Raw genomic sequence first — 72089 nt, 5'->3', positions numbered from 1 at the left:
TGTGGCAGCGGCCATGGCGTGGAACTTGGCAGTGGAACTTGGCTGTGGCGTGGAACTTGGCTTCAGAACCCGAGGCTCCGGCTGAGGGGGACACCGGGTCCTCGGCACTGGCTCGGTGGGACACAGGGTCTTCGGCGTCGGTTGAGGGGGACACCGTGTCCTCGGCACTGTTTGAGGTGCGTCCAGTACCCCCCCCCCTCAATGAAAACCACTCGGTGTTCCACCCGACCTGTCGGGGAAACAGCGTATGCGTCGGGTGGGAGGTGGGGCGACGGGCGGAGGGCTGAGCTCGCTTGAGCCCACGGGTCTCAGCAGGCAAACATGCAGAGGTGAGTCCGGAACCATCTCGGAAACAGGAACAGGGGTTGAAGCACCCGGGACCACCGCCAGAGCAGGAACAGGGCCCGATGTGCCTTTGGATCGGGAAAAGGTATCTCACAGTTGTTTGTGCCTACGGGCCAAACAGAGTACGGAGTACCAGGCCTTCCTTGGAATCCCTGGGAGGAGTGCTTCAACTGCGGACTCCATTCTTCTAGTGGGGACTTCAACGCTCACATGGGCAATGACAGTGATACCTGGAGGGGCGTGGTTGGGAGGAACGGCCTCCCCGATCTGAACCGAGTGGTGCTGTTATTAGACTTCTGTGCCAGTCACAGTTTGTCCATAAAGAACCCCAAGTTCAATGGTCAATGATCGACTTCAAGGTCAATTATCAACTTTGTCGTTTCATGTGATCTCCGGCCGTATACCTTGGACACTCGGGTGAAGAGAGGGGCTGAGCTGTCCACAGATTACCGCCTGGTGGTGAGTTGGAGTGGGAGCATGTAGATATTAAACAAAAGAGGCCCCAGAACTGAACCTTGAGGAACTCCACATGTTGTTTTTTTAGCTCCTATTTGTAGTTTCCTAAAAACACAAAATAGTCCCTGTCTTTTAGATAGGACTCCAACCAGGCCAGTGCTATGTCAGAAAGTCCCCACCCACTTCTTCAACTAGTCTACCAAGATGTTATGGTTGACTGTGTTGAATGCAGCACTACGATCCAATAAGACCAAGACTGAAATGTTACCACTGTGTATTGGAGCAGATGACATTAAGGATCTTTACTAGAGCTGTTTCAGTGCCGTAATATGGCTGGAAACCTGACTGGAAGACATCAAAACAGTAATTTAATGTCAGGAGGTCATACAGCTGTTGTAAAACAGCTTTTTTATGATGTTACCATGAAAGGGGAGGATTGATACGGGCCTATAGCTGTTCATAACTGACCTGTCTAGACTTTTTTTTTAATGGGTTAATGACTTAAATACCTTAAAGCAGGAATATACTGTATTTACAATGTCAAGAAAGCTCTGAGGCAAAATATTGTTCAGTGAAAAACATTATGCTGGTGAATGTTTGTTCACTGGCGGCCCCACGGCAGTACAATTTAAGAATTGTTGCTTTTGTTTCGTGAAAAAGTGCGATGAAATTTACCTACTATGTGATGCTCTGACTGAAAAGAATCCCCCTAACCTTTTCCACATGATGTAAACAAGGCAGCACACATATGATACAGCGAACATATGTATTGCATACATACATTATGCAATATACTGTATATATGAGCCTACTTTGGTAACCCAGTCAGCTAGTATGTAGAATACCACTGTAAAGACCATAGTATGAATGGAAGCAAGCCACATGTCAGCTTTGACTGCAATTGCATACAGTTTGTGAATGAGGCCACTGCTTGGATGAGTATGGAAACTCTGACCATTAAGCTCCATTAACAGGAACCAGCAGTGTAATCTATGTTCTGTCACCATTCCATCGTAAGCAATGCTACTATACAGTTTTCAGATTCCTATGCTGTTCTGTGTGTTAAGGTACAGACCACATGTACAGTAACAGCCTTCTCTTTCCTAATGCAAGAATGATCCTCAGAAGGCCATAAACTTGTTTTCAGTTCAACTATGTCTTTTCTAAAATGGCTTTAAGCATGTAGATATTGATGCCATATGCATCAACATCACAATTGAACTCCCAAGATGCTCAGATCCTGATGTTTGCTCCTACTTCTAACATGTCAGTTTCAGCAACATACGGTTCATTTGCTGCAAGATCTATCAATAACTAGTTTTAATTGTCTTATCTCTCAGTGGTTATAGTGTTTTGGTCGATGAGAGTGTCCTTGGTTTGCAGAAGATCTGTTTGTGTACTGTTTATACCTTCAGAGCACTATTTAGTCTGCTTTGACGTGAGTTGTTTGCTTCCTGTTCACACATGGAAATTTGCTTCAGCTGCGACAGACCTGCTTGTCCTCAGAGGACGGATGGGACATGTTTCCTCTTGTCGTCTCTTGAGTGTGGGAGTGAAGTGCTGCAGGGGTGACACACCAGGCGTTTCCCACTCTGACTGATGGTGTTAGGTTTCCGTTTCTACCTTCACTGCTACTGTCTAACTCTCTTGATACGTGAAGACATTTCCAGAGAATGTGCCTTGCTTCAATATTATTTTGGAAACAGTTGTCAAGTTGCATTTATTCTATTCCCAGTGTAATTGCTTGGCAAACAACACCTGAAAAAAATGCTTGTCCGGCTTGAACAAATGTTTTACTGAACAAAGACACACATTGATCTCCCATCGGTATTTGATAATATTACAATACTCAGAGGGAATTAAAGCACAAATGCTCATTTGCTTCCTCTCTATTACCACTATGTGCCTTTCTATCAAAGGCCCACTGAAAAATCCCGGGAAGGAAAGAAAGCCCTGAGCTAAAAGCCTGCAAACCCAGGAGGAATTACACATTACTGTGGAATAACCATGTCTGGGTAGCACAGCTCTTTCAAGAGTGGATGTTTTCCAGAGACGGCAATGAAGAACCCGGAAAGAAAAGAGGTTTTTACACCTCTAGTAAAATGAAGGACATTTCCTGTTACGACCACAGTGCCTGTCAAAGAAACAGTTGTAATTTCTTGTGTCTTTCATGAACACACCCATTTATGGCTGGTGTGATTACTATTCCTGGGCTCTGGACTGTTCATAGAAGATCACAACGAACGCTCAAAGCCTCGTAATTGACGATATGGGACCTGGACTGTGTGTGACTGTTTTCAATAAGTTAGGTCTACATTCCTACCTACAACACCAAATAAGTGAGGTGTGAGAGTGAACGAGTTAGGAATGTGTGCAGGAAGTGTGCAGTTGAAATGGGCTTACTAGAAACTAATGTGTATGCTGGTGAAAAATGTTCTTTTACCAACTTGTCATCACTCAATTTAAAATGTATCAGCTGAGGGGTTCTGCAAGTGTCTAATTAAGGAAAGCTAATTAGAGTCAGTAGTTTGCAAACCTGGAGCCCAGTTAATAAGATTTGTTGGAAGGTGTGATTTGGAGCCCTTTTGATTGATGGAGGACTGCTCCTGTGAAGTTGCTGTTCATAAGAAGTAGTGTCTGTTAATGTGAGTCATGCCTTGGTAAAAGGAAGTTATGGGGAAGGGGAATGAAGGAAAGCCTTTCCTCCAGTCCAGAGGGACCAAGCATCTAACCAAGAGAATAAAGAGCTATTGGCCGTGCTTTACAACCTGTGACCTGTAAATCATTTGGCACTACCCCAAATTGTGTAGTATACTTGTTGCAAACAAAAGAGAAGGAATTGAAGATTACTGCAAAAAATGGTATCAGAACTGGGGTATGAGGCTGGGGTTTGTACCCTACAGGAAACAACAACGACAACAAAAAAAACAGGGGTGAGTAGCTAATGTAGAACCCAAAAGAGGCTGGTTGTCTTGCAAAGGCACAAAATGCATAAAAACATTGCTGAGCACCTGCAATTTTGACAATGGCGCCTTGCCAGTCTACAGCATTACTGGGAAAATGTATTTTGCACTACTGAAACAACATTTAATTTTGTTCGTTTGGGAGGAATAATCAGCACTACGAATGGTGCAAAATTGGCAATATTTACCAACATCAAAACGTCATCCCATCATCCTGGTGGTGAGATATTGTGATTTGGGCTTACTCTGCTACCTCAGGGCCTCGACCACTTTCAGTGATGGATGGGAAAATGAATTTCCAGGCAAAGAATAGTATAAAATGAAATAGAACTAGCAGATTAGTCTCCAGTAACTTGTAACTGTGCGATTCACAACCCCTTTCTTATGTAAGCTTTATTGACAATGAACTTCCAAGTATGTAACATTAGTGCCATTAGCTGTTTTTCTATGGAAATGCATCTACATATAATCAGATCAATACTCTTTGACAAAAAAAAAACAGATGAGCGTCAGATGCAGGTCCTTGCTGCCGAAGCAGAGATGACCAGCTATTCACTAGAAGGGTCAGTTTATTTTTCCTGCAGCACTGCGGATGTGATGATGATGAGTTTGTTTTCAGTAAAGACACAAGAGACTGTAACCGTGTGTTGCCAGTTTAAGAACATTGCGTGTGCCTGTTACTGTCACTTTGATGAAGAACAAATCACATTTTATGGCAGACTTAATCCAGAGAACCAGTTTCCTCTAAAGTCTCTTTATTTGATTCAAAATTTTATTCTTTGACAGAATCAAATTTTATTACAACTGAGTGTTTTTGGATTATTAACAGAATGTCTTGTTCCTGGAAGTCTCTGGAATATCAAAGAAAATGTCGATTTTGGGAAATTAGCTTTGTTATTAAAGATAATATTGAGGATGTTTTGATTGATTGCATTTAATTGGACTTTTTTCTTTGCTTTTTTTAATCAATGCGCCTTGTACATGCTGCGTGGTTTATTTCTGAACTGTATTTTGTGGAACAGAAATTAATCATCTCCAACACAAGACCGGTGTCACAGACAGCAGTCACACATCATCACCAGCGCAGCATCAAGGCCACATAAAACACATATGGGCCACGTGTGTGTGTGTGTGTGTGTGTGTGTGTGTGTGTGTGTGTGTGTGTGTGTGTGTGTGTGTGTGTGTGTGTGCGCGCACGCACCATACTTAAACGACCTGATTTGACCATGCCCAAAATAAGAATTGATTTGACAACATGACAATCAAATCAGCTGCTCATATGTAACAGAGAGTAAAATAACTTTCATCACAGCTTCACTGATGCAGGATATTGTGTTGGTGCTGCAGATGGAAACTTTGATCATTTGTGAGGCATATATTTTGGGCTTGGGGTTACATGAGTTTTGATGGGGCCATATCATCAGTGGTGCGGGTCCTGGTTGTTTATGACTGAGTAACAGTTAAGTTGTCTGTCTAACACACATACTGACTCACAACTTTGACTACACAGAGTGTGAAAGGAGCTCAGAGTGGGTGTGTATTTTGCGTGAATTTTTCTTTGATCCCGACAGCGTGTCAAGCTAATAATGAAAGGGCTGTAACCTTGCTGGTTAGATATTCCCATTTGAGAGGATGAATCTATCACTTGCCAGAAGAAACAGCAGCAGCTCATGTGAGGTTTTTACACCCTTTATATAACGCTGTATATACGTGCATTTGACTTTATTTTTTTAAAGAGTTGTAGGAAAAGCATTGTTTGGTTTTTACAAGTTAGATTGAAATTTCCATTTTGATCTCAGTGAGATAAATGTGAAAAATTGAGAAACCCATAAATGGAAGACAAAGAAAATTAATATTGCTTTCTATTCTGGATAGCTGGTATTTTCTTTTATCTGACTTTAAAATCCTGCTGTTGGTTTATAAATCTCTGAATGGTCTGGGCCAAAACACATCTCTGGTCTCCTGGTCCATGGGCGGGTCTTTGCAGGGGGTTGACTATGATTGCAGGGGACAGGTGCAGGACTTTGTCTAGGCACATCGTACACTTTGACAATCTCCTGTCTTTGACATCTGATAAAGTAGCAGTTGCATACCAACTCTCTAACACATCGACTGGGGCAAAGGATTCTTCATCTTGTTGGATCACACTTCGCTGCCTCTCCGAGGTCTCCTTCGGCTGCTCTTTATCCTTTGTTCCTCTCTCTCTGTTTCAGGAAGAAATCCACAAGGAAGTAGTAGATCTCTATGCAACGTCCGGAATGGTGCTTCCTCATTTTCCGGTTTCACGGAATAAATAGGCAAGTCTCCCATTTGCTTGGCAACCACATAGATTGTGGATTCCCAGCGATCCACCAATTTATGTTTATTCTGGAGGTGGAGATTAGGGACCAGCACTTGATCTCCAACAGCCAGAGTAGATTCCCTGACGATCTTATGGATCGCTTCTTGTTCTTGTTTGTGAGAGTTTTCAATAGCAATCTGGTAAGTTTCCTCCAAATGGGATCTCAGATTCTTTACATACTGAGAATGTGAACTGGCATCTTTTCATTTGACTGGCAACCCAAAAGCTAAGTCTATGTGTAACCTTGGCTGCCTTCCAAGCATTAATTAATAGCGGGAGAAGTCAGTAAGATCACTCCTTGTGCAGTTTTACGTATGAGTAAGTGGTTTGACATGATCTCGCCACTTTTTCTTTTAGTGTCAGGTTATACCATTAGACAGGGTTTTCCCTGGGATGGTATGGACGTGTTTTCACTTTACGAATACCTGCTAATGCACATTCTTTGATGATATGAGACTCAAAGTCCCTACCCTGGTCACTGTGCGGGCGTTCAGGAAAACCATAATGAACCAAGAGCTGTTCCCATAAGGTCTTAGCAACGGTATTAGCTTTCTGATCTTTGGTAGTGATGGCACGACATATTTAGTAAAATGCTCCGTAATGACGAGAATATCTTTAGTGTTGTGGCTGTCCGGCTCTAGTGAAAGTACAGTAAGTCCATAAAGACCAATTCTATTGGTCTGGTAGTTTGAATATTCACGAATTGGGCAGTCTTCTCCGGTTCTCCGAACGCATTGCTCGCATGTTTTTTCAATTTTTCCTCTACTACAGCAGCCATCTTTGGTCAGTAAAATCGTTATCTGGTGAGTTCAAGGGTACGGTCAATCCCTAAATGTTCCATGTCATCATGAAGATTCTTGAGTACAATAGGCCACAAAACATCTGGGAGTACTAGCTGAAATAGGGTTTGTCCCTCACACTCAGAAGACCTGATGCCCTTTGAAGCCGTTTCCACTCTCTCAATATGGACTGTTCTTCAGGAGACCCTGCTTTCTGATCTGTAGTAGGTTGCCACGTTCCATTAAACTGATAACCTTGCTAATAACAGGATCTTTTCCTTGCAGTTTCAAGAGGTCCGATTCATTGTATTTTGGCACTGTTAGCACTCCATTCTGTGACTGATCTTCTTCAAAGACAGAAGGAATTGCCTTTGCATGAATGGCAATTGATTCAACATAGCCCAAAAAAGGTGAGAGTTTCTGGTGCTTCCTCACAGTATATCTTTGACAAGCAGCTTTTACAATCGCTGGAGTCACAAGTTGAAACTTGTTCATAGATGTCAATAGCTGGGAGGTGAACTGGTAACGGGATGTGGCATAATTTTCCAACGCACCTTGATGTCTCTGTGACAGACCATCTGCATCTGCATTTTGCCTACCTGCTCTATACTTGATATCAAAATTGAATGTCGACAGGGCAGCTAACCAATGATAGCTTGCAGGATCAAGCATGGTAGTGGTAAGTAGGTAAGTCAAGGGATTGTTATCTGTGATGACAGTAAAAGAGTTTCCATACAGATAGTTGTGAAACTTCTGTGTAATGACCCATTTAATGGCCAAGAACAAGAAGTTTGTGGGAAGGATATCTTGCTTCACTGAAAGTCCTCTACTGGCATACGTAATCACATGCAGTGTCCCGTTCTGTTCCTGATATAAAACAGCTCCTAACCCTGTTGTACTGGCATCAGTATGAATGAATGTAAAGAATTCTAGGAACCGCATAACCAAGGACAGGAGAAGATGTTAGTTTGTGTATGATTGCCTCAAAAGCTTGTTGACAATCCCAACGTTCAACAAAAGGCTCTTTTAAAGGGATTGTGACATGAAAAACACATTTTTCTTGATTTTTTTGTGTTTAGTTTGGGTGTCTTGACATCAATTACACCCAAAAAAAAACAAACTAAAAAAAAACATTCAGTGTATTGTGTGCTTTCTGGGAATTTCCGCATAATTATGCAAAAACGGCGCATCTGGTTGGGTGGCGGACCTATACGTATAGACCCGCTAAATCACCGCCCCCTCCACTCAGCTCCCTGCCCATCAGCACTGAGCCGCGGGCTGGAGGGAGAGAGACGTCTCTCCTCTCCACCCGCGCTCTCCTTTTTTTTTCGCCTACGACCTCAGATCAGACGAGACAACCTGCTGAATATTACTTAGCGGAGGAAAAGAAACTAACAAGGATTCCCTCAGTAGCGGCGAGCGAAGAGGGAACAGCTCAGCGCCGAATCCCCATCCGAGCGGCGGGCGTGGGAAATGTGGCGTACGGAAGACCGCTTGTGGTCGGGTGCCTGGGTCCTTCTGATCGAGGCTCAGCCCGTGGACGTTGTGCAAGACAAAATCACATACCATTGATGTTGAGTTTGGGGGAGAGGAGGAGTGGAGGATGGGGGGGGGGGGGTTGGGAGGAGGAGCGGGGGCAATGATTGACAGAAAAGGGGGAAAAGGAAGCGTTTTTCATATTGGCCAAGACTTTTAATAGTGTTAAAAGCATGTTAAAAATTATGTCACAATACCTTTAAGCAAACCCAGTCTCACATAAAAAAGTACCTTGCCTACGTTGGTCCAAAGTGCAAAAACGTAGAGGGGTTACAATAATAGCCCTTGAATTGTATAACTGTTACAATTTTTCTGCCTATTCGTTTTGCGTCCAAGTCACGTGACTTTCAAGATTCTGGCCATGACACCAAAAAAAATGGCGGACATTTCTCATTTTTTTAGTGAAAAAAATCAATATTTTGACTTAGTTTCTGCATACAAATGCGTTTTGATTACATTTCTAGCAAGAAATATATATTTTACTTTCATAATACTCACTCAGTGAATGTACATAATCACTCGCTTGCTCGTTGTTGCGAAGTTTTTTCAGATCTCGTCAGAATAAAGGCTGATTTATGGTTCCACGTTACACCAACGCTACGGTGTAGGGTACGCCGTAGGCTACGCCGACCTAACAGGAAGTGATGTTATCAGTGACCAAATATCAAAATAAATCATTCTTACAAACAAGTTAAACTTTATAGCAGATTAATACATCATTTCAAACTGAAATAAATACCAATAAATTATTTAAAGGACAAATAAACAAAAAACAAAGGATGCCTTAGAGACAGCACAATAAGCCTAGTCTCATGCTCTTCCACAGTGTCTGAAAAAACTCTAAGATCATCCACGAGAACTGGGACCTCTTTTAGATGGATGTCACTCATACACTTCTCCATGAGCCGCCATGTGCTTGGTGCATTGGTGACTCCCCGGGGCATCCTGTTGAATTCACAGAATCCAAAAGGGCACACAAAAGCAGTTTTTGGCGTATCACTTTTCATCTAAATTCATCAGTATAGTATCAGCATCATATTCATATTTAGTGCCACGGCTGCGCCACCAGGCACTCACAGCTATGCAATAGCAGTGAGAGTGAGTGTTGAAGAGTTAGAGAGCTGGACATGGGTCAGATAAGGGAGTGGGCCTGAATTACCCCCATGTTCACATCTGCACACCTGCCAGCCCTTCATTTGCAGGGTTGGGAGGTTGGGAGGAAGCAGAAGTAAGGTATCAGATGTTCTGGCTCTGTAGGTCTGCAGCAGACCTCTTTGCCCCTCACTGATGCCCTCTCACTTCACCTGATGCATCCCATTGAAATGAATGCCAGGCTTTGAGTCAGCAACTTAAGTGTCTTTCTTTTCTTCAGACTGACCTCGCTGTCTCTTATTCTTTATTTCATGGATCAGGTGTGCCTGCGCCTTAAAGGGGACCTATTATAAAAAACACGCCTTATCATGTTTTAGCATATATAAAGTGGTCTCCCTTCACCCTGAGTCAGCGGTAAGTAGCGTTAATTTTTTATGTTATTTATATTGGTCTACAAGTATGATCTTTGCATGGGCTAAGTATTTAGCTTAGCTCCGCAGCACCGGAGCTGCTCACCGGACCGGACCGGTGAGCAGCTCCATTGGCTCCAGTGTTACCTAACGGAGCCACTCACTCGTTAGGGAACACCGGAACTCTATTAGTAATAATTGTTCTTCTGTTTATGGTTTCAGATCTTCCAATGCACCTGAAGCTTCAACGACACCTTCAGAAGACGCACGGTCCTTCCTTGAGCCAGCAATAGTGCATACATGTTATTTATATACAACTTATGTTCTTTTATTTTTTTAACAATAAAGTTGCCATTTATGAACATTCAGTGTTGTGATTTCTTTACAGTTAACATGATTCATTTGTCTTGTAACATAAGAAATTAAATGATGAGGAATCGGAGTAAATAACTGTAGTGTAACTGTTTAGAATTCAATTAAATCTTCCTGTGTGAATTAGTTTGAAGATGAGGTGACCTGGATCCCTCTTCAGGGAACTAAAGGCTGATTTATCGTTCCGCGTTACACCAACACAGAGCCTACGGCGTAGGGTACGCGTCGATTTAACGCAGAACCGTAATTCAGGCTTAAGATCCGTTTACACCGTGTCATAACTGCATGCGAGCGTCCGACTATCGCGTCGAGCTGCGTGACACCGAACGCTCTCTGTCCACACTGAAACCGTTAAACTCGCAGCCAGTTAGGACAGTCCAATACAAAAAAAATAAAGCAATGGAATTGATTTTGTCGCTGACGCTCGCTCGCATGGGACACGGTTTAATAGTTTACGCAGCCGGCTGCTCTGGCTGGAGCGAGGCTTTGTTCCCTCCCCTGCTGCACGTCATTCAGGCAGCCAATCAGTGCAGAGCCTCATTATCATAGCCCCTCCCCTCAGAATCCCTCATAGAGAAGGAGGTTAGGAGCGGTAAAAATAAAGACATGGCCCAGAGGCTGAATGTCTGATTCATGTAGAAAAAACAAGCTTTTGATTGTTTTTAAGACATTCAAGGCCTGTTTAAAATATACATTAAATGCCCTAATAGGTCCCCTTTAAGTGTCTCTGTGTCTCTGTTTTTAGCTGTTTTAGTGTCAGCTGGGAACGAGCCTAGATTCCTCTCCTGCTGTTGTAGTTTTTTCTTTTCTTTTTTTATTTACCAGATATCCATACTTGCGCATTTTCTATAAGTTTGGTTGTTCTTTCTTATTCCTTTAGTGACGGCTATATGTCTCTGTGTTTGGCACTCAGGATTCAGTCCTCACTGTTTTCTGATGTTGATCATTTGTTTTCCCCTCCATATGCACATGGGCTTTTTCTTTTTTGCTCTTGTACGAGCATTGAACCAGCCTACTGTCATGCCTGACTGCCTCACAGGCGGGCAGCTATTGCTGTTCGTTATTTTATTGTCGTCATCCAGGACCTGTGGTCCGCCTGTTTGTTTCTGTCAGCCATGTTGCCATGTTGCCATGTTGCGTTTGTACCGGAGGCGGAGGCCTGTTCCGTACTGCAGTTCTCCTCCCTTTAGGACGTGATCTGAGTCAGAGGCCTGATTCCGTCACCCCAGGTTACCGACTCACCACTTCCTGTCCTGAATGTGGAATGAGAGGGATGCTGAGGGCAAAACGTTTCAGGCCCCGGGAATGTGTATCTGTGCTGTTTTTTTTTCCTTTTTTTCTTTTGGTTGTTAATGCTATGATATGACACAGCCCAGAGGAATGACATTGTCTACTGACATTTGTCTTCGACTGAAAAGAAAAAACACTTTTTGTTGTTTAGTGGCTGCACACAAGCTTAAATTCGAAAAGAGAGATACACCTTTGAAAACAAACCTTATCTCAATTATATACGTGTTTTTTGTCTGTAATTCTTGAGGGACTAAAACAATTTTCATCAAGCTTTGCTACTCAAAAGTAGGGCTGAATCTGTGGAAATTTGTTTGTAAGGTGGACATCGAGTACATTTTTTTTTCAGTTCCAAACAATAAAATACATTTCTTGGTATATATATATATATACCATATATATATATATATATATATATATATATATATATATATATATATATATATATATATATATATATATATATATATATATATATATATATATATATACGTATATAGTATGTCAGGCTTTAAATTCAGGGTTTTTTCTTTGTTTGTTTTGTTGTAGCAAACAGCCAACTACAAAATTCATTGCTCTCATTTCTTCACTTTAACTCAGTAACTGAAACTGAGTGATGAAAAGTTCACAAAAAAAGAAACAAGACACCTTCCCCATCACATTTATTCCTGGGGTGGAACATTTCAAGTCCATTTCAATCTGGTGCTCTTCTGTTGTGCAGTCCTTGGTCGGTCTCATACACACGTATTACTCAGTGCTCTTACGAGCCCCTTTCAGCCTCCTGTGCTATACTTGTTCTGTCTATTTATTGTCATATGAAAGAGTGTAAACTTTTATTAGGGGCTGAAATGACGTGAATTGAAGCAGTCGTGAGTTGGAACAGACTGTGTGATTGCAGCAAAACGACCATTAATGTTACAGCGGAGGGAAATCTGCACATGCCAGAATAAATTGCTAATTTAATAATCTGACACGAATCAAAAATGTCATTCCCCTGAAGTGATAGTGTGCACAAAGTACCTAGAGACAGAATAGGCTCATTTTAACTTTGTGTATAAGAAATATAATAGAAAGAAATGTTTGTAAAGAAATGTCCTTCTGTTTGCCGCCATTTGGTCATCTGTCTGTTCAAGTCAACAACCAATATCCTGTGAAGTGCTACCATTTCAAGGAGGCCATGAACCTTTGTGTTTATTAACAGTAGCTTGCATTGGTAGTTTAGTAGGTGGCAGTGACCAGGTGACTGTGCCTGTACGTACAATCCTTTTATGCATGTCTTGTACACAAAAGTACAAAATTAATATGACCTTGTGTTGTATGACAGGTCCCAATAAAATAACAGTAATAATCACTGCTTCGCTAAGAAAACCAACAAATTGCTACAAAACCTTTCTTTGATACAATCCCCCCATCCTGATCTGTGGTATTAGAGTCTAACAAATACCTAATACAATTTCACGGACAATATAAGAGGCTAACTACTTTGGTACGAGCTAGCTCATTACGCGGATGCTTTTTCCTCTGCCCTCTGTCCTCCGCATAACCTGGATGCAGCGTTAGCAGCCGTAACTTAACTAGTTTTGAAAATTGTGGATGAAAATAATACTTGTAAAACTCGCACCAGTGACCTACTCTGAGTACCTGAGTTTACTTAATCACTGGGACTGTGAGTGTTATTAAAATATATTAACCCTGATGGACTCAGTATGCCAATATGCTATCAGTCAGTGGAGAGATGATTTAATCATTACCCTAATTACTGATCTAGTTTCTGATTACTACCACTACCACTACTACTTTCATTTAGCAGACGCTTCTATCCAAAGCTCTGTGTTCTTCTCTGAGAGAACAACACAAGCAAGACAACACATGGCAGGGTACGGCATGGATAAGTGCCAGTCAGACTGCTGTGAGTCCAGTTGGACACACAGCAGTCTGTTTTTTTTCCCTTCCCACCCAACAACAGCCCCTTTATACAAGACAACTACACCTTAAAATACACCATGATTAGATGATAATCACCCCATTATAAACATAACAGTAAATGTTTTTTTTAAAAACTTACCTGATTTGAAGTGTGCACTGCAGACAAGCATTTTTGATAATTGACTCTCTGTCTTTTCGTTGTATCGATCAGATTACGGGGGCATTAGCCTAAGCAGGCTAAGCCCAGACTTCCCTCTCTCCGCCCACTTCGTCCAACTCATCTGGGGGTATCCCAAGGTGTCCCCAGGTCAGCGAGAGACATATTCCCTCCAGCATGTCCTGGGTTTTCCCAAAAGTCTTCTCTCAGTGTCATATGTCCTAAAGACCTCACAAGAAAAGGCATCAAGCAGTGGCACCACCAGGGGGTGGCCTGGGGTGTCCACGCCCCCCCCTACAAATGTGCTGCCCCCCCCCCCCACTGGCCACCCCACTTGCCTCAATAAAAAAAAATAAAAAAACACTTGCCGGTCACAGTCATATCGTCAGTTATGCGTTTCATCACAAATCATTTGGGCCAAATGCATATCAGTATGCATTTCTTTAAGTATTTCTGAGTCTGTATACTACAACAGTATAATAAAATCCTGTAATAATGGCTTTTAGTTTTGTTGTCCAGTGTCATATGTCCTAAAGACCCCATCTGGCCACCCCTATGAAACATTTTTGGAGGCGCCCCTGGCATCAAGGTGGCATCCTCACCAGCCACCTCCTCAGGTTCCTCTCGATGCTGACGAGCAGCGGCTCTACTCTGACTCCTTCCTGGATGACCAAGCTTCTCACCCAATCTCTAAGAGGGAAACCGGACACCGCCACTTTTATCCGCAGTATCATTCTTTCAGTCACTGCCCACAGCTCGTAACTATAGGTGAGAGTAGGAATGTAGACCGACTGATAAATCAAGAGCTTCATCTTTCACCTCAGCTCATTCTTCATCATGACGGATTGTTGCAGTCCCAATCCTTACAAACCCTACACCATTTGGCCTATCAATCTCCCCCTCCATTTTTCCCTAACTTGTGAACAAGATCCTAAGATATTTCAACAGTATCTGATCCTCGGCTAAGAGAGGACACTCTCGGATTTCAATGTGCTGATTCTTATCCCTGCCACTTCTAATTCAGCTGCGTACCACTCATGTGAGAGTTGCAGGTCTTGGGCTGATGAAGCCAACAGAACCACATCATCTGCAAAAAGCATGATGCAACTCTGTGGTCAACCAAGTCAGACCCGTGACACTCCTCGGCTGCACCTAGAAATTCTGTCCATAAAAGTAATAAACAAAATCTGTGACAATGGAAGGCCTTGGTGGATTCCATCCTCCTCAGGAAACAAATCTATGCGCATTTCCACTAGTGGGAGTTCCGGATAGACTTTTCGAGGCTAGGCCGTTTGTGCCTGTCTGCATTACCAGGAACATCCCTGTAAAAGTGGCTTTCAGGAACCTTTACGGGGCGAAAAATGACCCCGTAGTAGAAGAGGGACTCCAACAGGAACCTCCTGGCGGGGAGATCTCTGGCGATCTGGATCTCTAAATTATGTTCAGCACTTTCCCATGAGAGAGAGACATCTTGCTACGAGTACATTTGATAAAGTACATTAAAAAAACAATGGATGGACTGAAGAGTCGCCTCAGGTCTTGTTGCTGATGGGGGACCACCACCCTGGTCTGCCAGTCCAGAGGCACTGCTCTCGCCCTGCTTCATCACCTTTGACCAAAGTTGTTTCCTGTTTTGTTGACAGGGAGTTGCAGCTGGTATGGGATACAGTTTTAATTTGGAGCCATTGGCAACAGTTCTACAATTCTGGCACCCAACAATACAGCAAGATGACATCTTAAAAAATGTATAGCCTACTTAACAGCAGTGAATATTAGTAGTTAGAATTTTAGGCTTCCTTTGTTTTATCTAATGGCTCAACAGCGCCCCCTAGAAAACTTTGTGCCTCAAGCCCCACAATACGGTTTGACGTACATGCACGAAAATCGATACACACCTGTATCATGTTGCAACTTAAAGAAAAGTCTCTTGGCGCCATGGCTGAAACCAAACAGGAAGTCGGCCATTTTGAATTAATCGTGTAATTTTGGCGCAATTTATGTAAAGTCTTGTAAAGTTATATTTTCCAGGTGCTTTTTCACTATAGTTTGAAATAACTGAATAAAGTAAATGGAGCTTGACTCATACTGACACATCTCTACTCCTCCATTATGTCCAGACATTGTGACTTTATCCAGACAGCCATTTCACCCTAGTGGCAAACACAATGTCAAACCTCCCTCTTTCCTGAGGTGAAAAGAATAAAATGAACACCCTCTGGATGGAGTTTTGTGGGAGGCAGGATAGCGAGCACTTTGTAAAATGCTCAGAGAATACGTGTAGGTCAACGGGGCGGTGAGGCTCCGTCTCAATATGTTTTTACAGATAACGAACAAAAAAATGTAGGAAGGAAGAAAGAAAGAAAGAAAGAAAGAAAGAAAGAAAGAAAGAAAGAAAGAAAGAAAGAAAGAAAGAAAGAAAGAAAGAAAGAAAGAAAGAAAGAAAGAAAGAAAGAAAGAAAGAAAGAAAGAAAGAAATGTGTACACTGTAATAGATGTATGCTCTTGCCTGGTGAAATTGTTGTTGCAAAGTAGAGCCAGGAGATACATGAGTGTTTGCGTGAGAGCGTCTGTGGGTTCATGCTGACTGATGAGGCAATAAGAAGCCAAAGAAACAAGTCTGCATGGGTGTGACATGTGGTGCACGTGTCAATGGGAAGATGTGTGATGAGGTGGCAGTGGTAAAAGGTGATAGAGCCAACCTGTGTGGCTAATGGGGTCTCCTGAAAGTCTATTTAGGCAGACTAATGAAGTATATGTCCAAGGGGAAGAAAATGCAGAGCAAACTCAGAGGCTCAGGCAGACAGCTGGGTCACCTCACTCAACCTTGGATGGAGAGAAGAGATGGACAAGATAATTCAGGTGTTATGACTCTTATTTTCTCTGTGTGCCAGCACAGGGGGTCTTGAACAATAACCAGATTAGGTCGTTTCATAGCCGTTGTTAGAATGTCACTCACCACTTACAGGTTATCTGAGCTGCTCTGTAGGTACTGATGTCTGTCTATACCAATTATCCTCACTGTTTCTCAGATGAGAGCCCTCTGGTGAGACACGAGAGGGGACTTTTAGTGCAAAACTTCTCACAAACCCTATCTTCATAGCATTCTGTAGATGGAAGAACTGTGTACGTGTAGAACAAAATGTGTTAAGTGTTTATCTGGATGTGAGTGAAAAATACACTGTAAAGCAGTTTGCATCCCCAAAGAAAGATTAAAGTAGACACCTTCTTCCTGCGGTCTCTAAGGTTATAATGAAATGTCTGTTAAAATACCACAGTGATAAAATGAAAGAGTCATATTTTTGCAGCTTTCTTAGCAGCTGGTTTTAGGAGGAGTCCACGCCACCCTTCTCTTCTGCAAGTTGTATCGTATTTGAAATTGGTGTTACAGGTTTGTGCTGCCCACTTCTGAAATACGCCAAATACTGCATGAGTGGCAATAAAGATGTAGCGGCTGGATAATCCTACATTTATCTGGGTCTGTGATGATTGGCTCACTGAATAAAACATTTTCATCCCTTAATATAATGACAATGTTGTGTTATCTTAGTTTTGGAGTTGGTAATAATTTAAAACACCCACATAAATGGGCTCAAACAATGAATGAGTGAATCTTTTCATGATATGTCTCTTTTAAAAGGGTCTACAGTATAAGTGTGAACCAAGTTACCTTTATGACAGCATATAACACAGCAATCCTAACCATCATAGCGGAGCTAACAAATATGCAGTTCCTTGAATTGATTTTAAAATTTTATGTTGGAATATGCTTTGTTATTTTTCACTTTTCTTTGAACAGAAATCAATACATTTCATTTTCTGAGAATGTAACACTAAGTAGTTGAGCATGTGATGCTGAAAACACCAAACAGCAAAGCCATAGGGGGGTGAGTGAGTTAACACTAAAGTGTACTGTTCAACATAAAGAGATATGTTATATAGGCTGATATTGCATAAACCCTGTTAATCACCTCAAATGATCACACAGTTCTTTCACATTGCTGGAGCTCCTAAATGCTTTCAAAACTGGCAGCTTTTACTTTTTATGTAGTTCTGACCGGGTACATAAGTCCCACGTTCGTAACTTATGGATAGTTGCGGCACACTGCGCGTACTAAAATAGGCTGTTGCCACGTCTCTGTGAGGCAGAAAATGTCCAAAGTGTTGTCAGTGATGAGATCGGAGATGAGAAGGGCCTTATTGGTGAGAGATCTGATATTGAGCAGACAGAGTTTGACACAGGTGAGTGGTGTGTAAGCAGCTGCTTTGGGTAGGGGAGAGAGAACACTGTGATTGACGGGATTGATGTGGCAGTCTGTATGGGGAGGGGGGCGTGGCTCTGTGGACCAGGAAGATCAGTGTGCAAGCCAAGGTGGATAAATGTAGGGGGGGCTGTTTTTATATTTAATTATTGCTTTGAAAGTGGCATGGGGATGGAGAGGTCTGACAGTCACAATAGTATCAATTGGGAGACCGACGGCAAGGGGTGTCCTGACAGTGGGAGCCTGTAGGGGGAGTGATTCAGAGACGGAAGGAGGAGAAGAAGACGGCACTGGTAGGAGGCCAGCCCCCCAGTCTCGCGCTCAGAAGGTGTGCCGATTTCTCCCAGTGGCCAGCCGCGGTACTGCAACAAAAAATCCCATGTGGCCCAGAAAGCTTTTTTCCCATAGACCGCAATAGTAAAAGAGAAGCCTCTAAAACTGTTCACAGGACACCTCCATCACCGGCTATTACTAATCTTTGTATTCTATATTTTTAAGTCATGGACTTTATATCCGTCAAAAATGTTTTATAACGGCCAGAAAAGTCAAAGAAAAGTCTCTTTCTGGGCGTGACGTCACGGCTGACATCACAGCCGTGTCCGTGCATTCCACGGATGTTTTATATTAATATATATTATGTAATTATATTATATTAATACATTAATCATATATGTAATGCTATACATGTAATAATATACATTAATTTATATATTATATTAATACATATTATATTAATATTTGCGTCATTGCCCCGGGGCATGATGGGAGGCCCCAGAGCATCATGGGAGGTGACTCAACTGCGCATGCTCTATGGGCCGCACAACACGGAAGTAAACCCGGAAGTCAGAGATTTTTTCGGCGTATGCGCTGGCTGAGCAGAATGCATTGAAATGAATGGGCGGCGCATTTTTGATGTCCCATCCAGTTAATATTATAGATCCATGGTAGGAGGCTGATGGCAAGGGGTGTAATAACAGCAGGGGCCTGTAGAGGGAGTGATTCACAGATGGGAGGAGAAGAAGAAGGCACTGAATTTGAGTTAATTATAGACCAATATCCATTTGTATCTAAATGGAAAAGGTCGTTGCAAGCCAGCTATGTGACCATCTATATAGAAATGATCTATTTGAAGTTTTTCAGTCAGGGTTCAGAATGCATCGTAGCACAAAGCCAGCACTGGTTCCAGTCACGAATGACCATTATCTGATGGCCTCAGATAAGGGATTAGTGTCCATACTGCTTCTACTGGACCTCAGTGCTGCTTCTGACACTGTAGATCAGCATTTTACTGCACAGGTTAGAGCATGTTGTTGGGATTAAAGGGACAGCTTCAGGTTGGTTTAAATCATATCTATCTGACAGATTCCAGTTTGTTCATGTACATGAGGTTTCTTCAGAACGGTTGAAGGTCTGCTATGGTGTTCCGCAGGGTTCAGTGCTAGGGCCAATCTTGTTCAGTTAATACATGCAGCCCTTGGGAAGTATAATCCAGAATCACAGCATCAATTTGTATTGCTATGTTGATGATACGCAGTTGTATTTGTCTATTAAGATGAATCAGAACCGTTAGCTAAACTTCAGGCATGTCTTAGGGACAGCAAGTGCTGGATGTCCAGAATTTTTTTGCTTCTAAATTCTGATAAAACAGAGGTTATTGTTTTGGGTCCCAAATGCCTTAGGAAGGGATTACATGGTGTTGTGATGGCTTCCAGTACTACTGTGCGAAACCTTGGTGTTATTTTTGATTAGGATTTGTTGTTTAAACAGCATATAAATCATGTTTTTAAGACAGAGTTTTTTCAATCACAGCAATATTGCAAAGATTAGGAGCATTCTCTCCCAGAGTGATGCAGAAAAACTAATTCAGGCATTTGTATCTTCTAGACTAGATTACTATAATGTATTATTAGCAGGATGTCCAAGTAATTCTCTGAATATCCTCTAGCTCAGTGGTTCTCAACCTTTTTTCAGTGATGTTCCCCCTGTGAAATATTTTTTCAGCCAAGTACCCCCTAACCAGCGCAAAGCACTTTTGGTTGTAAAAAAAAGACCTAAAACAGAGCACTGTGCCATCAGTAACTGATTTATTAAACATAAAAATATTGCTGCTATGCTTCAACCACGACTCCATCGTTGGTCCAAGTGATTGACAGGTGAAGCCAGGTGATTGACAGGTTAGGTGGAACCATCCTGGTGTGGGGGATACTCTGGGGTTTTAGGATAATAAGTTGAATAGCCTATTCCTGAAGATAAAATTCATTTTATGAATTTAGACTTATATTTTCTTCAATTATTTATGAAATATTTATTTTTAAAGGATCTTTGCGTGGATGCTACTTTTTAAATATACATGTATGTATATTTTAAAATCTCACGTACCCCCTGGAGTGCCTTCACGTACCCCCAGGGGTACGCGTACCCCCATTTGAGAACCACTGTCCTAGCTGATCCAAAATCCCACAGTGTGAGTGCTGGCAGGAATCAACAAGAGAGACCCCGTCTCTCCAGTGTTAACCTCCCTCCATTGGTCATAGTTAATACCAATATATTATCTTTTATACCTTTGACCGTTTTTCTGTGTTTCTCCTCTCTGTTTTTCATCCTCTCTTTCCTATCCCCCTTTTTCTTGCTCTACTGGGCTGGCCTTAAGCAGGAGCCCCCCCCCCTTATGATCCAGTTCCTGATAAAAGTTTCTTCCCTCCTAAAGGGGCTTTCTTGTCACTGTGTGGTTTAAGATTTTTCTCTCACAAGGGGAGTATTAGGGCCAAACTAAGACAAAAAAATATTGGAAATTACGAGAATAAAGTCGTAATGTTGTGAGAATAAAGTCGTAATAGAATAAAGTCGTAATATTATGAGAATAAACTTGTAATATTACGAGAATAAAGTCGTAAAATTACGAGAATAAAGTCGTAACATTATGAGAATAAAGTCGTAAAATTACGAGAATAAAGTCGTAATATTATGAGAATAAAGTCGTAACATTACGAGAATAAAGTCGTAATATTATGAGAATAAAGTCGTAATATTATGAGAATAAAGTCGTAATATTATGAGAATAAAGTCGTAACATTACGAGAATAAAGTCGTAATATTATGAGAATAAAGTCGTAATATTACGAGAATAAAGTTGTGACATTACGAGAATAAAGTCGTAATGAATAAAGTGGTAATTTATGAGAATAAAGTCATAATATTATGAAAATAAAGTGGTAATTTATGAGAACTCTAACAGGAAGAGCTTCTTCTCCCTGTGTTAAAATGAAGAATATTGAGCATCTTGTGAAGTTATATTTATATATTTATAATATATTACAACTTTATTCTCGTAATTTTACGACTTTATTCTCGTAATATTATGACTTTATTCTCGTAATTTTACGACTTTATTCTCATTACATTATGACTTTATTCTCCTAATTTCCTTTTTTTGTTTTTTTGTTTGGCCCTAATACTCCGTCGTAGTTTTTACATGATATTGCTTATGTAATAATTGTTCTGGGGTCTCTGGAAAGATCCTAAACACAATCTGTGTTGTAAAAGACACTATATAAATAAAATTGAATTGTATGTTCCTTGCATGGTTTTTATTGGGCTTTGTTCCAGAGTCCTAAAACATGTGTGTGGGGTTAATTGTTGGTTCTAAATTACGTATGTGGTCCTGTGATGGACTAGTCCTGTCCAAGGTGTACCTTTGGCAAGAAGAGAGCTGGGATAGGCTCCAGCAGATCCCTGTGACCCTGCATAGAAATCAGCAGGTAAAGATAGCAGATGAACAGTACTTAGAGTTCTGAAGGAGCAGCATAATATCTGAAGATAAAAACATTGTCTTTTCACTTATAACGTGAGGACTTTGTCCTTGCTTGTGTTCCGACCTTTTCTCCCGCCCCTCATAATTGTGTTTCTGCACTCGTACACACTGTTTTCCTGTAAAAATTGCTCTCCTTTTTCAATCTTCTATAATGCTTCTTATGTATGCTCATGAAACATGTCCTGGATTTTAGCTTTTCACTTTCAGACTTCTGTGATATAACTCAAATATCTCAGTCAATGGGAAAACCAATGCAATGCTGGTGTCCTCGTGGAGTCACTTCACAGTGTGTCCTCTAGATAATTAGCAGTTAAGTATCTGATAACCAGGCGATTGTGTGATAATATCACAGAGAAAAAAAATAAGATGATTGAATTTACTTGGAGAAGAGAAAGCTTCAGGTTCAGAATTGTAGCAGGACAAACCTCATTAATAGTGAAAATAATGTCATTACTAAGTTAAAAATAGAAGTCTTTTTAGAATAAAAATGGGGACATTTCTATGAGGCAAAAAAAACTTTTTGACACCATTTCTCCCAAAGTATTATTTCTATCCAGGCTAAACTAACCTACGACCTCTTTCCTCTTTCTTTCTAAGATTCCCAGTCTCATAAATGAACATATCGTGGATTATTTCTGGGTAATGCTTTAATCAGGACCCTGAAGTGCCTTAATTCACAAAGGCGGGCACTGGTCACATGTGATCCTGCTTTTTAAAGGGGGCTACTTAGTGAGAGGCACAAACTCAACTCTGTGTCTCTGTGTCTCTCTCATGACCCTGAAGTTGATATGCAGCCACTTCTGTGCTCTTCTTCTTCTTTTACCCCCTCTTGTAAGTATGTGAGCCCGTGCCAAGCTATGTGAAGATCACACTGGAGTGAGGGGGTGGGAATGAGATTTTTTCTCTCCTTTTTTGAAGAGGAATTATTGAGGTCAGGGAATGAGGAAAGTAGAGCAAAACCATGGTGATTGCATCTTGAAAATCCATGACAATCTTTTGGGATTGGTGAATGTCTTTTCATAAAAATTCATGTGCTAAAAGCGGCAGTAAGACCAACAGAAGTGGACTGGAATGACTTCAAGTATTGAGAAGCTTTCTTGCCCTGATTGGACCAGTGGTCTCTGTCTTTTCCTGCTGAGACTGGTTAGTTTTCTCTTGGTGGTAACAGTGGAGTCACTTTAATTAAAGGTTTCAACTGGATTTTTAATTGTTGCAGCATCCAGTCCTCACATCCACACTGATATATCCAGTACTGGAGTTGAGGGGGGATGAGGGGGGATGGCATCCCCCCTGAAATAAAAACGGTCCAAATCATCCCCCCCTGAAATAAAAACGGTCCAAATCATCCCCCCTGTAAAACTGCCATCCCTCCTTTCCATCCCTTATGTCATTTCATCAATGAATGTGGTTTTAACATTTCAACATTTAGAGTCATCACCAGAAAAATAACTTATTTGACAATTTTCACCTGTTTCAAGTAAATTTTCACTTGAAATAATTAGAAAAATCTGCCAGTGGGACAAGATTTATCTTCTCATTACAAGCAAAGAAAACTTGTTCCACTGGCAGATTTTTCTACTTATTTTAAGTGAAATCTACTTGAAACAGGTGAAAATTGTTGTTTTTTCCAGTGATGAGTCTTGTTTTAAGTGTAATAAGATTTTTTTTTTACTAAAATTAGGACATTTTAACTAGAAATAAGACAAATATTCTTGTTAAGATTGTGAGTTTTTGCAGTGATCCATGTTACTTATCCTGTGAAGGACAGAGTCATATTGATAAGTTCAGAAAAGTGTTTTTTATTGTTGTGTTTTGATGTATTTGATGTAAGCCCAGTGGATATTTAAAGCTTACAGAAGGCTGCATTTAACTGCTGCTATGTCATTCCTGCAGTATTTCTGCAGGTGTTTTGGTCACTGCTATTATTTGTAATATATTATATTATTTGTAATCAGCACAAATTATCTGTCCCCATATGATCAAATCCACCATCCCCCCTGATTTGTTTTTACAACTCGAGTACTGGATATATCCAAACAAGTACGAGACCAATTTCTGAAGAGAAGACAAAAATGTAAATGAAAATGCATATATATATATATATATATATATATATATATATATATATATATATATATATATATATACATATATATGTGTATTGTGTGTATTTAATGACAATCCACCTTGATGTGTGAATTATCATAACATTTGGAGGAGATGGTCATAAGTGATGTTCTACTAAGGGCAGGTTACAAGATGTTCATTATGTGTCAAAGAAGCATCCCAGTGACCAGAGGGTCCCACTAGACCTGGAAGTGCAGCAGTCCATCAGCCATTGTGATTTTAGACACTGAGAGTGGTTCCACCAAAATGTCTGCCTCTTGGTTTAGCCGCGTCCCGTTTGCTTTGCTCTGCTCAATATTCATGGTGCTCAGTGGGTGGGAAGCCTGACACAAGAATGGCAAATAAAATCCTCTCGAATTAAAAAAAAAAAAAAAACTAAAACACGTACATCCAAGTGGGCTCATACCTCACATCTTCATCGAGATTATGTTGCCCCATGGAGGCCTCAGGTAAACAATGCAGAGCGTTTCAACAACATAAGTCCAAAGAAAACATTATCTTTACGCAAACTATTCTTTTTATACGTACTGTATAATAGCAGAAAAAATGTCTACAATCAAACAGATTACCATGTGACTTCCCCATAGTGGTACCCAACTGTTAAAGTTAATCCAACTACAGACTCTGTCACTTTACTATGGCAACCATGAAGTCCAGATTTACTGACATGTTGGTCCTAAACTGATGATACTAATGCCACTTTTCCACTAGTCTCGCTTCAGCCCGGCGCGGCTCGACGCGGCTCCACCCGTGTGTTTTTCCACAGCCAGGTGAGAAGTGGGCAGGTTGTGGTGAAGCTAATGTGACGTACTCGATTGCGCAACCGCTTTGTTCATGTCGGCGCTGATCAGAAATCAGCTGGAGCCGCGAGCGGCTGAGAGTAAAACAGCCCGTCTACATCCCTTTTTTAATTCTCTCCTCAGCCACCAGGTTTATGAACATCTGCACCTCAGAGTTGTATCACCAAACAGACGTTTGCGCTGTATAATAAAATCGCAGCGAGCCGCGGGTCGCTCTCGCGCTGACTCCAGCTTCCTGATTCAAACGTCTGCCGGCCCCCCGACCAATCAGTGGCGAGGAGGGTGGTGACGTCAGAAATAGTCCCGGCTCAGCCCGGATAGAACCTCGCCAGAATGGTTACAGAAATAGTATCGGCTTAGAGCGGCTCTACCCGTCTCAGCCCCTAGTGCAAACGTGCAAGACGGGGCCGCACCAAGCCGAGCCGGGCGGAGACGGGACTAGTGCAAAAGCGCCATTAGTAAATGTGTCAAGACAAAATCAGAGAAGCATACAAAGTGAGATTCTGTTTTAGAGGTTCACATCTGTCTGTGGAGCTGTACCACGTGAACAACAGTATTGGCATTGCATTTCCATTTAATATTCCAGAGAAATGTACTATTTTGTGCAGCTAACGATTTCCTACCAGAGTTCCTTCGTTGTTTGAATTACAGCTTTAGTGTTTTGCAAGCCAAAGGAAGCCTAGTTTTGTTGACTTCACTTCATATATAACCCCCATGGTCTCTTTAAAAGTACGGTCTGAAAGTTAAGTTACAGTATATTCAGAGATCGCTTGACTACATGTTTGGTGTCATCACTGGGTCAGAATGCTCTCTTTAGGGTCCAAGCAGGGAAGCTGTTTTTAAAGTTAGTGTTTTTTTTTTTAATCCTAAAAGTGCCTGTGCAACACAGAAAATAAACATGAAATAATTACCTTCTCAGGTCCCAAAGTGGTGCTGTGAGATGTACATGCTGCCTCATACCTCGAGAGCCGTGAGGACTACGGACTGATTCCTTGAAAGCTTCATCAAACTTATTAACTCCTGCCAGCCTCTGCCACAAAAATGTTCCATTGGGAGCAGAATGAACTCATCTGAGGCCACTTGACCATTTTTTTATTAAATATGGGCTACGTTTTCTGTGGACTATTGCTCATTAAATGAATTTTAACAGCGTCTTCATCCCTCCCTGCCAGGTGTGCCCTTAATATTTTCTGGTTGTTCTTGTGATGTAATAATACCAAGTTAAATACTTTGGACTAACAATCAATACATAAAAAAAACTGTACAAAATGTTGAGAGGTGTTGTCCATAAGGGCATGTTACATATTTACCCACGTCAATATGTCATGAACCAATTGAGATTTAAAAAAAAATTGCTTTTAAAAACCTGAACTTTGGTATAATTATACAATGTTTGAGATGTAGTCATTTTGAAAAGTGGCTGCATAACAGCCAATCAGATTTCTGAACCCAGTATTTACAAACGTGATTGACCAATGTTCTTAAAAGTCCATTCTAATTATTTCATGATTATTTCATGAATCCAACTGGATACTTTTCTTCATATTCTGGGGGTCAAATGTGACATTTTTTTACTTATGCATGTTCCATTTATCAACAAATTGCTTTATAAACACATTTCCACTCCCCCAGTGCTTCTTACACATAGAGTTTCATAAAAACAGTTGGCAATATTGTCCGATAATTTGCTGTGCATCACCTCAAGACAGGAATTAGTCTGTTTCAGTTGCCTTTTTAAATCGTTTCTTCTGCTGAAAAGTAAAGCCACGTCCTTCAAAAGGCTCTATCACACAAAGTTTTCAAAAGTTCACATTCATAGATCAAGAAACACAACTGAAAATTAAGGCTGTTTGAATGGCAGGTTATTGCTAGGAATGTGCTTGGACTTTGATGACCACAGTCTGCAGTTATATATTGTTTTTATTTGATTATTTTTCAACCAAAGAGGGAGGACATTCCTGTCAGTGTCAGAGCTTCTGAATGTCTGTTGATGATTATCAGAGGGATTTGAGAGCAGGAGCCAGTGGACAGGCTGCTAAATAAAGGGTTAAAGGTTAACAGGTGACATACGAAACCAGCGTGACACAACACACTTCAATGAAGATCTTCATTGACACTATTTATTAATCACCACTGTGTGTGTGTGTGTGTGCGTGCGTGCGTGTGTGTGTGTGTGCGTGCGTGTGTGTGCGTGCATGTGTGTGTGATTGCCTATTTACGTCCCTGTGTGCCTCATCTGCGTATACGCGTCTCTATTATGACGGTAAAACCTTAGTTGTCCTGCTGGGCTGAGAAAGTCCCTCCGTCCTGTACATGTTCAAATATTCTGCAAGTAAAAACATACAACAAGCCAAAACAAGCCGATTGCCGTCGCCGCACACATCCGGGCCTGGCTCCCATCAATAGTGGTAAGTAACAAACAGGAGTATCAACGTAATCGTGGGTTGGCAAGAAGGTTTACTTTTTAGGCTTAAGCACTTCCTCCTCAAGATTAACTGACACCAATTTTGAGTTTATAGCACTTAGACTTGATGACATAATGAAGTGTAAAAACTAATGAATGCTTACACAGTTAAAAAAAAGTATATATATATATATATATATATATATATATATATACATATATATATACATATATATATATTTATATATAGTTATATATATAGATTTATATTCATTTATAAGCTTTTAAAATAGCACAGTAAACACTTTGCACACATGATAAAAACCATTGAGTGTGTCTGATTGTTTATGTATAGGCCGATGGCGTTAAGGGAACCACGATTCACTTTCTGTGCAGTCAGCTCAGGAAGGACCTTAAGGACTGTTAGTACTTAAAAAAAAAAAAAAAAGAACATTCATTTGTGGTGTTTTATTTATAAATGCAACAAGAGATCCATGAGCTTCTTATTCGTCTCCACAGTGTTTTTGTCCTAATCTCCTTCCTGAAGTGGCTAAACGTGAAAGAGGGCTGAAAACAGCTCTGGACTGCTCGTTCCTGCCTGCAACCGTGAATATTTTAGAGTCTGCACACTTTAACCACACGGAAAGAACAACAGAAACAAAAACAAAGAAAGAGAGAGAGAGAGAGAAGTTATATAAAGACAGTTAAGTCAAAAAACCAGAGATACAGAATTTATAGTACTGCACATCATCACTGCTTGTCCTTGTTTTTCTACCTGTACATCGCTCGCTGTTTCTCCCTTTCGCCTCATTGTCTCTGCACAGCTGGCTTTCGCGGTGACCTTAGAAACAGCTAAAGGGTTCCGTGTGACGTTGGCTGAAGTTTGGACGGAAATATTACGTGTTTTTTTATCTCTTTTCATGTAAACAGGCACACAGATTTCTGGAGGCCAACTCCTCAATCGTAAAAACAAAAAAAGACAACAAAAATAACCCGGAAAACTCTGCGTTAGTTCGTTAGGCCCAATATCCTGTTCCTCCGGTTCATTCCAGCTGCTGCTGCTGCTGCAGTTTTTGTTGTTTCTTTTTTTTCTTTTTTCTTGAAAACTTTATAATCTTCACATGTTTGAGGGTTCTGGCCCTGGTCTCAGTCCCGCTGAGTGAAATAAGGCCTTGGATTTCTCCTTTACAGCTACTCAGCCTCCGTCGTCTCCCCCCTCCCCCCCCCCCGGCAGCCTCCACCAAGGCTTTGTTACAGTCCATCACCCGAGATAATGAAGTTTAACCAAGGTCGCTCTCGTCCAGGTTTTGCCGTTTGCTCATTTAGATTTCGCTACCACTAGCATCAGTGTCGGTGGTCTCGCACAGAACTTCACGCTGTCTCTGACAGGTCCACGTGGAATGAACTAGCAAATCCTTTTGCGGGCTGAAAAAGACAAAGAACACACTCGTTAAGACAAATGACACCCATCCCTGGAGGCTTTTTAGTGACACAATAGGCTCAAAATATCATCTTTTGAAAGATACGTGCCACAAAGGGACTGCGTGTGAAGCTATTTATACACCATTAAATGCTGGTCGTCGCGGCGTCGTTATAAAACTAATTTGAGAGTCGGGTAAAAACATGTCCATCAGCGAGGGATAAATCGTCAAAATTTGTCGGCGAATGCGCGCAAAGAAAATACACAGGGCTCTAATTGCTTCATCAATTATCTATAAATGGCTCATTAAACATTTATAAGTCCTTTTTCAAGGGAACCCTGATCATCAGAGCATTGCCATAGTTGCTTTCGCTGCTATTTTTAAAAGCAGAACATGATGCCTGGTGGTTAATCGAGTTTCAGCTTCTGGGATTCTTCATATTTTTAAAGGCGGATGTGAAGCAAAAACCTTCGTCACGGCAGAGCGGGACCCATTTATTTAGAATTTCATATTAGAAAAAAAGTACATACGTCTGAGGATTTGGGAGCGAGTGAATATATGGTAGCATTAGGGCTGGGCGATATATCGAGATTTTTTTTACATTTTTTTTAATGATTTTGATATAGCTTATTTAGTGACAAATGGACTTGAATGTTTTATTTGAGATTTGCACAAACGTTTTGTTATTTGCACAACTGTCAACCTCAGTGGAAAAGTCTGCCTGTTACTGTCTACATTGTATTAATTGCATTAATTGCAGTGTATTTTAATTTAATTGTTATGCAGGAAAGGGATATTTGTTTTATTTTATTCAAGAAGCATTTTTATTCTATATATGCAGGCAGTTTATTTTTATTTCATTTGTTTTATACATTTTGATATTGTGCAGACCTCTGTTAACAAAGGTACTTGTGTGACATTTGGCACGAGGCTTTGTATTAAAACTGACTGTTTTTTTAAGAGTTTGCCTCAGAAAAAAATGAAGCTAACAGAGATGCTATGCTATAATGCTTTGGGGGAAACCCCAATTATGGCACAGAAAAAATATCGAGATATATATCGAGTATCGCCATTCAGCTAGAAAATATCGAGATATGACTTTTGGTCCATATCGCCCAGCCCTAGGTAGCATTATCCAAGCCATCGACTGGCTATATTTGGAGCAGTGTTCTCGCACCTGAAGGCTAAATCACAGTTATTTCTCACACAGACCTGGTGTGCCCAAGGAAGATTGCTCAGCCCTGTTAAAGTCACAAACAAGCCAAAATAAAAGCACGTCATGGCGCTCGTGGTTGAGCTGAAAGACAGCCAGCATGCAGGATCATGGAGGATGGTGATGTAACTGGAAATGACTTCTCTGCTGAGTGTTTATCAAGCCCTCTCCGACTCTGGCAGTAATGGAACATTCAATAATGTGGGAGCTTAACAAACTGTTGAAGGCAGGAAGAAATATCCTCCCTTTTTTTATATTAATCCCATTGAGCTTCATTATTAATGCAGACGAGCAATTTTAATTCCAGCGGATAAATGTTTTTCCTTTGCCGAATCATGCGGACATCATACCTGGGTCATCTGCAGCTCCCTCACACACACGCACGTGTGCTGATGTCACGGTCTCGTCTCATATCGCTCTTAAATTTTTAACGGTCTGTTTTAGTGCCAAATGGACTTCAATCATGAAGAAGAAAGAAATTGATGGAGTGAATGGTTAATGCAGAGGCAAGATGGAACAAATGGATACACGGAGAAAGAAGGATGGGAATCATGAACAGGGAAAGAGGAAGGATGAACAAATGGATAAATGAAGCTGGAACAAATGGATGGATGAGTGAAGAAAAAACTGATATATTAAGAGAAGAAGAAGAAAACGGACAGAAAGATGATGAGGGGATGAATAAAGAACAGGGAGAAATAAAAGGATGAGTGATGAAAAACAAGAAGAAGAAGGAATGGATCAACAGATTGATGAAGAAGAAGAAGGAATGAAAGATGGAGATTGTGTGTGTTGCCACTCGGCTACTCAGCAGAGAAGTCACCCCGGAACAGAAAGCAGATGTGGAGAGAATAGACAGATAGATGTCGCGCATCATCTATCTTCCACTTCCTCTGCGTCTCATCGAGAGCGTGATGCAGCAGGTGTGGATGACCTTTACTAATATGAGCATCAGATAGAAAAGCTTTTTAGGGGGGGAATTTAGAAAAAACCAAGGAAAAAGGAGAAAAAAGAAAGAAAACGTGGCCACAGCAGCTGGACATGAATCCAATTCATACGTAGTTTATTGTAGAGTAAGTCACATGATTACAAGCAGCATCGGATTAAGGTGGGGTTAGATTAAAAAAAAGAGGATTTTTAGAAAAAGGGACTTTGGTAAAAATAGAACAAGTTACATTTGACAAAAACAAATGCAAAACAAAAAAAATTAAATAAAAAAAAAAATGCAACAAAACATAAAATGATATTTTCAACTCCTTAAAAACAGAAGAACAAAATGTTGATGAACAACGTAAGAAGTCCAGATCAGAATGAGCAGGGAATCATGGTCCCAGTCCCCCCTCCTTAGTGTCTATACTGGACCAGACCGAAGTCGAGCGGTCCCAGCGAGGTTTCATACTGATACTCACAGAGAAAGGTGGGTTTGTACGGGAGCGTCCCCCTATCATACTCTTTCCTCTCTAGCGTGCTGGAGCTGTACTGCTGCTGCTGCTGATGGAGGTGATGGTGAAGGCTGTGGTGTGACTGTGATCTTTGGCCGTCCTTGCCAAAAGTGGAGAATGACCTATCGTTGGACGAGGCGGTGGACGAGGTCGTGGTGAGGTGCTCGGAGAGGTCGACAGAGGAGGGTACCTCAGTGTTTGGCAGCGTGGCATCCATGCCGGGGACGTGCAGGTTGCTGCGGTAGTCCGGACCCTGGCGCCCGTCTGACGGCACGAAGGACGGCATCCAGCAGCGGTCGGAGTGACCCAGGGCCTTGCACTCCTCCGTGCAGTTGGAGAACAGGTCGGTGCCTGCAGACAGCAGTCAGACAGAGGATGAGGCATGAGATGGAAGGCAGGGACGCACGTGCAACATTTAATTGCATTACCATTGTCAGAAAGAAAGAAGAAAGATGGGGGGGGGAGGGGGGGTAGGGCTGGGCGATATATCGAGATTTTAATATATATCGATATATTTTCAAACACGATATGGTACGAGACAATATCATTTATATCGATTTAAAAAAAAAAAAAATTTTTTTTTTTTTACTTTTTTTTTTTTTTCATGATTTTGATATAGCTTATTTTGTGACAAATTGACTTGAATGTTTTATTTGAGATTTGCACAAATGTTTTGTTATTTGCACAACTGTCAACCTCAGTGGAAAAGTCTGCCTGTTACTGTCTACATTGTATTAATTGCACAGTGTATTTTAATTTAATTGTTATGCAGGAAAGGGATATTGGTTTTATTTTATTCAAGAAGCATTTTTATTCTATATATGCAGGCAGTTTATTTTTATTTCATTTGTTTTATACATTTTGATATTGTGCAGACCTCTGTTAATAAATGAACCTGTGTGACATTTGGCACGAGGCTTTGTATTAAAACTGACTGTTTTTTTAAGGGTTTGCCTCAGAAAACAATGAAGCTAACAGAGATGCTATGCTATAATGCTTTGGGGGAAACACCAATTAAGGCACAGAAAAAATATTGAGATATATATCGAGTATCGCCATTCAGCTAGAAAATATTGAGATATGACTTTTGGTCCATATCGCCCAGCCCTAGGGGGATGGGGGGGGGAGGGGGGGGGGGTGAAGTGGGAAGGGTTTATGAAGGAACGAGACCGCATCATTTGCCAGCGTCATGGGCGGAAAAAGTGCAGCAAAAGTTATTCATCGGAGACAAGAGCAGAACTGATGAAGAGAATTGTTTGCTTTCCTCCTCTCAGCATTCGTGCTGAATGAAATGTGCAATGAGTGTTGTGGTGTTACGAAAACACTTCAACCCCGTCCCCGTCCCCCTCCTCAGCAGCCTCAGACACTCAATTGATTTTCAGATTCTATGAGGCAAAGTGTGAATCCATATTTCATCATCCTTCCCAAAAAAAGAGAGATCATCTCGATAAAAATGTGTCACAAAAACCAACACCAATATCCAACTGGCTGGCTGTTTAATCCCACTCCAGTCAGTCACCACAAAAGAGACGGCCCGGCGACAAACAATGCCCGCTGGAAACCAAACTGTAGCTGAAAAAGGGTCAAATTGACTGCTAAGAAGCTTTAATAGAATATCAAACATGGCCACACCTGACGAGCAAAATAGTTTTGTTAATGACGTTATCAGAGAGGATAGAGAGAGGAGGGCGCGTGAAGAAGGGAGCAGGACACATAAACGGAGAGTGAGGGTGACGATGTCGTAGCATGTTATCTCTGTCAAGTAGGGATGGGCGGTATGGACTAAAAAATGTATCACGATCATTTCTGGCATTTATCCAGATAACGATAAAAATTATGATAAAAAAAATACCAATTCAACTCCACCTTTTTCACTATAAATCTATCTCGCTCTCAGATCCATGTTTGTTACACAAAAACCTCATCAACGGGAATTTATCCTTCTTTCTTTCTTTCTTTCTTTCTTTCTTTTTGGCTAATTTCTTTCTTTCTTTCTTTCTTTCTTTCTTTCTTTCTTTCTTTCTTTCTTTCTTTCTTTCTTTCTTTCTTTCTTTCTGGCTCATTTCTTTCTTTCTTTCTTTCTTTCTTTCTTTCTGGCTCATTTCTTTCTTTCTTTCTTTCTCTCTTTCTTTCTTTCTTTCTTTCTGGCTCATTTCTTTCTTTCTTTCTTTCTTTCTTTCTTTCTTTCTTTCTTTCTGTCTTTCTGGCTCATTTCTTTCTTTCTTTCTTTCTTTCTTTCTTTCTTTCTTTCTTTCTGGCTCATTTCTTTCTTTCTTTCTTTCTTTCTTTCTTTCTTTCTTTCTTTCTTTCTTTCTTTCTTTCTTTCTTTCTTTCTTTCTTTCTTTCTTTCTTTCTTTCTCTCTTTCTTTCTTTCTTTCTTTCTGGCTCATTTCTTTCTTTCTTTCTTTCTTTCTTTCTTTCTTTCTTTCTTTCTTTCTTTCTTTCTTTCTTTCTTTCTTTCTTTCTCTCTTTCTTTCTTTCTTTCTTTCTTTCTGGCTCATTTCTTTCTTTCTTTCTTTCTTTCTTTCTTTCTTTCTTTCTTTCTTTCTTTCTTTCTGTCTTTCTGGCTCATTTCTTTCTTTCTTTCTTTCTTTCTTTCTGGCTCATTTCTTTCTTTCTTTCTTTCTTTCTTTCTGGCTCATTTCTTTCTTTCTGTCTTTCTGGCTCATTTCTTTCTTTCTTTCTTTCTTTCTTTCTTTCTTTCTTTCTTTCTGGCTCATTTCTTTCTTTCTTTCTTTCTTTCTTTCTTTCTTTCTTTCTTTCTTTCTGTCTTTCTGGCTCATTTCTTTCTTTCTTTCTTTCTTTCTTTCTGGCTCATTTCTTTCTTTCTTTCTTTCTTTCTGGCTCATTTCTTTCTTTCTTTCTTTCTTTCTTTCTTTCTTTCTTTCTTGCTTTCTTTCTTTCTTTCTTTCTTTCTTTCTTTCTTTCTTTCTTTCTTTCTGTCTTTCTGGCTCATTTCTTTCTTTCTTTCTGGCTCATTTCTTTCTTTCTTTCTTTCTTTCTTTCTTTCTTGCTTTCTTTCTTTCTTTCTTTCTTTCTTTCTGGCTCATTTCTTTCTTTCTTTCTTTCTTTCTTTCTGGCTCATTTCTTTCTTTCTTTCTTTCTGGCTCATTTCTTTCTTTCTTTCTTTCTTTCTTCCTTTCTTTCTTTCTGTCTTTCGCACTGCATGCTGGGAGTCTGAGGTGTGTGAGCGGCTGTAGAGCGTGCGGAGACACGGAGTGAGTGTTGGATGGTGAAATGGTGTTTTTTTTTACTTTTTCAACTTTCCAGACTGTTCTTCACGAGTAGGTAAGGGGACTTTAATTCATCATTAGTGGATTCTGAAAGTAAAACGTGTACAGGATCGTGTTTTAGCGGGCATGGCGTCCCTCCCCGGGGAGGGTTCGCCGCCGTCCATCAGGCATGGTGTCAGGGTGGTGGCTGCTCCACACTACACCGTGGAGAGGGTTCTCCTGGCTGTGGGAGAACAGGTGGGTCATGAGAACATCACGTACGGCTCCAGGATGAATAAGGCCGTGGTGGCGTTTCTCCGTGAGGAGCGCCTGGTTCATGAGTTGGTCGGGAAGGGCGTGGTGCTGGATGATCTGTACGTGGCTGTGTCACCGCTGTTTGTTCCATCTGCACGGGTCACTGTGTCAGGCGTGCCCCCCTTCATCCCCAATGAACTACTGGAGAAAGAGCTGGTCCGCTTTGGGAAGTTCGCCAGCGGGTTTAAGACTGTTCGGCTCGGCTGTAAAGACGCCAAGCTGCAGCACGTCCAGTCTCTGCGGAGACAGGCGTTCATGTTTCTGAACGATCCTGCTCAGAACTTGGAGGTTTCCTTCAAAGTGAAACATGAAAATGGGTTTTATACTGTTTATGCGAGCTCGGGCAGTATGAAATGTTTTGAGTGCGGTGATGTCGGTCATAAACGCTCAGCATGCCCGCACAAGGAGCGGGCTGCTGCGGGCAGCGGTGCGGGTGAGCGGCATCGGGCTGCGGGTGAAACCCAGGTTATAGGGGAACCCCGGGCTGCAGGTGAGCAGCAACGGGCTGCAGGTGAACCCCAGGCTGCAGGTGAGCAGCAACGGGCTGCAGATGAACCCCAGGCTGCAGGTAGCGCTGTCATCGAGCCCCCGCGGGCCGTACAGCCTGAGGCTGAGACAGAGGGGACCAGCGCCCCGCACTGTAGTGAGGTGCATGATGAGACCACGGTGCAGGACAGTCGTGAGGGGAAGGGCAGTCGGTCTGATGATGCAGAGAAGCATGCAGAGGTAGATGAAGGCAGTGAAGAGGCAGAAGAAAGACGGATTGACACTCAGGTAACAGAGGCTGGAAACCATAGTGGACAGGCTGATGAGACCAACACTGTGAATGAGGAAGAGGAGATGTTGGAGGATGACTCCCTTTCACAGTTTTCAGACACATTGTCACAGGATGATCAGAATTTATATTCACTACAGGAGATCAATCTCTTCCTGGATGAAACATATGGCAGACAGTCTGTTGAATTAACAGACTTTTTCCCTGATGTCGATCGGTTCATAAACTCTGTTTTAAAACTAAAGAAAAAGGCCAGTGATGAACTGAGCAAACAAAAAATGTTTCGGCTGAAAAGGTTATTGACAAAACTGAGGAAAGAAAAGCGGGGAAAGGCTCCTCTAAAAATGTAAAAAAAATGGGTGAAGCACACAGGGTGATTTTAATCTCTTGCAAGGGTCTCACTGTTCTGTTCTTCTTCCTCTCTCTTTTACTCATGGAGGGTCTTAAAATAGGAACTCTTAATGTGAACGGGGGGAGGGATAAGAATAAGCAGGCAGCGTTAGCTGAGCTTAGCAGAACTAAACAAATAGATGTTTTATTTTTACAGGAGACGCATAGTACCTCAGATAACGAGGTAGACTGGGGGATGAGATGGAGAGGGCAGCTCTTCTTTAGTCACGGCACTAACATCAGTGCAGGTGTAGCAGTTTGGTTCTCACAACATCTGAACCTGACAAATGTTTCTGAGTGTGAAGTGGAGCAGGGCAGGGTTCAGGTAGTCCAAGCGACCATCAGGGACATACCCTTCGTATTCATTAACGTGTATGCTCACAACTCTGGTGCTGACCGCCTGAGACTGTTTCGTCGACTAAATAACAAACTGAAACAGTTTAATAGTAGATCTGTCATAGTGGTCGGAGGAGACTGGAACTGCACCACACATCCGTCCGTAGACAGGAACACGGGAGAGTCTCATCCAGCATCAGGTTCCTTTCTGAACAGTGTGGTGGCAGAAAACGACCTCACAGATGTCTGGAGGAAGTTTAATCCGTCAGTCAGACAGTATACGTGGGTGAAGGTGACCGAAGGGAGTGTAAAGGCTGCCAGATTGGACAGGATCTATATAAACCAAACTTATAACAACAGGCTAATTAAGTCCATAATATCACCAGTTGGTTTTTCAGATCATCACCTAGTGACATCAGACATCTCACTACTGACTCCCCGCCAGCGCTGCCCCTACTGGCATTTTAATGTAAGGTTAACTGAGGATGAGGCCTTCTGCCAGTCTTTTTCTGACTTCTGGAGTCGATGGAGGCTGGAAAAAGATTCTTTTAATAATTTGGCACAGTGGTGGGAGGTTGGGAAAGCACAGATCAGGTGTTTTTGTCAACAGTACGCGTCAAATGCAGGAGCTGTAGAGCGACACTCCATTGAAGACCTAGAAAAAGAGATCAGGTTACTGGAAGATGGAGTAATTAATGGGGCAGACGGCAATAACAGGACTCTAGAAGGCAGGAAGAACTCATTGGGTAGATTTTTGCATGAAAAGGCAAAGGGCGCTCTGATAAGAACTCGGATGACCACGATCAAAGAGATAGATGCTCCAACTCGGTTCTTCTTTAAATTAGAGAAGAAAGTTAGAGAGAACAACCAGATGATGCATCTTAGGCTTCCTGATGGGTCTGTAACAGCTGATCCAGCAGGAATGAGGAAGCTGGCCATAGATTTTTACACCAATCTTTTTAGTGCTGGTAGCTGTAATTCAGATTCCATGGCTAGGCTCCTAGAGGGACTACCCCAGCTGGATGAAGGGATGGCTGCCTCGCTGGAGAACACCATCACCTTCGACGAGGTGTCAGCAGCGGTCCAGCAGCTCAACTGTGGTCGGTCGTCTGGGATTGATGGTCTTCCATCGGAGTTCTATAAGCGTTTCTGGAGCCTTGTAGGGACGGACTTTGCTGAGGTTGTTCAGTACTGTCTGGACTCTGAAAATCTGCCTCTAAGCTGCACGAGAGCAGTCCTGACCCTGCTACCCAAGAAAGGAGATCTTGGCCTACTGAAGAACTGGAGGCCTGTTTCGCTACTGTGCACTGACTACAAGATCGTAGCAAAATGCCTCTCCAACAGACTGAAAGACTGCATGGACAGTATTGTGCACTTCAGCCAGACATACTGTATTCCTGGACGAACAATTAAAGACAACCTGTTCCTGCTGAGGGACATTATCGACCTTTCCAGGTTCCAGCAGCTGGATGTCGGTCTCTTTTCCATCGACCAAGAAAAGGCATTCGATAGAGTTGACCATTCTTATTTGTTTGAAACACTTAGAACTTTTGGGTTTGGGGAAAAATATGTGTCATGGATCAAGCTTTTATACTCAGGAGCAACCGTACTGTTGAAGGTGGGCGGAGGACTCAGCAGACCTGTCCCGGTCCAGAGGGGTATTAGGCAGGGATGTCCCCTCTCTGGGATGCTCTACGCTCTGGCGATTGAACCTCTCCTGAGTCACCTTAGGCAGGACCTTGGGGGGTTGACCTTTGCAGAAGATACCAACATTCCAGTTAGCTTATCGGCATATGCTGATGATGTCACTGTGCTGGTAACTGGACCAAATGACATCCAAGTCTTGAAAGAAAAATTGGCGCTGTATGAAGAGTCTTCTTCTGCAAGGGTCAACTGGTCTAAATGTGAGGGTTTACTGCTGGGAGAGTGGAACAACAAGGTGCAGCCAACTTTGCCAGCTGGGCTGCAATGGAGCAAAGAGGGGATGAAGTGTCTGGGAGTTTTCCTGGGGAACGAGACTTTCCGGAATAGGAATTGGGAGGGTCTAATTGAGAAAATCAGTGCCCGATTGTCTCGATGGACATGGGTCCAGCCCCTTCTGTCTTATAGGGGGAGGGTCTTGGTCGTCAACAACTTGGCTGCCTCGATGCTTTGGCACCGGTTTATGGTTGTGGAACCTCCAGGAGCATTGATAAAAGACATACAGCGCAGATTGGTGGACTTTTTCTGGGGAGGATACCACTGGACCAGAGCTGCGGTGCTGTTTCTACCTGTGTCAGAGGGAGGCCAGGGATTGGTCGACCTGCGCAGTAGAATAACTTCTTTTCGCCTTCAAACAGCCCAGCGGTTTCTTTATCATAAGCAGCAGCTCTGGACTGAGACTGCCTCTGTACTGCTACGCAGAGTGGAGAGCTTGAATTACGATAAACATCTGTTTCTCCTGGACTTTGCTGGCATGGATGTGTCACGGACCTCTGTCTTCTATCAGTCTGTCCTCCGTGCCTGGAAAACGGTCCTGAGACCTAAGAGAGACTGTGCTCAGGTGTATGGGAGTGTGGAAGAAGAACCATTGTTCCATAACCCACTTGTACGGAGCAGGATACTTGGGTCTGCTAATCTACGGAGAGTCCTAACAACAGCAGGGATGACGAAGATAGCGGATCTGAGGGTAGCAGGAAAGTGGAAGACTGCGGCCAGGCTGAATCATGAAACTGGCCTTCAGTCTCTGCGCCTGCTGGGAAAGCTGGTGGAAGAAGTGCGGGATGGTCTTCCTGGTCTTTTTCGAGGGGCGTTGGGGAGCAGTGCTGTGGAAGATCGAGCACTGTTGTCGGCTGAGTTTCCACCACTGTCCATCAGCGCTGCAGTGGAGGAGCAGGAGGAGGAAGGTGGAACTCTACTGTCTTTTCATACACCGGAACTGTCAGCCTTCTCTGAAGCATCCAAGAAGAGTCTGTCTACAGTGACTGTGAAGGTTCTCAACAGAACATCTTTGGCTGGTGTCCGGGAGTCGAGGTGGTCTGGTGTGTTGGCGCCTGGGTCTTCTCCCAGAGGCAGCTGGAGGTCCCTGTACAAACCTCCCATAGAGAAACGCTGTGCGGATCTCCAGTGGAGGGTGGTGCACGGGGCCGTGGCCACAAACAGATATGTGGCACATGTAGATCCTAGAGCAGGGAGTCATTGTGTTTTCTGCCAGGGTGAGGAAACGTTGCAGCACCTTTGGCTCTCATGCCCCAGATTGGTTCCCCTCTTTGCTCTGCTGCGGCGATGGTTAGGTGGTTTGGGGCAGGTTTTTGATGACAGGCTGTTTATCTTTGGTCCTAGGTACTCTGCAGCACACCGGAGGAAAATCTGCCTTGTCAATTTTCTGTTAGGCCAGGCCAAAATGGCTGTATGGCTCACAAGGAGGAACAAAACAAAAGAGACAGGATCTACAAATGTTGACTTAATGCTTAGAGGTTTGGTGGCTGCACGGATAAGGACGGAGTTTATATATTTTAAAATGGTGTCCAATCTGCAGGAGTTTGTCTGTATTTGGGGTGCTGGAAGTGTACTGTGCAGTGTGGTGGATGAAGTTCTCACTCTCAGGTTTTAACACACACACACACACACACACAAACACACACAAGCACACACACACACACACACACACACACACACACACACACACACACACACACACACACACACACACACACACACAAACAAGGTATGTTTTTTAGGCTAATAGTTCTGTGTTTTTTTAAGATGTTGTATGTTTTGTAAGCAAAAATTGACCAATAAAGTGATGTTTAAAGGTCAAAGGTCTTTCTTTCTTTCTTTCTTTCTTTCTTTCTTTCTTTCTTTCTTTCTTTCTTTCTTTCTTTCTTTCTTTCTTTCTTTCTTTCTTTCTTTCTTTCTGGCTCATTTCTTTCTTTCTTTCTGGCTCATTTCTTTCTTTCTTTCTTTCTTTCTTTCTTTCTTTCTTTCTTTCTTTCTTTCTTTCTTTCTTTCTTTCTTTCTTTCTTTCTTTCTTTCTTTCTTTCTTTCTGGCTCATTTCTTTCTTTCTTTCTTTCTTTCTTTCTTTCTTTCTTTCTTTCTGGCTCATTTCTTTCTTTCTTTCTTTCTTTCTTTCTTTCTTTCTTTCTTTCTTTCTTTCTTTCTTTCTTTCTTTCTTTCTGTCTTTCTGGCTCATTTCTTTCTTTCTTTCTGTCTTTCTTTCTTTCTTTCTGGCTCATTTCTTTCTTTCTTTCTTTCTTTCTGGCTCATTTCTTTCTTTCTTTCTTTCTTTCTTTCTTTCTTTCTTTCTTTCTTTCTTTCTTTCTTTCTTTCTGTCTTTCTGGCTCATTTCTTTCTTTCTTTCTTTCTTTCTTTCTTTCTTTCTGGCTCATTTCTTTATTTCTTTCTGGCTAATTTCTTTCTTTTTTTCTTTCTTTCTGGCTCATTTCTTTCTTTCTTTCTGGTTCATTTCTTTCTTTCTTTCTGGCTCATTTCCTTCCTTCCTTCCTTCCTTCCTTCCTTCCTTCCTTCCTTCCTTCCTTCCTTCCTTCCTTCCTTCCTTCCTTCCTTCCTTCCTTCCTTCCTTCCTTCCTTCCTTCCTTCCTTCCTTCCTTCCTTCCGCGTGGATTTAACTCAGAACCATAAATCAGCTTTACACAAAAACGTCATCAATGGGAATTTATCATTTTTACCGCGAGATGACAAATTCTTATCGTTGGGAATTTTTTTGACGGTTTATCGTGAACGGTAAAATATCGCTCATTCCTACTGTCAAGAGATACAAACAGGTTCAGGGCTCAGAGCGTGTAAGAGGAAGCCAAGATCTATGAAGTATCTTTGTTGTTCCTACTGTGAACCCAGCACTTACTGGGGACAGAAACAGGCAGAAAACGTCTCGGTGTGAAGCGTCTCAACTCAACGTTGCAGCTTTGAGTCACAACGTTACTTATTGTAACTGTAAATCCCCTCCAGTGGACCTTTAAGCTCTAAATGTTATTGTGCATCGTCACATGTCCGCTGTAGGTAATTCTCTCATTCTCTGAGGAGTGTGCGTTGTGTGAATGTAAGGTCACCGCTGACCAAGACCCCACTAGGAGCGGGAAACTGCAAAACGACAGCACACTGGCCAGAGAGCCAAACAGACTAGCTGGCCTACAGCTAGGGTCACGCAGGCACAGACAGAGACAGCAGGCGGGACAAACAGAGAGACTGCAGGAACCATAAGGATGGAGAGAGGAGGCCTCGACAATCGCAGAAGGATGGAGTGATGGAGGAAGGAAGGAAAAAAAAGAAAAACGGGAGAAACCCGATGATTGCACATGGAGACTTGAGAAGAGTTTGACAGAGGGAGACGGCCTCAATTTAAATGACCCAAAACGTATAAATCTTTATTTCTGGGTACCTGTCATTCAGAAATGATTTCAACCCTCCCCCCTTTTCTCTTTTTACAAAGCTAAGAAGAAAAAGTTTGGATGAAAATACATGAAAGAAGCAGTGATTGCATACTTGACTTTGATATTTATTTCTGTACATTTACGTTGACGTTTCATTTTGTCCATCCATCCATTTTTGCATTTCAAGATGGAAGAAAGTTCCTCATCTCCCGAGTGTTGGAGCCGACTCGTTGAATTTATAAAATTTCATAATTATTAATTGGCTCTTGTTTAGCTCTCAGCTTTTAAATTTTACACAAGGTTGTTTCAATGTTGTGCTAATTGCAAATTAAAAACGTGAAAGATGGACATTTCATTCAAAAATATGTCCTTTAATGAACTTTGCCGCCAGTCGCTGTGGTGATGCATCGGCCGACGCCATATTGTTTATCTGGTGCTGTACTCTAATCATGGATCTATAATGTTAACTGGATAGGATACCAAAAATGGCCGCCCATTCATTTCAATGTAATTTGCTCACCCAGCGCATACGCCGAAATGAGTTCCTGACTTCCGGGTTTACTTCCGCGTTAAGGGGCCCATAGAGCATGCGCAGTTGAGTCACCTCCCATGATGCTCTGGGGCAACATCAATGGCACCGACACGGCTGTGACGTCACGCCCAGAAAGAGACTTTTCTTTGACTTTTCTGGCCGTTATAAAACATTTTTGACGGATATAAAGTCCATGACTTAAAAATATAGAATACAAAGATTAGTAATTGCCGGTGATTACAGCTGGAGGTGTCCTGTGAACAGTTTTAGAGGCTTCTCTTTTACTATTGCGGTCTATGGGAAAAAAGCTTTCTGGGCCCCATGGGATTTTTGGTTGCAGTACCTCGGTTGGCCACTGGGAGAAATCGGCGTGCCTTCTGAGTGCGAGACTCGGGGGCTGACTCTAATGCACATGTGCAACTCTCAGCAGAGATGGAAGATAGACAGATGCCTCACTGTGTTAAAAAACACGCGTGGTGACAATAACGGCTGAACGCTTTTGTACGTATGCAATTCTCAGCAGAGATGGGAAGAAAGAAGACACCTCACTCTGTTCATTTTTAGTGGCGACAATAGTCGACAATCAAAGTCGTCAGCGACTATTTTTATTATTGATTTTTGTCGACAACGTCGACTAACCCTTGCACCCTATTTGAACTATAAGAAACAAAATCAAACAATGATGTTGTTACAAACAGGTGGTAGAAACAGGAAACTGTTATGATGTAAAAACAGTATCCATGAAATAAAGGAAGGCCTTGAGAAGCAAAGATGGAACAAATGTGGAAGAAAAGCATCAAAATGCTCTAAAACAATGTTTCTCAGAGAAAGATGGGAAGATTTCAAGGAATCTGGAAGAATTTCCGTGTTTCCCACTATCCTTTATCTGTTGCAGATCTGAAATGGAAACATGGATGTACTTGATATATTTAGCAAATGAAATGACGATGATTAGAATAAAGAAATATCTTGGGCCCACACTGTCTGAAAAACAGTAAAGACTGAAAGAATCACTTTCTTAAATGTGTATTTGCCTATTTTTCTGATTCAGATTTGTATATTATGCTGCTATGTATCCCAAAACATCTCTGGACGGAACGTTAGGATTTATTAGATTATGTGTTAGGAGTTAGTTTCTTGTGAGATCTGTGGAAATCACTGTGAAATTATGACCTAGTAAATTATTTGTACAAGTATAACTGCAGAAAAGCAGTTGTGCATCAAAGCTGACAGAGACGTTTTTTTTTGTATTCTAGCGAACATGTCAGCTTTGATTCAGCACATTTTCAAGCCATCGGATGTCTCATCACGCTTTTCACTTGTCTGTTCTGACAGCCCCTCAGAATAAGCCCAAGATTGTACTTTTACTGCCAAAGGGTGTGTTTCCGTCATCAGCCTCTGGCTCAGGAGGAAGGTCGCTCAGTAGCCGTGGAGGGGGCGATGAGCTGGAAAATGTATTCCGCTAAATTTCAAACGGACCACTGCAGGAAACCTGCGGAAATCTGTGGAAACGCCAGATCGGCTCCTGAGTGGTATTTACTTGAATTTACTGCCGGATTCCCTCAGCAAGGCCAATGTGTGTTTATGGCATTTTGCAGCATTGTAGGTCTCACAGCCTCACACGATATTTAACCCTTTTCACACTGACATTATAGATTTAACAAAGAAGAAGAAAAAAAGTAAAACGTTAAAATAATGTGGGCAAAAACTAAGCACCCAATTATTAGCCCTCCATGAGCCGATCAGCAGCATGTGTGCAGATTAGAGATGGACCTATGGACTAAAAAATGTATCACGATAATTTCTGGCATTTATCCCGATAACGATAAAAATGACGATAAAACAAATATGTTTGTTTTGTTTGTTACACAAAAACCTCATCAACCGGAACCTTTCTTTCTTTCTTTCAGGCTCATTTCTTTCTTTCTTTCTTTCTTTCTTTCTTTCTTTCTTTCTTTCTTTCAGGCTCATTTCTTTCTTTCTTTCTTTCTTTCTTTCTTTCTTTCTTTCTTTCTTTCTTTCTTTCTTTCTTTCTTTCTTTCTTTCTTTCTTTCTTTCTTTCAGGCTCATTTCTTTCTTTCTTTCTTTCTTTCTTTCTTTCTTTCTTTCTTTCTTTCTTTCTTTCTTTCTTTCTTTCTTTCTTTCAGGCTCATTTCTTTCTTTCTTCCTTTCTTTCTGGCTCTTTTCCTTCCTTCCTTCCTTCCTTCCTTCCTTCCTTCCTTCCTTCCTTCCTTCCTTCCTTCCTTCCTTCCTTCCTTCCTTCCTTCCTTCCTTCCTTCCTTCCTTCCTTCCGTCGATTTAACGCACCACCATAAATCAGCTTTACACAAAAACGTCATCAATGGGAATGTATCGTTTTTACCGCGAGATGACAATTTCTTACTGTGGGGAATTTTTTTGACGGTAAATCATGAACGGTAAAATATCACCCATTCCTAGTGCAGATGCTTTCAGGGTTTGGTGGTCTGGAGAAAACAGGTGTGCGTTAACACAATGCCAAGAAGGAAAGACATAAGCAGAGGTCTGAGAGAAAGAGTCAGGGTTATGAATCCACTTCTATGGACCTTGATGTTCTACAGTGAGAAAGCTTCAAGACAGTTCCCAAACTTCCCAGGAGTAAACGGTCTGGCTAATTTACCCCCTGATGAGAATCAGACCACATGTTGGTCAGAGAAATATTAAAACATTCATACATAAAAAGTCAATCTGCACAATGAAAGAAGACTGAAGAAGTGCAGTCTGTTGGAAAGGTTGCCAAGACAAGGTCTCTTCTGTCTCAAGAGATGGTTGTTGATTTGGAGCTACCGGGCCTGGTCGTCTGGGCGCCTCGCAGTCATCCAGTGAATCGTGAACTCTGTTCACCTGCGGAGCCTAGAGGCTAGCGCAAGATCAGGACAACGATTTAAAACGCTAATCATTTTGCCGTTTTCTGACTGACTGGTTGAGGAGAGACCAACATAGCGATATAATCTGAGTCCAAAATTGTTTTTTTGTAATTTTTAAAATATTTGTAAGATATAAATATTAGTAAAACCCCACTATTTGTGCTTTTGTGAATAGCATGTTCCTAGACATACACTGCAGGTGTGTAAGGGAGCGTTTGATTTATTGTTCACGTAACGTTACTTTTATTTTTTCACAACCAAACCACGCACTTTATTTATGTCATTTGCACCGGGCAAGGACAAAAAATAAATGATTCCACCAAAATTCCAGAGATTTTTAGCAAGTAAATCTATCTGCAAAAGAAAATAACCAAGGTGTAGGAACAGTCTGGTCAATATTCACACCCCAACCTAACTAAAATGAGCTAACGAGAGCTGTGCTCAATCAAATGTTCCAAAACCTCAATGAATGAAGCAATGTTGTGATGAAGAAAGATCCAAACTTCCTTCCCAACCATGCTGGAGACTGATGAAGTCACACAGGAGACGATTGATGCTAAAGCTGATTCAGTAGCTACAAGCTACTGTGGTACTTAGTATTGCCCACATGAGGTTTTTTGTTTTTGTCAATTTGGTCTCATTTTTGTTAAATAAATATTTAAAATAAGCAGTTTTATTAGCGTATTTTTCAAATGTTTTATTATTGTTTGTAAACACAAATTAAAAGAAATTAAAATGTTATATTTAAATCATCAAATGAAAAGGATTAAAAGTAAATAGACTTTTCCAAACTAAAGTCCAAACTAAACGCTCAAATCCTCATTTTTGAGCCATTCTGACATTGATAAACCTTCACAGAAGTGTATTTACACAGATTTGGACTTAAAAACTCTTTGGGTCTAAATCTTCTATATCTCAGTGTTCTTCATGAGCACCATGTTGGCCCCTCCCTCTGCTCTTATTGGCTGCCTTCCTAACCAATCGGACGCATTACAGCGAGTCATGTGTCACAGTGACAGAAAACAATGGAGGATGTTTCTCTTTGAACTGAACTGCCTAAAAGGGGACCGGGTTGTTCCCAGGTGGGGATCAATGCTGATCTGGCATGGACTTTAGAGCAGTGATCCCCAACCCCCGGGTCATCTGGTACCGGGCCGCACAGAAGGAAAAAATAATTTCAGTAGCATCCCCCGACTGATGATGGATGACTCTCAACCTGATGGTTCACAATGTTTTTATTCCTTGGATGCAGTAAATACACTGCAAACACACCGTAAGAGCTATAAAGGAATAACATTTTACATTCATATAAGTTTCATTTATTTTTCATTTCCGACGCAGCTGCTTGCTCGGTCGGCAATAAAGCCACCGTTAACACAATACATCAGCGACCAAACTGAAGCTGGACATAAATACGCCATAAAATTTGCACAAATCCTCATCAGCAGGTGCTTTTTGTGTCAGTGAGGCATAGGGGTGTAACAATATATCGTGCCACGAAATTTCGCGATACAAAAATGTCACAATACGTGTCGTGGAGGTGACAAACTGTATCACGATATTGGATTATTAATATTAATCTATTGTGTTGACTAGAAACGCGCATCGACCGCGGCCGCATCTCGACCCGCGGACCAAAATCTTACTACGCTCAGAAAAAACTAGTCCCGTTTTGAGCTCTGAACTTTTACTGATGTAAGGCTGGTGTAGAGTTAAGCCTTACCTTATTAAATTAAACCTTTTTGGGGTGGTGAGTAGGATAAACACGGGGACAACTTGTGCTGAGTTCCAGTGTACTTTAATGTCCCCTCAACAGCGTAGGATTTTAGAACATCAACACAGCACCTAGTGCTGTATCACTCCGCCCAATCTAAAACAGACTAATCACTACAGATAAACTGACTAGTGTCATTATAGTCCCTGATTTACATCAGAATATAAAGAATATATTTATAAAATAATGAACCCTGAATTACCAAAACAAACTTGAATCAATCAATGAATCAATCTTTTTTATGATGTAAAATTGTATGTATTTATTTACTTGTATTTATTTATAATTTATTTTATAAATTATTTAATTTTAGTTGTTAAATTAGAAAGAAAAAAGTCAAATCATACATGAGAGAAACTATTCAGTTTGTGGCAAAATATTTTTATTGTATGAAAGTGAAGATGCATAATGCAAACCTGACATTTACTTTTAGTTCAGTTTGTGGAAAATGGTTGGCCTGGCTTTCTCTTTAAAACTTAAACAGTTATAAAGCATTACAAACTGTAACAATAGGGCAAACGCACAGTATTGTTTTGTATTTTGTGTCTTTTTTTTTTTTTTAAGATTTTTTTGGGCTCTAGTGGCCCTTTATTGAGATGCAGACTGGAAAGGGGTAGAGAGAGAGAACGGGGAAAACACGCAGCAAAGGTGCACGGGCTGGATTCGAACCCGCGACCACTGCAGGAGGAGGACTGTAGCCTCAGTATATGAGCCACCGCTTGACCCACTGCGCCACCGAGCGGCCCTGTATTTTGTGTCTTTCAAATAAAAGACAATTTTTTCCAGTCATATGTTCCTCATTCAAAGTTGTTGAAAAAAAAAATACTGCTATAATATCGTATCGTTATCGTGACCTCAATATCGTGTATCGTACCGTATCGTGAGATTAGTGTATTGTTACACCCCTAGTTAGGCACCACTTTAGCATTCCCGACACTAGTTTAGTCTTGCAGACACACTTTCTACTGCCGTTAAAGGTGTCAAACTGAATCCATGGAGGGCCGGTGTCCTGCATGTTTTAGATGTTTCACTGATTTAACACACCTGATTCTAATTAATCATTAATCATCACCAGCTTGTCATCAAAGTGTGGATAGTTCTGTTGATGACACGGCTCCTTGTATCACAGTGTGCTAAAAAAGGGACACATCTAAAACATGCAGGACACCGGCCCTCGATGACTGGAGTCCAACACCCCTGAACCTTTACCGTTAAAGTCCGAAGCGCCGGATGTTTACAATGTCTCGGCGAGACGCCTTCAAAATAAAAGCACAAAATATCGGTCTCCTTAATATATAACAAATAAAATAAAAGCCTGGCTTTAAATAATGTTAATGAGAAAACAAACTGAAATACTCATATTAAAGGTAATTTACAATTTCCATTATTTCATCAAATTTTTTCGAAAATGATGTTTTATTGTTTATTATTCATAATTATTATTATTACTATATCCAAAATACCACAGTTTTTAGTGCCGATCTTGTCATTTGATTTAGTTTTTATCAGCTACACCTTTAGATTGGGCCGTGAAAATATTGACATTAAACAGAATAGGTCGGGGACCACTGCTTTAGAGGACTAAACGTGCACGTTCTGCTGGAATGAAGACAAGCTTGTTTAAAATAATAAATAAAATAAAAAAATACAAATCACAGAAGCTGTAAATCCTGCCCTTTCCAAACTTTTATTTCCTGATTCATATAATTTGCACTCCGACTAAAAAGTAGTTACATCATAGTGAATGTTACTTTTGAACCTTTGAAAGTCAGAAAAAAATAAAAAATAATGCAGGACCTTTGAGGATGCTGTGAAAATGCTCAAAATCTAAAAATCAGCGGACGTGCAAAAACCAAATGTCGGCCAGCTCTGTGCCACAGGCACAAAAGCCTCCACCCGCAGAGAACATGCTGAAGTTGAAGGATTCTGGGGTACTTCTCAGATTACAGCAGATCATTAAGCGGCGCATCTGCAGCCGTCACCGCAGACTGCAGATCAGGTCTTTAAGAAGGTTGTCTCACAGCTTCCAGGCTCCATGTGAGATTTGCCTGCTGCCTTTTAAAAAAACCAGCATATGCACATGTTTGCCAAAACACATCAAAAACACTCTCTTAAGGTGAAGACAGGTGCATACACAGACAGACGGGCCATGTGCATGTGACACCGAGTGGCTGTTGATCCCAGCGATGCACCCTTTCTTCCTCAGACAGGAAGCAAAACAACAACTGAAGCGGTGACGGGCGATGACAGGACCTGCCAGCAGTGTTGTCACGGTGACCTCGACAGACAGAGGCAACACACGCCAACGCATGCATGGCTTCCTTGCACACACGCATGCACGGCTACCTCGCACACACGCATGCACGGCTACCTCGCACAGACGCATGCACGGCTTCCTCGCACACACGCATGCACGGCTTCCTCGCACACACGCATGCACACAAGCGGAGATGTGAACAATGCTGCACAATCAAACCCCAGCATGCATGCTCATGAGCAATCAGAGCTCCTCTTCTTTCCCCCCAAAATGTCTCTGCATGTTTTCTGAAATCCTGCTTGCCGTGATTTGACTAATTGCCGTCTGACAAACTCCCAACCGCCAGGAGAGAGGGAATGAGGGAAAACAAACTCTGGGAAAACACCCATCTTTGACTGTGCATGTCTGCTGTGCACACATTTGCCGTTGCTGCTTCTTTAAACTCATTCGTCTCTGTCTGTCATTTTCCCTCTTCCTCTCTCGTATCATTTTCTGTCAAATCTCATCTGCTCATTTCTCTCTCCCTCGTTTAATCCCTTTCTCTCCTCCGTGAAAAAAAAAGCAACAACAAAACAATCCTCATCCCCCAGATAGAGAGTGTCTTCCAACCAAACCTCTGTTTTTCATCTTGTCCTCCACAGCTCCGGAGAGAGCACCGACACAAAACATCAATATTTGGACGGCAGACAGGACGTCGGGGGAGCGCGAGCTGGCCTCCGAGGCGGTGATGAGCAAACCAGAGTTCCCCCGGGGGCCACGACAGAGCTAGCTGCTCCCGCTAACTCCAGGAAAAAGAAAGAAAAACTGTTCCCAACTGTGATTTTCAATATGTGCGGCATAGTCGTTGTGGTGGGAAGGAGAGCCGGCCTGTCTGCTTGATTAATATCTCCCCTTCTACACTGCTGAAGCAAAGCTTCGGGAATAACATCGATTATCGGCTTATTACTGGTTTGTATGCTTTTCAGCGCTTCTCTGTCAGGGCATGAGCTTCCCCGTGTCAATATTCCCAGGTACACTGAGACCTCCTCTGCATTATCAACGTACAATTCTGCTTTGAATGAATGAATGATTGAATGAATGAATGAATGGTTTATTTTGGTTACATTTCATTATATGCAACTTAACTTGTGTGCATGTAACTGACAAAACGTTCATATTTACACTAATCAGTTTCACACAATAAATAATAGCACACAAACTCTGTGTAACCGAAAAAAGGAATAGGCGGCAGCTGAAGCTTACTTTTGCTTATCCTGTACCTTCCAAAAGATAACCCAGTTTATCAGTAATACAGAAAAAAAAGAAGGAAAATAAAATTTACTCTAAATCGCTCTGCATAATTAAATTATATTCAAATCCTTTTGCATTGAAATCCTTAATTATTTTGTCTTCCAATATTTTTTTTAAAATTCAACAGATATCTACATAATTTCAGTTCATCACCAAGTCCATTCTCTGTGATTAAGGTAGAGAGCGAACTGTGGAATATCTGCCTATGAAGCTGCTGAAACGCTTTTGACTTCTTTTTATGTCTTTTATAACTATCTCTATAACTAACTTTGTAACTATCATCACTGTTCAGTTTCAGTGGAAATGAACCGGAAATTGCAAAACTGTGTTTATTGTAGCTGAAAAACATCATCTTCCATTTAATGCGAATTCAATTTCATTCCTCCACTCTGCGTTCCTCCATCTCGTGCACGGGTAATTTTGAGTTCCCTGCACGTGACACCGAGACTGACAGAGCTGAGGGAGTTTCTACGTTAATAAGGTACTGTACATTAAATTTGTTGTGTGGAAGTTTAAACAACAAATAAATGTGTTTATATGAGACCCTGCCAGACTATAGAAACGGTCAGGTAAGTGCTGGAAATGCCAAATGTGCTCGTGTAGGTTATATTTTCATTTAGCACGCTGACTGAGGCTCATTTATTAGTTTTGCTCTTTTCTATTCATTTGTTTAGCTAACTATAACTCGGTTCTTGACACTGCTGTTGTCATTTTAATTTTAAAAGCTGGTTTACGGGCCTGTCTGACAGAACAACGCAGCACAAACCCTTTGATTCTAAATGGGAAACAAGATTCCCCAGCTTCAGCTCTCATGGAAAGCTGCAGGAAAATGGCATGGAATGTGATGTAAACCTGCACTGAGCTCCCGCAAGCGATGAAGCAGATGCAAGTCGGAGGCCGTCTTGCGGGACCGGCGTGCAGCGACATTCCAGCGCTTTCCGAGGCTCGAAGCGTCTCCTCAGGGACATGAAAGGATCCGATGCAATTTTGCAGCTAAACTCTCAGGATAAAAACAAAACCGGTTTTCAGGCTTTGTGATGAACTCGTCGTGATGAAGATGTCGAGTGCAACCGCATCTCAGATTCCAGCAGCCTCGTGGTCTTGTGTGGCGAGCCGGAGCAGATGTTCTCTGACTTTAATCCTCTGGACAGAGAGGATGTTGTGTTCTTCTCAAGGGCGAAGCAAAGCCCGAGGATTCCTCCAACCGTCGCGCAGACTTTATTCATACTTCTGCCGTGCATTGCTCCACAGATTCCCCTCACCCGGGTCTGAGACAACAACAGCGTTTACTGTGTTGTCTGTTTGATCTTGTGCTCTCATCAGACTTGAGCTGTACACTGATGCACTTGTCTCCTCTTTATCTTCCATTTCATGGTCGGGATCACTTCGGTTCAGTCCAAAAGAGCTGTCTTTTCTGCCCTGTGCTGATGATTATCCCAACACATGCGCTCATTGTGGTTTTTATTCATTTCCACAAAGATCAACTCTAACCAAAGAGGTCGTGGAACGTGGAAGTATTTGTAGCGCTTGTTTTCTGGCGTCTGCAGGAAACAGCCCCGACAGAACAACGGCCTTCAGTTTTACGTCTCTGCCCCTCAATGCCTCGCTGAATCTCATCAAACCAGATAGTCAAGGGGCAACTTTAGGAAAGAGCCTCCGTTAAGACTTTTGCTCACATGTCTGGGTAAAGTTTGACAACCTATTTTTTTTGTTACAACAAATCTATAGAAGGAATTTTAGGGGTGTCGTCATCTTGAATGTTTTAGCTGGTGACCACTAGAGGCGCTAGAATATTCAAGTTCTCAATTCAGGCATATGGTCAGTTTTGGTCAACGTGTACAATTTATATGCATAATTGTCAAGATTAAAACATTGTATATCTAAGGAAATAGATAAAACAATACTAAAAAAGCCTTTATGAATCATATTGTAATATTTGGATACAAAACTTTTTTTATACTTTTTTTATAGACGTATGTAATGTGCGTAATGTGTTTCACTGCAAAAAAAAAAAAAAGAAAGAGTTAGAAACGCCTATAAAAAAGTCATATTTTTTAACCAATATTGGACAAAATATAGCAATACAATTAAAAAAAAAATGTTTTTCAATTGATGTTTTATCCATTTCCCTAAATATAAAATCTTGAACATTGAAGATTTTGCATAAACTGTACATTTTGACCATTATTGTGACCATATGCATGAATGGTCATCAGCAAAAACAATCCAAGATGACAACAGCCCTATTATTCCTCCTAGGGGTTCCTTCTAACAAAAAAATAAGGTTGTCAAACTTTACCCAGAAGCGTGAGCATAGTTATCAATCTTAGGGTTTGCCCCCTGACTAAGATGAGCATCTCTTCCTGCAGCAGGAAACATCCAAGAGCTCTTCAAGTATTCAAATAGGCTGGGTTTTGTTGTCATAGCTATGACACTGAGGTGTTTTTGACTTCCCCGTGCCAGCAGGGGTTTAATACTGGTGTATGAAGCAACGTTCTAATCTCCCCGGTCCCCTGCAGACGCTGCAGCTTTCAGACGGCGCTGCGCTCTGTTTCTCTGGGCTGAGTCATGCTTCCAGACGCACGCTTTTATGGCAGTACAGTAAATATTGTGGGTTTTGTTCTGTAGCGCAGGAACAAAGTAAAAAGTAAAAAGAGCAGCCAGTGCGTTTGTCTCAGCTGGACACGTTCCAACTGTTTAACTGCCGGGTGAAGAGTAGATGATTAATGGAGAGGTTTGCAGGGCAGTTTACGGTGATGAACCGTGGAAGGCCGTCGTCTGGGAGCATTCATGTGCTCACAGGTTACATTTGTGCAAATCAGGGAAAAAAAAGTTGGGATCGTATTGAAAATGCAAATAAAAAGGTTTTCTAACCAAAATAGGTGTCCGGCTGGGTTTTCTTCTCTCATCGATGTATTTTGGAAATACACGTCCACGCAGGTTTTTGGTTTTAAAATTCCCTGCCCCTTCTGTGTTGTGATCAGGTCAGGACTGCAGGTAGGCCAGGCCAGAACCCGTATCCTCTTGTCCTCCGCTGTATAATGTGTGCAGAAAGTGGTTTTTGCATTGTCTTCCCAGAAATGCCAACACCACCTCTGCACGAGGCTTCTGTCAAAGCTTTTAGTGGCATTTGTAAAAATAGCTCCATATTGCAGTGCTTAACGGACATTGAATCCTTTTCAAGGCGGTTATGTCAACTGCTGATGAACTCCGTCCAGACTCATCAAATGGTTAAATTCTATTTTGCATTATAAAAACTGTAAAAATGGTAAAATCTGTAAAAACTGCGAATCACTTCCAGTCTTGCTTTGAGGATCACTGCTGAAACATTTCAACTATGATCTTGTGCATCATCAGTCCTCCCTGTGTTTATCACCTGCCAGGATAAGGATTAACATTAACATCAGGATGTTTTTCTTTTGCTTTCCTTAATAGCACATTTGACTTTTATTTGGATGTGTTCAGCCTGAAACGCAAAACTAGATGTATCTTATCAAATGAAGTGTAGCTGACGAGACAAAAACCCATGGTGCACCCTGGGGTTTTATATTTCATGGTACTGACATAAAGCCACACCCACGTACCCTGTAAAAAAGTTATTTAGCTGCTTTTTTTTGTCCCCCCCCCCCCCCAAGTTCTATGCTTAGCCCATTTTGTCTTGGGCCCTTGGCCCTCAGTTCTGTTGGTGTCTGTGTCCTGAGAAAACAACGAATCAGCACCCATTCTGCTAAATTCCTCTGACAGCCTGCTGACATGGGAAGCTGCAACACCGCACACGCCACTAATTCATAATCAGCCATCTAACACACCGTTACCACAGTGATTTAATTGTCCCATTTGTCACGGCTGCTGTTCTCACCAAAACAAACGTCACGATAATGATCGTTTCCAGTCTCCGGCCCGTCACGCCGTCTTCCGCGGCTGATTGAATGCTCGTGAGGTGCCATTTTTCCCCCCCTCGCTGAATACTTTATCTGCTTTTATCTGTTACCAATTTTCTGCTTGCTCGTTCACTCTTGCCATCTTTCTCCAAAAGTAGGAGCAAGGAGAAAGGAAACGCCTAAACTGACAGACGAAGCTGTGTCTCTTTCATCAGCGGTCTGGATGCATATGCAGCGACGCCTCGGCGAAGACGCGCCGTTTTCAGGAAAGCCATTTAGCCGTGTTTTTCAAGGCACCCCGGCCTCACAGGCAGTGTCCCTTTGATTTAAAACGACGCCAGGAGACTTATTTTCCAAAGTGTCAGTGGAGCGGCCGAGCGGGAAGCTGCAGCAGGTGTAGTTGATGATATGCCAACTGGAAATGGCTTCCCCTTGATTTGAAATATGCCGAGGTATACCTAAAGGGAGAATGAGCTGCGCGTTCCCATGTGGAAACCTTGCCTCTGACCCTCCTTTGATAATTGCTATGCAAAGAATCAGGAAACGAATTACTGATCAGCCGAGTGTTGCGGAGCGCCGACGTGTGGGGGAGACAGGATGAAGGATGAGACCCCCGACTCAAACCAGGGAAGAGGATGTGCGTATCAGACAAACACGTGCACGTCCAAGCAGGGAAGGCATGCATGCATATATCCACGTCAGCTCTGCGATCGCAAGAAGAAGTAGGAGAACAACTTCTGATTAACTGCTTTTCTGGCTTCATTTGTCATAAAGATGTCACCTGATCTTCATCTCAGTCACGATGTCGAACAAAGACGACGCGCCGAAGCTCGCAGACACTTCTGGCTGCTTGTTTTTATCCAACACACACATTAAACTTCCATCCTGCCAGTGGCAAAAGTAAGTGAACCTCAGTGACTTTTTGGTAGACTTTTTGGTTTACAGCTACTTTAATTGGCCAAAGATAAACATTTCAACTGACTCGTGTGTTTGGGCATCCATCCATCATTCACTCCCTCCCTCTGAGTGGAGGGTTGCCACAGCAGATCATAGTCGATTCGGATGCCCTTCCCGACGCAACCCTGCACGCACGGGGAGAGACAACCACTGTGCACCCTCTCACACACACCCACGGGCAATTTACAGTTGTCAATCAACTTAGACATCCATGTGTTGGGACTGTGAGGAGGTGGGAGTAGGCTGAGAGAACGCACGCAAGCACGGGGAGAACATGAAAACTCCACACAGACAGACTCTGCTCCGCGCCCGGGAGTCCAACCAGGAACCTTTTCGCTGTGAGGCACCCGTGCTAACCCGTGCTAACCCGTGCTAACCCGTGCTAACCACTTAGGCAGCGCCGTGCAGCGCCGTGCAGCACAGGCATCCTTAAGGTATCTGTAGGAGCCACATATTGATGTTTCATTTGTTTGGTCTGGTTGCCACGGTGATGAAGGAAGTTTGGGTCACGTGGGTCATCACCGTAGCTTATATAAGGAATAGGGGTGTAACAATATATCGTGCCACGAAATTTCGCGATACAAAAATGTCACAATACGTGTCGTGGGGGTGACAAAGTGTATCGCGATATTGGGTTATTAATATTAATCTATTGTGATGATTAGTAACGCGCATCCGACCACGACCGCGGCCGGACCGCGCGGACCAAAATCTTCCTCCGCTCAGAAGAAACTAGTCCCGTTTTGAGGTCTGAACCTTTACTTATGTAAGGCTGGTGTAGAGTTAAGCCTTACCTTATTAAATTAAACCTTTTTCGGGTCGTGAGTAGGATAAACACGGAGACAACTTCTGCTGAGTTCCAGTGTACTTTAATGTCTCTCAACAGCGTAGGATTTTAGAACATCAACACAGCACCTAGTGCTGTATCACTCTGCCCAATCTAAAACAGACTAATCACTACAGATAAACTGACTAGTGTCATTATAGTCCCTGATTTACATCAGAATATAAAGAATATATTTATAAAATAATGAACCCTGAATTACTAAAATAACCTTCTTAACAAAAATAAATCTCCTCTTACACTTATAAGGTGAGCATGAATCAATCTTTTTTATCATGTAAAATTGTATGTAATTATTTACTTTTATTTATTTATTTAATTTTAGTTGTTAAATTTCTGGAAAAGAAAAAAGTCAAAATCATACATGAGAGAAACTATTCAGTTTGTGGCTAAATATTTGTACTTGTATGAAACTGAAGATGCATAATGCAAACCTGACATTTACTTTTAGTTCAGTTTGTGGAAAATGGTTGTCCTGGCTTTCTCTTTAAAACTTAAACAGTTATAAAGCATTACAAACTGTAACAATAGGGCAAACGCACAGCATTACTTTGTATTTTGTGTCTTTCAAATAAAAGACAATTTCCTCATGACTACCTCATTCAAGGTTGTTAAAAAAATACTGCTATAATATCGTATCGTATCGTTATCGTGACCTCAATATCGTGTATCGTACCGTATCGTGAGATTAGTGTATCGTTACACCTCTAATAAGGAATAAAATCACCTGCACTGGGGAGGAGAGAGGCGAGTTGGGTAGCTGTAATTTTTGTTGACCGCATCTTACTGATCACCCCGATTACACTTTGCAGTGTACACATTTAAAACCTATTAAGTGGATGTAATCGGGAGGCCGATGTGGCTGAGCTTCTGTCATTAAACGCCATAAAAACGTATCTCGGACTCAGCGTGCTTCTATGTCAGCAGCAGCGCGTGATAAATATACAGGACCCAACAAAAACTCTCAAGCGGCTCTTTTAAGTACAGGAAAGCCGCAATACTATCAGTGAGGTGACGAAGTACAGAAGGTACAGCTGAAGGGTTGCAGATGTTTCTGTGCATGTGTAGGTCACTGAGCAGGCAAGGTGTTTGAGGCAGAACACCACGAAAGAAGCTGGTAGTCCTGAGAGGAAAACACATCTGTGCATGAAAGAATTGATGAAAGAATGCCCGGATGCTGAAGATGATGATGATGAAGGGGATTTGGGTTCACGGCCTCTGACCCAGATCTGGGCCCACGTCTTCGGTATCTTTTTCTTCTTCTCCCTGTGTACACGTCTGCCAGCAGGAGGTGTGGGGCTTGTGCCGAGGCCCTCGGCCAGCTTCCGTCCACCTGAACATCAGCGATTCCCTCGACTTCAACCATTCATCCTGGTATATTGGTCCGATCCTGATTTCAGCTGAACCGAGATCTTACAGGCATTTTAAAAGCATTGCTTTTTAAGGCTGTGAATGTATGATGGGTGTGGTTCGAGTGTAATAACACACTGTGTTATTCTATTATTGTGACTTAGAAGATCTGAAGAAAAAGGGGTTCACATACATCTTCTTGCCACTGTGTGGGTGCATATGTTTGTGCACGGACTGCTGCCTAGACGCAGGCGGTCTGAGGATCGTCTCACCCACAATCAGCAGACAAGCAGCAACATTACACTCTATTAATGCAGAGACACAAATGAGCAGCGGGGATGTCTGTGCAGAGGAAATGCTCCACATACCTGGCACGGGTCCAGACACCAGCTTCCACCCTGCTCTTACACTGAATCTCGTTTAAGCTTCTGCGAACATCGTCTCAGAGGAGGATGCCTCTTCAGTACAGACATCATCACTTAGCCTCGTTCTCCCGTAGACACACACGCACAGGAGCAGCCCGGGCGCAGGTATCGTACACACGCCTACATATTCAAATGCTGATACACTGTTACAGACACACATTCTTCGCCTGGTTACGCTCACTGAAGGCTGTGAAACTCAAGTGTCCCGCTTTCCAAAACACTGGTCATGTGTTGTTCCCTCCCACGGAGCAGTAAGCTGTTCCTTCTAAATCCAACACGAGGAACAAATGTTTCTTTCCCACATATGAAAAAGGCAGTATACAGCACCAACGGCCTGCACACCAAGGCCAGCGCCAAATGAGCAAAGTCAGAGCCAAAAGAAAGGGGAAAATAAGCTGGAGGAACATGTTACTGCTTCACAAATATAGCCTGTCGCTAGGGCTGCACGATTAATCGTTAAAAAATCGCGATCTCGATTCATGCATTCATCTCATTTCCAAATGACGACGATTTAAATTTTTTTTTTTTTTTTTTTTTTTTTTATGTTTATTGTTTTTATGTTCAAAGTCAGCTGTTACAAAGTTGATGCCAGTCTTTTATCAGGCACCATCATATTTTTTGTAACGTTTACCTTTTGTATCGGCAGCTTCTTAATAGCAGCAAAAGGCAATGGGGGGTTCATCCCAGCCAGAGGAATCATTTGTTGCCTCAGAACTACAGGATCTGTTACAAGTCCCCTTTCTGAAAGGGTGTTCAACTCAGGGAGGAACAAATATTGTTCAAAATTGTTATTATTGTTTAAATTGTTCAAAGGTTTGTGTAAAGAAGACAAGAGATGTTTATTATTATTATATTTTTGTTCAGCTGTTGCAAAGTTAAAGTAATAAGTGCAATAAATTTTATATTGGAAAAAAAATCGTGAGAGAATCGTGATCTCAATTCTAAGCAAAAAAATCGTGATTCTCATTTTGTCCAGAATCGTGCAGCCCTACCTGTCGCTGTACTTGAAAAATGGGATTCAAGACAATTTTCAACCTGAAATAAGCGGTAAAATACAATCTCACGCAGGTCGTGAACATTATGTCAGAACTTATTTCTTTCTAGAGTCTGACGCTATCTGCCAGCTGTGTAAGTTAAGATGCAGATGGCATGTGTTGCTTCTTATCCCTCGTCTTTTTCAGTCTGTTGCAAAAAAACCAAAACCCAGCCAGCCCTGCATGAGTATGCTGATCCAGGCAGCCACAGATTCTGATGGACAGCTTCCAACTCCAAATGTATGTGCAAACATTCGTCTGAATATTAATCCCACTGAACAACGGACCCCTATCAAGAAAACTATGGCAGCTTGGACTTCCTCCAATACTGCATTTTAGTCTCGCACAGTTTGACCTTCCAGCGTATTGCAGGAGCGGGGCCACGCAGCGACACGGCTGCTGCATACCGCCTCTCCATTCTGGCTCACTTCATTAATAACGTCAAACACTGCAGAGCCTAATGAGGCCCCGCTCGCCATCCTACAGCACCCATCTGATCTGCTCTATTTGTATTCCCAGCACCGACATGATATTTGGCCAGCTCTGGTCTAGACAGAGGTCTTACATGTGCAGCGTGGAACAATCCCTCAGAAAGAAAAGGGCAGTTCGATATGAAATTAGATTTTGTATTGCTCCACCTTTTGTCTGACTCCACTTTGATCAATAAACAGGTACTAACTAAATAGAATTTTAGAGGCAACAAGGCGGGGCTCGTGATCTACCAAAGCCTTTTCCTAAGAAATCTATTGTGCTGTTACATCCAGAGCAGAACTGTGAGTCTGTTAAATAAACCTCCAGTGAGAGCTGGAGAGCCCACGCTGACGTTTCACCGTCTTTACAGCCGGGGAAGATTTGGAAAATAAAGCCTCAGTGGCTCTGTTTGATCAGCTGATCTACTGACATTAGGAATGGGTGATATTTTACCGCTCACGATAAACCGTCAACAAAATGCCTCAGGGTAAGAATTTATCATCTCGCGGTAAAAACGATAAATTCACGTTGATGACGCAGAAGGATGGAAGGAAGGAAATGAGCAAGAAAGAAAAAAATGAGCCTGAAAGAAAGAAAGAAAGAAAGAAAGAAAGAAAGAAAGAAAGAAAGAAAGAAAGAAAGAAAGAAAGAAAGAAAGAAAGAAATGAGCAAGAAAGAAAGAAAGAAAGAAAGAAAGAAATGAGCCTGAAAGAAAGAAAGAAAGAAAGAAAGAAAGAAAGAAAGAAAGAAAGAAAGAAAGAAAGAAAGAAAGAAAGAAAGAAAGAAAGAAAGAAAGAAAGAAAGAAAGAAATGAGAAAGAAAGAAAGAAAGAAAGAAAGAAAGAAAGAAAGAAAGAAAGAAAGAAAGAAAGAAAGAAAGAAAGAAAGAAAGAAAGAAAGAAAGAAAGAAAGAAAGAAAGAAAGATAGATAGATATGAGCCAGAAAGAAAGAAAGAAGGATAAATTCCCGTTGATGAGGTTTTTGTGTAACAAACATGGCAGATCTGAGAGTGAGATAGATTTATAGTAAAAAGGTGGAATTGAATTGGTATTTTTTTTATCGTCATTTTTATGGTTATCAGGATAAATGCCAGAAATTATCGTGATACATTTTTTAGTCCATACCGCCCATCCCTAACTGACATATGGACAGCTAATACCCTCTCTTTTTATCTTTTATTATACAACATACACTGTGTTACTATTTATTTAACAACAATTAAGCTAAAAACAAAAAGAGCAATACTAAGTACCCCCTTATTCCAAAGGATTTAAAAAGGTAAACTGCTAATAATCTGCCTTGATTATTTAATCATCATCACCAGGTGTACAATCCCAATGTGGCTGTCTTTTATGTGTCTGTTAACTGAATGACATGAGAGAAAGACATCAGCAATCATCTTAGAGAAACAATTTCTCCCGCAGATCATTTCCAAACATTTTGAAGATCAACATTCCGTTGTGAGAAAGATTACTGACAAATGAAAAACATATGCGACAGTTGTCAGTCTTCCAATGCAGTGGACATTCCAGATAATTAAGCTCAATTTTTACCAGACGAATAAGAAAGCCTGACCGAGATTTGAAAAAACTGCATCTCAACAAACCACAAGACTTCCGGGGGGATGTGCTCTGAACTGATGAAACCACAGTGTGATTATTTCTGCCTGTTTGGGGGTCACGGGACCCGGGCACCATGCAGTCATTGAGTCGACCATGAACTCTCTCTACCAGAGTTCTCTGGATGCAAATTAGAGGGAATCCGTCCAACTGCTAAAGCTTGCTCAAAACTGGGTCATGCAAGAGGACAATAGCCTGACACAGTGCAGCGAATCTACATCTGAATGGCTAGGAAAGACGAAAATCGCGGTACTGTAATGAGCCCAGACCTCTATTGCATTAAAATGTTAACGAGGGACCCTAAAAACACCTTTCATACGCGAACGTCTTAAAACCTTGACGAGCTGAAGTGACGCTGCAAACGAGGTTTGACGCAAATGTGTCTAAGGCCCCGTTTACACGGGGCAAAAACGGAGGCGTTTTCATGCGTTTTGGCCGTTCGTTTACACGAAAACGGAGCTCAAAGCCCCCAAAAACGATCATTTCTGAAAACTCCGGCCAAATTGGAGATTTTCAAAAACTCTGTTTTCACGTTTGCGTCTAAACGGAGGAAAACAGAGGAAAACGGAGATTTAAGCTTCAGAACGTCACATTATGCACCAGAAACTCACCAGCGTCATGTGTGCGGCCTGTGTTTACAATTAGATTGGCCACCGTCAATATTTTCTTGTATTTTACCTGTTTTATATTCCGTCTTGGAAGTAAAGCCTGAATTATGGTCCCGCGTTAAATCGACGCAGAGCCTACGGCGTAGGGTACGCGGCGATGCGCGCCGTACGGTGCACGTCGCCGCGTACCCTACGCCATAGGCTCTGCGTTGGTGTAACGCGGAACCATAAATCAGCCTTAACTGGAAGTTACACGTGTCATTTGTTGATGTTTTTTCCAGGATTCTGATTGGCTGGCATGACGTTAACAGCGTTTTCATGCGGGTCCGTGTAAATGAGGATTTTTTTTAAAACGTAGAGGGGAAAATATCAGTTTTTGTAAATACCCGGCTACGTGTAAACGTGGCCTAAAACTCATACAAGAAACAACTACTTCAAGTTACTGGCAGCTATAGGTGGAGCTACGAGCCTTCATCTTTGTTATGTAAATAATAACAGTGGAAAAGATTATATGTTGTCGTTTGTCTGACGTTGAAGTCGCCTACAACTCTACGTGGATCGCTTGATATTTATTATGTCTTCACACAAAACACACAGCGTTTAAAAAAGGAGGTACTAACTTTCACAGGAGCAGTCAAGCAGCAAAGACAGTGCTGCGCTGACGATGAGGCTGATTGAAAAGCTTCTCATTAAAGCGTTTTAGCTTTCATGGCTCCCTTTCACTTAACTGAACTCATTGATCATTGTCACCTAGGCTCCACGGGCCTCGACTCGCTGTCCTCGGTGCTGAAACAGCAGCACGGTGAGAGAGAGAGAGAGCAAAGGAGGGGAGGAGGGTAAAAGGGACTTCCACCAAATATTCCCCTCCCCCCTTCTCACCCGGCTGTGAAATGCGGTCCACACCTCTGGGGCCTGTTCATACCAGCCAGCCAGCTCCAGAAATTAAGGAAATGAAAAAAAATCAACGGTCCGCACCAGTAGCTCCACATTATCCCACTAACTCCGAACGGATTGGGGAGTGGGTGTGCGCAGAGGGTAAGGGGGGAGGGGAGGGAGTGAGGGCAGGGGTGTAAATGTGTGACACGGAGTAACTCACCGGCTGAGTGACCCCGGTTCGTGGCGTCGTGGTCACTGTCGCCCTGCTCGCTGTCACCATGGCCACTGTCTTTGGAGCTGACGATGTCTGCTTCTTGGAAAGCCGAGCTGGATGAGGGGTGGGGGAGGATGAACGGAGTGAAGATAGAAACAGGGGCAGAGAGAAAGAGAAGGACAACCAGAAGTCAGTCGGCAGTCCAAATTTGGATGTTACACATGAAAACTAATGAAATCCAACATTGGGGCTTTAATAAACGCCAGCCAGACTATTATGGAACTGGTGCCACATTGTAGATGAACATTATGGAAACACTGGGAACCATGCGGGCTCGTACAGCCACAATTAATGATGCGAAACATACACCATACTGATGTGTAGTTCAGCTTTATTGATGTGTGAACAGGCTGTGAATCCATGATGCCTGCTGGATCTCTGAGGCTCAGATAAGAGGGGGAGGACGTGCATGTGTGTGCTTTTCACTACCTGTTGACACGTCTGGGTCTGTCCACCAGATAGCTGAGCTCGGCTCGCTGGTGTTTTGTCTGGAAAGTTAACAGAAATACACGTTTGATCACATTTCATGGAAAAAACAGGACAGGATGACAGACATGTACCAGAGGGGGAAAACCGAGTGAGGGGGAAGCCGCGGCTTTTCCTGGAAACGGACGCATCATCCACTCGGTGAGTGAGTGGGCTAGAGGAGGAGTGAGGAGAGCAGCGGGGAGAGCGGGTTAGTTGGGGAGGCGGATGAATGCGTAAATGATTGAGCCGCCCGATGCTGGAACTGAACAACCTTTGTTCACGGCGCTGCCGTGCTGGGTCGTGCGTGGAATACTTAACGTACGGGGAGGCAGAGCTGTGACTGGCTGTCTGGCGCCGGTCCAGCCACAATCAGCAGAAGAGCCCCAACTTCACGGCTCCACACGCAGGGTGGTGGCGGTGGGGGGGTTAATTAACTCATCTCCATTTTGACATCCAACCTCCGTCGGACGTTAACATATACTTTATGTTTATTATTCTTCCGTAGTATTATTTTCAGAAAAAAGCTTCCAACAGGGTTGTTTTGACTTCACCTCTTAGGAAAATCCATTTCCATTTGCACCCTCACTTCGGAATTTTCTCACATTTAGGCCAGATCAGATCTCATTCAAGTGACTGACACAGACATAAAATGGATGGTCTGCCAGCACTGTGGTCTTCACAGAACTGAAGGGGTCACAGGATCGCAAATAAATCAAAACAAAGAAGCAGCACTTCTACAGAAATAAATCACATTTGCCTTTGTCCGACAGGAAATTGAATACTAAGGCCGTCTTTTCTTAGATTATGGTGATGTGGTTAACTTTCACTCTGACTCACTCAGATTTATTGCAGGTGCCCGTTTGTATCCAACTCTGCAGTTTTTACAATAAATTGGGATCACACCTTTATCTGGGGGAAAGCATTGATTTTTATTCATTTTTTTAATCTGGAAAGGCAACATGCGCCCACATCTATCAATCAGTTATCGGTTAAACTGGTCACATAGTAATCAGTCTTTTTATGCTTGTTGTTCCACAAGTAAATACAGAATTTGGAAAAACAGCAACGGCCTTCCGTTCTGCACTGACTTGGGACATCTTCAACTGGACACAAGGGTTACTATGGTCCAGTTTAAAATGATGATCATCAATGATTCCAGGTGAATAGAACTGATTTTCATGGTAGAAAATATCCGTGCCGAGGTAGAAAAGAAATATGTTTAGTTCTCTGCAGGCTGAGTGCGCTGCATTAATCTGTGGCCGAATGTGGCTTGTTCTCCAAAAGCACTTTGAATGGAAAAGCTATATATACATAGATTCAATTTACCCTCAGTGATAACTACAGATTAAATAATATTTAAATGAAATAACTCGATTGCAGACCAAATGAAAAGCGCTCTCGCGCTCAGCCTGGTGCCGGTGTAAATGGCGACCGAAAGTAACCACTGACGTTGTGACTATTACACTAGACAACAATTAAAGCCTTATTAGTAGGAGAGCCAATAGTCCTTCCTTAGACTTAAACCACGCGTGACCTGAATGGGAACACGCTCTGAAATGAAGGCCTGTGATACTTCAATCAGGTTAACCCGGTTAAACTGCACATAGAAAAAGTGCCTTTGGGCAGTCAGCCTTTTTCTATCGAGCAGCTCATACCTGGAACACTATACCCATAGAACTTAGGAACATCACATCTCTTCATTCCTTCTCTAAAAACACAAAACAGTGGTTACTTGATAATCAAACATGCTGCCATAATCTGGTATAGGGGTCAGGTTATTGTTTTTACTACCTGTTTGTGCTTATTCATTTATGTTGTTTGTCATTATTCAGAGTTATGTCATGGTTTTACTAATTGTTTGTACCCTGTGCTCTAGTGTTTTAGTGTGTTCTCCTTTAATGTTTTTTATATATGCCATCAACCTGCCAGGGACTGCAGATGTAAATTAGCCTGTATGGCTAAATATGGCACATTTACATGATGGACTCAAGTGCTCATGTTAATTAATGTCCCTTTTTAAATAAATAAATGAAATTAAACCCGTAAAACTGCTGCCTGGCGCACCTTTTACGCACATTTTACGCACGGGATGTGGCGTGTGCACTGACTCACCCCCCTCCACCCCCCACCCCCCTTACCTCGCTGGAGAGGATGCTGCCGTTGGATATGATGTCTGGCTGCTGGTCGCTGTATCCGGTCACGATGCCGCCGCAGGGGTTGGGGTGATCCGGGTCGGCGCTGCGCGTGGGGCTGCACGGTTTCAGGAACATCAGGTCCGTCTTGGCCGACTCCGGCGTCAGACACACCTGGTAGCAGTACGAGTTCTGGTTCTGGTGGTGGTGGGAGCCGAAGCCGCCCCCCACGCCCCCCACCCCAGACTCCTCCACGGGCACCTGCCCCACGGGGCCCACTCCCGACGTCACGTTGGTGCTCTGAACCAGCATGATGTCGGACTTGCTGAGCTTCTTCTGCTTGCGGCTGCGGGCCTGCCTGCCGCAGCAGCACGCGCTGCAGCAGAAGCAGCAGTCTCCGGCCAGCAGGCACGTGTACGCGCTCAGCTTCTTGTCCTTCTGGCAGCGCACGGCCAGCACGATCATGGCCAGCAGGAAAATGAAGGACACGGAGCCCAGGGCGATGATGAGGATGAGGGTGAGGTCCAGGGAGGTCTCCTTGGACCTGGAGGCCGAGCCGCGGTCCCCGCCGCCGCGTCCCTCCGCCACGCTGTCCACCAGGATGACGCTCACGCTGGCGGAGGAGGACAAGGGGGGCTGCCCGTGGTCCCTGACCTCGATCAGCAGGTCGTAAAAGCCCTGCGGGTCGCGCTTGGGAGAGATCCTGCGCGCGGTGCGCAGCTCCCCGGTGCGCCAGTCCATCCGGAACACCCCCATCTCGTTGCCCCGCAGGATGCTGTAGGACAGCCGCGCGTTCTCGCCGTCGTCCGCGTCCATGGCCACGACGCGCGCCACCAGGTACCCGGGCTCGGCGGAGCGCGGCAGGTGCTCCCTGGCCGTGCCGTTTTTGCCCAGGGGGGCGATGATGGCGGGGGGGTTGTCGTTCTGGTCCACGATGACCACGTTGACCGTGGCGTTGGAAAAGAGCTCGGTGGCACCGGAGTCCTTGGCCTGGACCATGAAGTTGAACTCCTTCAGCTGCTCGTAATCGAAAGAGCGCAGCGCGTAAAGGTACCCGGTCTCCTGGTTTATGGACACGTACGTGTCCACGGACATTCCCTGGATGTCACACTCCAATATGGAGTAGGTAATCTGCGCGTTCTGACCCACGTCGGGGTCAAGAGCGCTCACGGCGTGGATGAAAGCTCCGGGGACGTTGTTTTCAGTCACATACACGTCGTATACGGACTGCGTGAACCGCGGCGGGTTGTCGTTCTCGTCGGACACGTGCACTTTGATGGATTTGCTGGTGGCCAGCGAGGGCTTGCCTTTATCTTTGGCCACCACGGTGACGGTGTACGCGTCCGCGCTCTCCCTGTCCAGCGGGCCGTCCGTCACGATGGTGTAGTAGTTCTTAAAGGACGACTTGAGCTTAAAGGGCACGTCTCCGAGGATCTCGCAGCTCACCTCGCTGTTCTCCCCGGCGTCCCGGTCCGACACGCTGAACAGCGCGATCACGGTGCCCGGCGCGTCCTGCTCGCTCACGGACTCCGTCACGGTGCTGAAGCCGATCTCCGGCGTGTTGTCGTTGGCGTCCACGAGTTTCACCAGCACTTTGCAGTGCGCCGGCACCGCGTTGGCCCCCAGATCTTTGGCCTGCACGTAAATCTGGTGCGTGCTGCTCTCCTCGTAGTCCACCTCGCCCGCCACCTCGATCCGGCCCGTGCGCGCGTCGATGTGGAACAGGTCTTTCACCCTGGGCGCGTTGTGGCTGCTGAAAGAGTACACTATCTCCCCGTTCGGGCCCTCGTCCACGTCCGTGGCGTTGAGTTGGATGACCAGGGTGCCCACGGGGGAGTTTTCCCGCAGGTTGACCGTGTACACGGACTGCTCGAACGTGGGCGCGTTGTCGTTGGAGTCCAGGACTTTGACGACCAGCAGCGCGGTGCCGGTGCGCTGCGGGACGCCGCCGTCCACCGCCGTCAGCACGTAGCGGTGCACCGCCTGCTGCTCCCGGTCCAAGGGTTTCTCCAGAACCAGCTCCGCGAACTTATTCCCGTCGCTCTGCGTCTGCACGTCCAGGTAAAAGTAGTTGTTGGTGGTGATGGCGTAAGTGCCGAGCGCGTTGGCGCCGACGTCCGGGTCGAACGCGTTCTCCACGGGGAAGCGCGTCCCGGGGACGGCGCTCTCGGATATCTCCACGGAGATGTCCGTCTCCGGGAAGCTGGGCGGGTTGTCGTTGATGTCCGTGAGCTCGATCTCCACGCGGAACAGCTCCAGCGGGTTCTCCAGGAACACCTCCAGGTGGAGCAGGCACGGCACGGTCTGCGCGCAGATCTCCTCTCGGTCCATTTTCTCCTTCACGACGAGCGCGCCGTTCTCGAAGTTCACCTCCAGGTGGGGCGTCCGCGAGCTCGGCACCGTCTGGAAGCGGCGCGCGGAAAGTTTGGTGATGTCCAGACCCAAATCTTCCGCGATATTCCCCACCACGGTGCCGGGCTCCTGCTCCTCCGGCACGGAGTAGTGCAGCTGACAGACGGCTCCATCCAGGATGGAGAGCAGGAATATGAAACAAATCATCTCCTCCTCCTCCTCTTGTCCAATAAGTGCACGTAAAGACACAATTGAACGTTATTCCTTTTTCTTAGAGGAAAAGAGCATTTCCCGTCTCGTCTGTCCGTAAAAGGGCAGTGAAACAAAAAACAATGAGGATGTCCGGCTTTGAAAACCCCCTCAACTCAGCGAAACATTTTCTAGTTTCAGCCATTTGATCCGAAACCTCTCCGCTTTAATCAGTTCTGCGCCGGTCGGTCTGCAGCCAGGACGCAGAGCCAAGACTCTCTCCCCTGCGCACGGCCCCCTTCACAAAAAAGTCATTAACAGAGCAAGAGATTCCACATGAGTGAAAGTACAGTGGAAAAACTCCGATTTAAGCACCAATGTCTTCTAAAAAAACATAAAAAGGTGCATGACTACGGACTCTTTCCACCTCTGTGTGAGGATGAAAGTGCACCGCTTAGAGCGGATGATGCTCTCGGCTCGGCTCCTGTAAGCGACTGTGAGCAGCGGGGTTGGTTTTGCGCACAGCTCCTTTCCCCACCAGCCAATGATATTCGCAAACTTCGGGTGGAATGGCACCTGATTGGGGCTCGGCGACGCCAGCCAGAGCGCACGCCGGACCCCCCAGAACAAAACCGGAGAGAGGCTCCTCTCCTCTTCTCTCCTCTCCTTTCTTTTCGCCTCTCCTCCAGACAGAGTCACAGTTATAGCAGATAAATTAAATCTGTTACACAGTCACTGGATTAAAATATGCGCCACCGTTTAAGAGAGCCTGTTTTCATTCATTGGGCTCAAGATGATTTTTTTCTTCCATGTGACAAAAGGCAGTCCACTTTCATCTTTTTTTTTTTTTCTTTTGATAGTTTATTATGAAAGTTCTGCTCTGATGCCAGCGTATGAGTCAGAATATATCCAGGATGCCCACTGCCAAAGACCACCATGCAAAATGCCTGCGCAAGTCAAGACAGCTTGTGACGCAATACCCCATAGCGCCACGCCCCCCCCTCTCTCTCTCTCTCTCTCTCTCTCTCTCTCTCTCTCTCTCTCTCTCTCTCTCTCTCTCTCTCTCTCTCTCCCTCTCTGACATGCGCTCATTTGGCACAACAGGGGCGAGAATAAACCATTTTGAGTCAAGTAAAGATTGGGTTTAATAGTGAGCATGGGTGTGAGATTCCATCACTGCATGATCGCGCCAGTTACCTTAACTCATTGAAATGGAGCGTTCCTACTCCAGTTCCAGCGCGTTCCTAACTGCCTGAAGCCTATTAGTTCTCCTGTCCTCCCAGTGTCATCATTAACCCCCTCACGCGCTGCATGCCCTCGACTCCAGGATGGCACGGTTGCATCTTGTACTAATTTAATTCATAAAGAATGAATTAAATATGCAAATGAGGTGGTTGTAAGGGAGGCAAAAGTAGTGGGGGTCTAACTTCTTGTACAGCACTGACAACAAAAAAAAGGATGGGAATAAAGCGTAATTGAAGCTAATTAGTAGAAAGCTGTAATTCCAAATGTAGGAGACGGAGTGAAACAATGTGGGCCATAATGCAGAGCGACGTGTCCATTGTGCGACGGATTAAACCGCGAGTGATGCGCGATTCTGCGTCTCTGCCATACAAGTCAGAGGAAACAAAAAGGGGAGCCGCGGGATGGATTTCCACCCGTGTCTGAGCCGGAGCTGCGTGACGGAATCGAGCTGACACACCGGAGTCGGATCTCCGATCTGCGCGCACGGCAGCCCCAATCTTTTTACGGGCGCGCGCGCTCTCGATGGAGCCCAGTCAGCGTTACAGAGAGCGACGTCGCCCCCTGGTGTCCGCCCACTGTCTGGAATACATGCCTGGGTGTGGAGGGAACTCTGCCGCTTCCTTCCACCGAGCACCTGTGGACCGGGCTGCGAGCAGGGCTGAGAAACGACTGCGGTCCAGACTTTTAGTTTAATCCTTGTGCTGTCTTTGGGTCAACGGAGGGTGAAGGGAGAAAAGAAGGAATGAAGGAAGGGAGAAAAGATGGAAGGAAGGAAAGAAGGAAGTAAGGAGAAAAGAAGGAAAGAAGGAAGTAATTAGGAAAGGGAGTAAGGAAGGGAGAAAAGATGGAAGGAAGGGAGGAAGGAGAAAAGAAAGAAGGAAGGAAGTAGGAAAGGGAGTAAGGAAGGGAGAAAAGATGGAAGGAAGGGAGGAAGGAGAAAAGAAAGAAGGAAGGAAGTAGGAAAGGGAGTAAGGAAGGGAGAAAAGAAGGGAGAAAAGATGGAAGGAAGGGAGAATGGAAGGAAAGAAGGGAGAAAAGGAAAGAAGGGAGGGAGGGAGGAAGGAAGGAAAGAAGGGAGGGAGGAAGGAATGGAGAAAAGGAAAGAAAGAAGAGAGGGAGGAAGGAAGGAAAGAAGGGAGAAAAGGAAAGAAGGGAGTGAGGAAGGAATGGAGAAAAGGAAAGAAATAAGGGAGGGAAGAAGGAAGGAATGGAAAAAATAAGGAAAGAAGGAAGGAAAAGCAAAGGAAGTAATAAAGGAACGAATGATGAAAGGGAGGTAGGAAGAAAAAGGAGTAAAGGAGGGTAAAAAAGGAGGAAAAGAGGAAAGGAAGAAGGAAGGAGAGAGCATGGCAGGAGGAAAGAAGGATAGAAGAATTGGGTCATTTTGACCCAAAGACAGTACAAGGGTTAATGTGATTCATCCGGACTCGAAGAACGAGGTATGGACCAGAGCCCAACATTTCACTTGTCAGTACCACTCAAGGTGACCAAACTTACTTATCATTTTTGAAAATTTCCATGTCTGTAGGTGATATTTTGGTATGATAACCTTCCTGAGTGGCAGCTGTATCATAGTTATCAGCTCATGAAGTTCAGAAAAGTTACCCACCCCCTTCAGAACATTACATTTTAGATGCTGGTGCATATCCTGGTTTAGACTCATGTACAGGATATCTGTCAATGTTTCCCAATAGTGTCTTTGGTATCATTTTAAAGGGGACCTTTTAAGCATTCATTCAAGCTAAGATGTGCATCTTTCTGACCAACATAGAGGTCACTGCAGCTCTTTAAACTCTTAACAACACACATTTTTACACAATTTTTGCCTAAATGATATACTACCTTTTAGCCCTGTGTCACGTAGGAACAACAGAGACACAAAATACAAAAACTGGAATACTCACAGGACCACAAGGATTCAGGAAATGTATAATATACCCACACATCTTAGCTTGAATGAATGGTATCATTTTAAAGGGGATCTTTTAAGCAACATTAACAGATATCCTGTAGGATCTGTACAGGTAAAATGTAATTTTCTGAAGGGGGTGGGTAACTTCATGAGCTGATAACTATGATACAACTCAGGAAGGTTATCATACCAAAATATCATCTACAGACATGGATATTTTCAAAAATTATAAGCAAGTTTTGTCACCTTGAGTGGTACTGACATCTGGTCTGGCCCATGGACTATATTGTTATGATGTTAATGCCACCCTGCATCTGCTATTCCTCTCCAATCGTCTTAAAATCACTGAAAATACCACAGATACAGGCACAAGTAACGTCATGTAGACATGTAAAATATTGAAATACCAATAGTAACTACTTTTACAGATATTAAGAAGATTTAAGAAGATTTTATCAACAAAAACTGCAAATTATTTGGATCAACTAATGCATTACTATTCTTGTTTTGTCAAAGTTTTAATGAAATCCCCATTTATTTTCGCAGTCTCTTGAAAGCCACTTAATGTAACACGAGTGTTTGTGACCACATGGAGGCATTTAGATCAGCTATAGTGGCGAAAAAACCGATAGAAATATGTGCTGAGTGGGGACAGTTCAGAATGTCTTCTGATACCTCTTTGTCCCACTCAAAGACTGGAAAATTATTGAACAAACCCTCTGTGATGTCACCTACGGGTTTTCTGAGGAATGGCAATGAAGCGTCTTTTACCTCCCACTACTTTGTTACAAATGGGTGGAACGAACCGACCTGCAAGCTGACTGGAACACGCCCATCTTATGTCAATCAAACTTAACCATTTTAGCTTGGCTGACATAACTTTTGCTGACCTATTATGCTAATTAATGTTCATTTTCACAAATTCTTATCAAATATTTCCAAAAAATAATCTTTTCAGGTGTAGCTACTGAATGAAATCTGACATGTTGTCAGAGCTGATAGGAGGACTAGCAGAGGTCTGCTGGGACCGCAGTCACTGGAGCAACTGGCTGGAGTTTCAAAATCAGCACTGGTGGCCCAGGATAGCTCAGTGGCTTGAGCGGGTGCCATTTACAGAAGCTATTGCCCTCATGCACGCAGCGCAGGTTTGAGTCCCAGCCTGTTGTGTCTTTCTC

The 72089-nt window shown here is 42.9% G+C and overlaps 1 protein-coding gene across 3 annotated transcripts; it reads right to left on the bottom strand.

Annotated features, from left to right (window-relative positions):
* Positions 1-27352: 27352 nt before the first annotated feature.
* On the bottom strand, positions 27353-68044 carry pcdh10a (protocadherin 10a). 3 transcript variants are annotated; one of them, XM_061724473.1, is made up of 5 exons: positions 65223-68044; positions 63046-63104; positions 62563-62669; positions 31109-31492; positions 27353-28490 (listed from the first exon to the last, which is right to left on the bottom strand). In XM_061724473.1, exons 1-5 carry the CDS (start codon positions 67773-67775, stop codon positions 28471-28473), a joined length of 3123 nt encoding a protein of 1040 aa, XP_061580457.1. In that variant the 5' UTR covers positions 67776-68044; the 3' UTR covers positions 27353-28470. The 3 variants fall into 3 exon arrangements, with proteins under 3 accessions (XP_061580457.1, XP_061580464.1, XP_061580449.1); XM_061724480.1 differs by having other exon boundaries at positions 31332-31492; XM_061724465.1 differs by lacking the exon at positions 27353-28490 and having other exon boundaries at positions 30439-31492.
* Positions 68045-72089: the final 4045 nt, after the last annotated feature.

This window comes from Cololabis saira, chromosome 1, assembly GCF_033807715.1.
Source record: "Cololabis saira isolate AMF1-May2022 chromosome 1, fColSai1.1, whole genome shotgun sequence".
In the NCBI taxonomy this organism is placed as follows: domain Eukaryota; kingdom Metazoa; phylum Chordata; class Actinopteri; order Beloniformes; family Belonidae; genus Cololabis; species Cololabis saira.
This window is presented reverse-complemented; position numbering and strand designations above follow the sequence as displayed.

Bases quoted from the DNA above. Each gene is read 5' to 3' on its own strand.
- pcdh10a (XM_061724465.1), bottom strand. From the start codon at position 67,775: ATGATTTGTTTCATATTCCTGCTCTCCATCCTGGATGGAGCCGTCTGT. The intron at 63,105-65,222 runs GTAAGGGGGGTG...TTAACTTTCCAG, and splicing joins GCAGCATCCTCTCCAGCGAG to ACAAAACACCAGCGAGCCGA. The intron at 62,670-63,045 runs GTAGTGAAAAGC...CCCCTCATCCAG, and splicing joins AGACCCAGACGTGTCAACAG to CTCGGCTTTCCAAGAAGCAG.